This window comes from Diceros bicornis, chromosome 7 (assembly GCF_020826845.1).
Source record: "Diceros bicornis minor isolate mBicDic1 chromosome 7, mDicBic1.mat.cur, whole genome shotgun sequence".
Classification (NCBI taxonomy): Eukaryota; Metazoa; Chordata; class Mammalia; order Perissodactyla; family Rhinocerotidae; genus Diceros; species Diceros bicornis.
This window is the reverse complement of record NC_080746.1, coordinates 66527726-66588673: the sequence shown is the minus strand read 5'-3', so window position 1 is coordinate 66588673 and position 60948 is coordinate 66527726. Positions and strand designations below refer to the sequence as shown.

The following is a 60948-nucleotide window of genomic DNA, read 5'->3' as shown; positions in this document are numbered from 1 at the left end:
CCTCTTAATACTTTGACTTCTTTTAGGGCATATACTCTCTGTGGAGGGGTGGAAGGAGGGGCTTTTCGAGAATACTTCACCACTAAAGGACTTTCTGTTCAAAGAAAATATGGAGACCTCTGTATCTGGATATGTCAGGCTAACTTGTATTACACTAAGTTTCTGGCACAAAATAAGTAAGAAGATGGATAAATATCTTTAAATGTTTAAAGGCTTAGATTTCCGGTTCCATTGTAGATGGAGTAGCTCCAGTCCTCTAGGTCCTCCTTATTATTATTAAAAATACCCCTAGATGTGAGACAGCAAACAAGCATAGGAAGACTCTGAAAGGAGGAAGAAGAAGGCAGACTCCTAAGAACTTTGGGACCTGAGGAACCACATAGTGGTGAATCCTTGGGTTTCCCTATTGCTTCCTTATATCCTGGACAGGGTGCTGCAGAAGCCTCCAACCCAAAACATCCAAGAGACACAGACAAAAGGAGCTCTAAGAAAAGCCTGTTCCTTCTAGCCAAAGAAGTGGGAAAAGTGTGGCCTTAACAGAACAGAAAATATTTTGGCAATACTTGCCCTACTCTAGACAAACACCAATGGAAAAACTGTACCTGCTTCCCACCCCCAGGTTTCAGTGGGGCCAAGTAGGGAGCTGGTCTTCACTCCACCCACCCTCCAATTCTCCTGCCTGGGTAGTATCATTGGTGTCCAGTGTGAAAATGATCCTCCTCTGCCATCTGACAGCAATGAGTTGCGAGGGAGTGTGGTGTAGCTAGAATGTACCCTGCTCCCCAGCTAGCATTCCCCCTCAACCTTCTGTAAGTGGACCAGTGGGGGGTTAAGCATCCACCTCCACCCCGCAACAACAAAGTGGTGTAAATCAGCTCTCCACTTCCCCCTTCCCATTGGAGAGAACCAGCTCTCTCCGATGCCCTTCTGTAGTGGCATTGGTGCCCACCAAGGAGCTGAGCTTTCTTGAAGGGTAGGAGTCACGCAAGTCATGGGAAAGAGACAACAGGGCTGAAGGGGGAGCTGATCTTCCATCTCTCTCATCTGCAAGGAGGGAGTGTGAGTCAGCACTCTATTTTTGCCAGAGTTGTGTTAATAGTGCTCAGCAGGAAGCTGCTGGTTGCAGTGACACCTCAACGGGGGAACATCCGTCCAAAAAAGATTGAATGTGATCCGGAGTCTCATAATATCCTAAATGTTTGATATACTCAGAATTCACTTCTCATGCCAAGAATCAGAAAAATTACAAATTCAATGAGGAAAGACAGTGTATACTGACACCAAGATGAATAGGATATTGAAATTGTCTGACAACGGTTTTAATGCAGCCATCAAACAAATGCTTCAACAAGCTATGATTAAATGTTTTGATACAAATTACAACAAAAGGAAATATCAGCATGAAATACAAGTTATAAAAGAATAACCAAGTGAAAATTCTAGAACTGAAAATACAATCACTGAAGTTAAAAAAAGAAAAAAAAAAAAAAAAAGAAAAACCTTAAAAGCCTCAGGGAGAAAGGAATCATTACTTATTCAAAGAAGCAATATGAAAGACAGCAAGTTTCTCATGGAACCATGAAGGCCAGAAGGAAGTGGTTCAATATTTTTCAAGAACTAAAAGCATAGAATTTTAAAATGTAAATTCTATATCTGGCAAAATAGCCTTCAGGAATGATGGAGAAATAAAGACATTTCTGGTGAAGGAAAGCTAAGAGAATTTGTTCCCAACAATTCTACCTTTAAGTAACGGCTAAATTACGTTCTCTAAACAGCAAGTAAATGATAAAAGTAAAGTTGGAACTCCAGTGTTTAAAAAATACATACAGGGGCTGGCCCGGTGGCTTAGCGGTTAAGTGCACGCGCTCCGCTACTGGCGGCCTGGGGTTCCGATCCAGGGCGCGCACCGATGCACCGCTTCTCCGGCCATGTTGAGGCTGCGTCCCACATACAGCAACTAGAAGGATGTGCAACTATGACATACAACTATCTACTGGGGCTTTGGGGGGAAAACAAAAAGAGGAGGGTTGGCAATAGATGTTAGCTCAGAGCCGGTCTTCCTCAGCAAAAAGAGGAGGATTAGCATGGATGTTAGCTCAGGGCTGATCTTCCTCACAAAAGATAAATAAATAAATAGATAAATAAAAAATACATAGAACAAGACAGAAAATTTTCAAAGGCAACATATGAAAACGTGAGATTCAGGTAAAGCAGTGCTGAGAGGGAAATTTACAGCACTAAATCCTGACGTTATGAAAGAATAAAGGTCCTAAAATATATAAAATAACCTTGAAAGAGAAGAATAATGTTAGAGGAATCAATCTATCAGATACCAAGGCTTACTGTATGGCTACAGGCATCAGGACAGTGTGGTACTGGTCAAAGAACAGACACACAGATCAACAAAGCTGAGTGGAGAACCCAGAGAAAGACCCAAACAAGTATGTCCAACTGATTTTTTCAAAAGGTGCAAAAACAAGCCACTGAAAGAACAAAGCCTTTTCAAAAATGATGCTGGAGCAATTGGACATCCATGAGGGAGAGAAGGCCCTCAACCTAAACCTCACAGCTAATACAAGGCTTAACTCAAAACAGATCACAGACTTAAATGTAAAATGTAGAACTACAAGCTGTAAAAATTTCAGAAAAAAATAAGAGAAAATATTTAAGATATAGGGCTAATGAAAAAGTTCTGGGAATTGACACTAAAACTACAATCCATAAACGGAAAGATTTATCCAACAATTCTCATGAAAATGCTGTGTTGCAAAACATGTTTTGATCCCTTTACTGCATGCATATCTGTGTATAAACATACATACATGCATGCACACACACATTCACACATATATATTAAAAATATTTTAAAACTGTTGCTGTTTGTACTAGAAAAGTGGTGATGCCATGATATATCAGGTAAGTAGATGATATTTTAATTGCTTTGTACTCAACGTGATGATTTTTATTGAAAGTACTCCACTTTATTCACTTTTATTTATTAACATTATGTAAATTTTTTAAATGTTCAGGGTCCTTTTATTTACCATCTTAAGGATAAACCTATTTGCATTGTCTGTTGCCTTCCTTAGGGCTTCTGCATGTCTTTGTTTCTTAGACTGTGATGACAGAATTAAGCAGAGATGATGGAACTGTGTATGTCACAGCCATCAGCATATCTTCATGGAATGAATCACTGTCCTTGGGCCTCAGATAAACGAAGCAAGCAAATCCATAGTGGATGCACACTACAGCGAGGTGAGAGGAGCAAGTCGAGAAGGCTTTATACTTTCCATTTGCAGAAGGCATCTTCAAAACTATGGACCCAATGAAGACATAGGAAATCATAATTAAAATAAAGCTGCCCACGATCACGAAGGCAGAGAGTACAAAAATAGCTATTTCATGTTACAAAGTGTAATCACAAACAAGGGAGACCTCAAGCGAGATGTCGCAGAAGAAGTGCCGGATGGTGTTGGAGTCACAGAAAGACAAGTTGAACACTGTGATGGTGATGCACAGAGAAACGAGGAATCCAACCATCCAAGGGGCGAAAATCAGCTGAAAACACAACTTATGGGTCATTTGTATAGCATAATGCAGTGAGTTGTGAATGTTAGTGTAACAGTCATAGGAGATGGCAGTCATGGTGAAGCAGTTGTTGCCTCCTAAGCCAAAGAAGAAAAATATCTGTTCCACGCTCAGGAAGAGAAATGGTCTTGCTGTCTGATAGCAAGTCCACTAACATGTGGGGATGATTACCCTAGTGGTACATGATTCTGAAAAGGACAGGCCACAGAGGAAAAAGTACATGGGGGTGTGAAGATTGTGACTGAGCTTGATGGCCACCATTATGGACTCATTTGCGGCTAGGATGGTCACTTGGGAGAAGAAAATCACCACAAAGAGGAGACTCTGTAGGTCTGGGAAACTGGAAAAACCCTACAGAAGGAATGTGCTCACTGTGTTATGACTGCCCGTCTTCTTGGTGTGCACAGCAAGTTTCTTTCAAAGGTGCAGAGATTCTTGAGGTTAAGACTCTGAGATGATCGTAAAAATATGCACATGCACTGATGTCACCTAGACTTTAATCTAGGTCACCTGGGTAGTTTAAGGCAACTCTTCGTGGGACAGCCTGAGAAAGTGATACTAAATGCACCTGACTGAAGTCAAGTTCAGGAGTCAGAGTGAAGAGAATGATTCTAGTATGAGAATCTGCATAAGTAACATAGAGTGGACCCAAATATCTTCTTTGATTCTACCCACAAAAGCACTCTTTATCTCTCTCTTTTCCAAGCAGGATCTGCATGTAATGTGGAAAGCAGGAATAAAATTGCTTTGTTTGACCCACTGGATTTTGTGATGCCACACTTTTCAAATGCTTTTGGGATGTAATTGTACCTTGGTATTCAGGAGTGCTTAATAAACTATTGTGTGAATGAATAAAGGAATTCTATCCTTTAAATCGTTTAAAATGAACATAACATTTTAGAATTTTTAGGGAGATCAGTGAAATTTTTCAAATGAACTTTGACTTTTCTTTCAATGAAATTCTATTTTCATCATTGCACCACATGAAGCAGCTCCAAAAGTGAGAATGACTAGAACACGCGAATGAATTTAACGTTTTGTAACTTCTGCTGAATTCCTATCCATGGTAATAATTGGAGTTTGAGATCCGTGATATCATTAGTTCTTAATACGTATCAATCACTTTCAAGTTCTTAAGAACTCCTCATTGAGGCTCTTTTCCAGAAGGCTAGTATAATATAATGGACTAGATTGGAGTCAAAATGATTTTGGAGGTACTGTCTTATTCTAGAATGGCACATTCTAGTCATTATGTTGTAATGAACTTTGGGTTTTTAGCAGAACTTCCAAGACATTTTCTAGGAGATATACCTGTTATGTGGTTTGCTTTGCGATACAAAACTGAATAGAATCAACCCATACTTCTCAAGTCACTTTGGCAAATTATATTTCTATTTTGACTGTTCATTAAACATCCCATCTTGTAAGAGGTAAGTGCAGTAAAGCGATATGAAGACACTCCATAGAATTTTGATTTTAACTTCTGTCGTTGTTAAATGTAACACTTTTCTTATGTCTGTGCCACACACAGCTGCCTACTGACTGGAAGGTTGTCAAAGATCTTCACTGGAGAAATACCTTTTCTAGTCTTACGTCCATTTTTCACTTGGGTATTAGATTTTTTTGCTACTGAGTTGTAGGAGTTCCTTATATATTTTGGAAATTAACCACTTACAAGATTTAAGGTTTGCAAATATTTTCTGCTCTTCTGTAGGTTGGCTTTTCACTCTGTTGATTGCTTCCTTTTCTTTGCAGAGCATTTTTAGTCTGATGTAGTCCCAGTTATCTATTTTTTGACTGTACTTTTGATGTCATCCAAGAAATCATTGCCAAAACAAAAGTCATGAAGCTTCTCCTTCTGTTTTATTCTAGGAGTTTTACAGTTTCAGATCTTATATTTAAGTATTTAATATATTTTGAGTTGATTTTTGTGTATGGTATAAGAGTCCAACTTCATTGTTTTGCATGTGGATATCTGTTTTCCAACATTATTTATTGAAAGGAATATTTCTTTCCCATTTTGTAGTAATGGCATTCTTATTAAAGATCATTTGACAGTGTATGTATGAATTTATTTCTGGACTTTCTGTTCCATTCCATTGGTCTCTACGTCTATTTTTATACTGGTATAATACTGTTTTAATTACTGTAGCTTTCTAATACATTTGAAATCAGGAAGTGTGATGCTTCCAGCTTTTTACTTATTTCTCAAGATTCCCTTGGCTATTCAGGATCTTTTGTGTTTCCAAACAAATTTTAGAATGGATTTTTCTATTTATGAAAAAAATGCCATAAGGATTTTGATAGCGATTGCATTGAATAGGGATATGGCTTTGAGTAGTAGGACATGTTAACAATATCATTCCAATCCATGAACATTGGGTGTCTTTCTATTCATTTGTGTCTTCTTTAATTTCTTTCTTCAATGTTTTGGAGCTTTCAGAGTACAAATCTTTCACCTTCTTGGTTATGTTTATTCCTAAATATATTCTTCTCTTTCATTCTACTGTAAATGGGGTTGTTTTCTTAATTTCCTTTTCAGGTAGTTCATTGTTAATGATTAGAAGAGAAACTGATATTTGTGCACTAATTTTGTATCTTGTGACTTTACTGAAGTTTTTCATTAATTCTAACAGTTTTTTTTAATTTTCATCGTTTTCTATATAAGATCATGTCATCTGCAAGTAGAGATAATTTTGCTTCTTCCTTTCCTAATTGGATGACTTATTTTTCTTGCTCTGGCTAGGACTTCTATGTTTAATAGAAGTGGCAAGAGTGGGCATTCTTGCTTTGTCCTAATCTTATAAGAAAATCTTTCAGTTTTTCACTATTGAGTATGATGTCAGCTGTGGGCTTATCATATATGGCCTTTATTATGTTGAGGTAAATTCTTTCTGGACTTTGAGTTTTTATCATGAAAAGATGTTGAATTTTGTCAAATACTGTAACTGCATATATAGAGATGATCATGCAATTTTTATCCTTCATTTTGTTATTGTGGTGTATCACATCAATTGATTTGCATCAGTTGAACCATCCTTGCATCCCAGGAATACCCACTTGATCATGTTGTATGATTCCTTTTTTTAAAAAAATGTGCTGTTGAGTTAGATTTGCCAGTATTTTGTGGAGGATTATTGCATCTATGTACACTGTTCATCAGGGACATTGGCCTGTACTTTTCTTTAGTGAGGTGTATTTGTCTTGATTTCTATCAGGATACTGCTGGCCTCATAAAATGAATTTGGAAGGAATTCCTTTTCTTCAGTTTTTTGGGAGAGTTTGAGAAAGATTGGATTTAATTTTTCCTTAAATGTTTGGTAGAATTCATGAGTGAAGCCATTTGGTCCTGAGCTTTTCTTTGTAGTGAGAATTTGATTACTGCTTCAATCTCCTTACTTATTATTAGTCTACACAGATTTTCTATTTCTTTATGATTCAGACTTCATACTTTTATGTTTCTAGGAATCGATCCATTTCTTTCAGATTTTCTACTTTGTTGGCTTATAATTGTGCATACTAGTCTCATGGTTCTTTTTATTTCTGTGAAATCAGTAGTAATGTCTCTTCTTTAACTTCTAATTTTATTTATTTGAATCTTCTTTCATTTTTTCTTGGTTAGTCTAGCTAACTGTTTGTCACTTTTAACTATTTTTTGAAAAACAGAACTCTTAGTTTCACTGAGTTTTTCTATTTTATTTATTTCTACTGTAATCTTTGTTACTCTATTCCTTCTGCTAGCTTTGGGCTTAGTTAGTTCTTGAGATGTAAGGTTAAGTTGGTTATTTGAGATCTTTCCTTTTCCTTAATGAAGACATTTATCACTATAAACTTTCCTCTTACTACTGCTTTTGCTGCTCCCCCACAAGATATGGTATGTTGTGTTTTTATTTTCATTTATCTCAAGATATATTCTAATTTCATTTTTAATTTCTTTTTGATCCATTTGTTGTTTAGCTGTGTGTTGTTTAATTTCCATATATTTCTGGGTTTTCCAGTTTTTCTTCCCTTCCTTTTTTTAAAATTTTCATTCCATTGTGGTCAGAAAAGATACTTGGTATGATTTAATCTTAAATTTGTTAAACTTCCTTTGTGACCAACATATGTTCTATCCTGCAGAATGATGTGTGTTCACTTGAGAAGAATGTGTGTTCTACTCCTTTGATGGAGTGTTCTATATATATGTGTTAGGTTCATTTGGCCTATAGTATTGTTTAAGTCTATTGTTTACTTATTGGTTTTCTGTCTGGGTGTTCTATCCATTATTGAAAGTGTTGTATTTAAGTCTCCTACTATTATTGTATTGATATTTATTTTTCCCTTCTGTTCTGTCAGTGTTTGGTCTATATACTTAGGTGTTCCGATGTTATGTGCATATATAATTGTTATATCTTCCTAATGGATTGACCCTTTTATCATTATAAAGTGTCCCTATTTGTCTCTTGTGACAATTTTTGACTTAAAGTCTATTTTGTCTGATAAGTATAGCCACCTCTGACCTCTTTTGGCTACTATTTCATGGAATATCTTTTTCCATCCCTTCACTTTCATCGTATGAATGTCCTTAAATCTGGAGTGTTTCTCTTGTAAACAGTATATTGCTCAATCTTGCTTTTTATTCCATTCAGCTACTCTATGTCTTTTCACTGAGGGAGTTTAATTCATTTTTGTTTAAAGTAACTGTTGATATGTAAGGACTTACTGTTACCATTTTGTTAATTGTTTTCTTCCTTATACTTCTTTTGTCCATCTTTTTCTCTTTTGCTTATTTCCTTTGTGATTTGTTGATTTTTTGTGATAATATGCTTTAATTCCATTCTTTTTATTTTTTATGTATTTTCTATAAGTGTTTTTTTATAGTTACCATTAGGTTTATATACAGAGATCTTATAGTTATAGCAGTGCATTTTAAGTTCATACAAACTTAACTTTAATTGCATACAAAAACTCTATACTTTAATTTCTCCCCTCTAAACTTTATGTTATTGATGTCACAATTTCTATCCTTTTTATTATGTAACCATTAACATGGTTTTTTATAGTTATTTTTAATACTTTTGTCTTTTAACTTTTATACTATGGTGAAAATGATTAATATACCACTATTATAGTATTACAGTATTCTTTGTCTACATATTTACCTTTACTAGTGAGCTTTATACTTTATATGCTTTTGGGTTGCTCTTTAGTGTCATTTTGTTTCAACTTGAAGAACTCCTTTCAACATTGCTTGTAAGGTACATCTAGTGCCACTGAATTCCCACAGATTTTGTTTGTCTGGAAAGGCTATATCTCTCCTTCATTTTTAAGGACCGTTTTACCAGGGATGGTATTCTTGGCTGATAATGTTTTTCTTTCAGCACTTTGAATATATCATCCCTCTCCCTCCTGGCATGAGAGGTTTATGCTGAGAAAACTACTGACATTTTCAGGGGTGCTCCATTGTGTGTGATGAATTGCTTTCTCTTGCTTCTTTCAAAATTCTCTGTTAGTCATCACTTTTACAATTTAATTTTAATGTGTTATGGTGTAGATTTTTGGATTGTTTCATATTTGGAAATCTTTTGGGCTTCATGGATTTGGATGTTCAATTTCCTTCCCAGAATTGAGAATCTTGTGACCATTAATATTTAATTGATTTTTCTGCCTCCTTTTCTTTCTCTTTTCCTTCTTTGCCTCTCATATTGCACATATTGGTTCCCTTTCTGGTGTCCCACAATACCCTTAGGCTTTCTTCAGTATTTTTCTTTTTTTTTTCTGCTTCTTGACTAGATAATTTCAAGTGACTTGACTTTGAGTTCACTGATTCTTTTTTCTGCTTGATCAAATCTGCAGTTGAACCCCTCTATTGAATTTTTCAGTTGTTACTGTATTATTCTGCCTCAGAATTTATGTTTGCTTCTATTTTATATTTTCTATCTCCTTATTGATATTCTCATTTTGTTAATTTTTTTCTGATTTTGTTAGATTGTCTATCAGTGTTGTTTTCAAGCTCACTGATCCTCTTTAACATGATTATTTTGAATTTTTTGTCCAGCAATATGTGGATCTCCATTTTTTTAGGGTCAATTACTAGAGATGCATTTTGTTTCTTTGATTGTGTCAGGTTTCCCTGATTCTTCATGTACCTTGTACCTTTGCTGGTGTCTGTGAATTTAGGAAACAGCTCCCTCTTCCAGTCTATATGGACTGGCTGTAACCAGGAAAGACTTTCTCCAGTCAGCCTGCCTGGAGATTCTGGAAGACTCTCAAACTTTTCTTATTGCTGTGTCTTTTCTGGATCCCTCTGCTATCTTACTTCAGTACCAAAGGTCAGGAAATTGCATGCATGCTTCATTTCTCTCCTACCTCAAGGGGGATAAACTTCTATTTCTTTGCCTTGTCCTAATCTAGCAGAACTGTGCCAGGAATATGAAATATTCCACAACTTCTTCTTTGTTTTTGGCTGCCCCTATCAAAATATGCTGGCTCTGTCAGTGTTCCAGGTCTGGAGAGACAGAAACTGGACACTCCAGGAACACACTGTAAGGCTGGGATGTGGAGGCACACTCTACTCCTCTCCCTCCCTCCTAGGGGAGCAGCCTCAGCTTCCGCACCTTCTGCCAATCTTGCAGAGCTATGCCAAGTGCAGCCAGCAGCCTGCCCCTTTTCTTTTGTTCTCACCTGTCCCCATCAAGCTATGCTAGTTCCATCAGTTCTTCGGATGAAGCAAGACATAAACCAAATCCTCAGGCAGCTCACTGAAGGACCAGGAGGTTCAATGCTTGCTCCAGTTTCTCCTTTCCAGAGTGAGAAGCTGTGGGCTGTGGTGATTTTTGTCAGCACTGAGCTGTGACAGCATGTGGGAGGGGCCAACAAAGGGAAAGTGAAATTGTTCTTCTTACCCATTTCCATGTGATTACTTGGTTTTGTGTTTGTCTAGAGTATGGCAACTTCTTAACTGGACTCTGGATATCTCATAAAGGTATTTTCATTTCTACTTGTCCCAAAACAAGGTGTTTCTGTGTGGGACCAAGAGCTGAGACTTCTTTCTCTGCCATCTTGCTAACATCATTTCCCCCATTATTTTCCATTCTTATCAGAAAGAAGGACTAACGTGGGACAGACAACATATACATTCACAAATTTGACGAGGGTTCTGTTAACTCTACTGCTCTTTGTCATAATGTAATCTTACAATGCTAGAAACAGGATATATATCTTAACAACCACATGTGAAGAAAAAAGGAACAAAATGAAACTTGGAAGGTTGGTTCAAACCTGGAAGAGGAAGACTTAAAATAAATGGCTGGAAAAAGATACACCAGGAACATTATAAAAGAAGAAAGAAAGCATAGAGACATGTCTGGTGCCAAGTAGACTTTAAGGCAAAAATTGCTAAAAGTGACACAAAAAGATTTTTTTAATGATGAAAGGTATACTTGATCAAGAAATGGTGAAAGTGTTAAGAATGTAGGTTTCAGAATCAAACTGCTTACATTAAAATCCCTGTCTCATCATTTTATTTGTGATCTCAGACAGATTATTTAACTTCTCTGTGTTTACTTCATTTTGAATACTGCTAAGGCTTTTTGATGTGTATTCAGCATATATATATATATATATATATAGTCACCATGAGGAGGTTTGCTTTTCTGAGTGAATTCAGAATGCCGTGACAGAAGTTACTTATTATAAGAAATTGCCCTGTTTATTTCCTCCATAGCCATTGCAATTGATCATTATCTTATTATACGTTTGTTTATAGTTTACTTTCTATCTTGCCCACTAGAATCTAAGCTCCATGGGAGCAGGAACATAGTATCATTCACCATTTTATCCCCACTGCCTGGAAGACAGTATGAAAGACTGTTAATGTTCAATAAATATCTGATAAATGAATAATGAATAGGGAAAACTACTTTTCCCATCTATCAAATTACTTCATAGTCTGCCTCAAGTATCAGTTCAAGAGTTTTGGATTGCAATAACAGCAGTTGAGTAATACATATATCAGGGCTTTCTCATACTTTTCCCTATGAAATAATCATGAAAGCTTGAAAAGGGATGCATGAGTCCCATTAGCTCAGGGCAGTGATAATGTTGGTCAATGATCTTTGACTCCAGGAGGAATTCCCACTAAACAAACATCTGATACAGAACAGAGGGGACTCTGCACACAGTGATTTTCCAGCTATGCAAACTGAAATGAAAAAATTAGTAGTTTGCATCGTTACCTGCATATAAAATCACTTGAGGAACTTTTATTAATCCAAATGCCCAGGCCATACTCCAAATCAATTAAATCAGAATCTTTGGGATGAGATTCAGATATGAGCATATTTTAGTTCTCCAGGTGATTCTGATGTTCAGCCAAGGTTGAGAACGCTACAGCAGCAATTCTCAAACTTTAGTGCACATCAGAATCATATGGATGGTTTGTTAAAATACCAAGAATATTCCTGTTAAATGGGGATGGAAGCTCGAAGGGCTCCAGACAACTAACAAGTGAATAAGTAGTATTGCTTTGAGGAGGGAAGTCAGCCTATCTTACCCCTGTTTATAGCCTAATACGTCATCCAGTGGGAGAGAGAGCACTTATTGGGGTGTATGTCTCCAAACAGGAACAGTTCTTTTTTGCAGAGTCAATGGAAGGCAGTATAGTCCAGAAGACACCTGAGGTACAATGCCTGGCTATACCTCTTGTCCACTTGCCTCTCTAACTGAAAACAAGGAGGAATACCACTGCCTTTGTACTTTTCTTGTGAGTTTTACAGACATAATCAGTGGGCAGTTAAGCAGAAAATCTCAATTGTAAAGATGAACTTATAATATATATTCCCAAAATACTTTGGGATTTCCAGAATCACACAAAAGTGACAACAAATTCAAATGACAGCACATAAACCTGAAGAAATAGAATTTGTAAAGCTACCATAACAAGGTTGTACATTGAAGTAAATATAATGAATATCTTTAGTTATTCAGGAGAAAGTACTACAGATATAAAACAAGAACAAATGGTTATGAAACATCTATGAAAAAATCTATTAGAGATTGTGGAAAGGAAAAATATAAGAATATATCATGGCATTCTTTCAGAGGCTCAACATAGCCATTTCATTATTTCAATAGCTACAGAGTAATCCATAGTATCAGGCTGTCATAATTTTTTTTAACCTTTCCCTTATTGATGCACACTAGACCCCTTGCAGTATTTCTATTTTAACAATCATGTAAATGAATATTTTTTATACTTATATAGTATATTTTATATTTATATTCTCAGGTTATTATTATCTATAGGATAGACTCCCCAAAGAGGGATCTTAGAGGATAGCATTTAAAACTTTAAGAAATTTTGCCAGTTTTTTTTTCCCACTTGTTAGTCCCAGACGTAAACAAACAATCATTTTAATGTGTGCTTATTCTTCTCTATCTTCAGTGGCTCATTCTTCTCATGGATTTTTCAGTTTGTCTCATGAATCTGAATGAAGCAAAAGCTACCTGAAAAGCTCTTACCCCAAACTTTAACTTGATTTGTTTGTTCACTTCATTCAGTTATATAATTTATTATCATTCTGCCAATACTAGAATACTGGAATGTAAGTTCTATGAAGTCAGGGATTGTTTTTCTGACTTATTGGAAAGAAGGAAAGGGTCACCAAGGCCAAGAAACTTTGAACTCAAGCACCACAAATCCATCAGATTTTAAGGCCTAGGAATAATCCTCTGTGTCTCAGTGCTGCACCCTCTGGTCCTGTCGCTACACCCTATGGTCCTACATCTCAGATCTCTGTGAGCACAACTCCAGCCTCTGTTCCTATGGCTCTTTACCCTGGACTCAAGTCTTCAGTTTCTGGGACAAAGTTTCTCTCATTGACGATATTCTTTCTTTTTTTTGCAAGATAGTACGTATTTAAACTGAGTAGTTTTGTCAGCCTGCTCCTGCATGTAGAATTTTCAGTCTCACAGCTTTCTTCCATTTAGTTCTGTCCAGTCTTTTTCAGTCTAAGTAACACGTTTCTGATGGTATATTATTAAAAAAATTTCTTTGGGTCTCCCATATGTGTTATGGTATTTACAACAGTATACAAGAGGGTCCTCCTCAAATATTTCCTGGATAATCCCATCTCTATTCATGACTTCTTCTGAGATTGTTGAAGAATTCATGAGTCCCACGCCTAAACTCTTCAGCACTAGGGAAGCATTTTCCTAACACACCCTTGGCTTTCTCCCTAGTGCATACTTTCCAAACAGTGAATATCACAATTTTAGCATCTTTTGCAATCTAGATATGCTGAGAATTTCCCAAATCATCAAGTCCTCGTTCCTTTTGCTCAACCGTTCTTTCTCAAGTTATCTGTGTCTTCTCACATTTTGCTATAACCAGTAAGAAGAACCAGGCTGCACCTTCAGCACTTTGCTTGTAAATTTCTTCAGGTAAATATCCAAGTTCAACACTTACAGGTTCTGCTTTCCACATAATTGTAGGACACAACTGAGCTAGGCCTCTTGCCACTCACTATATAACAAAGATTATCTTTTCTCCATTTTCCAAAGATATGGCCCTTATTTCTTTTTGGGCCCTCCCTAGCAGAGTGGATTAAAAAACATAACCCTTCTATGCTGTTTATAAGAAATTCACTTCAAATATGTAAGCTGGTTGAAAGTTAAAAATGGTAAAACATATAGCATGTAAACATTAATTGAAAGAAAGAAGGAGTGGCTGATCTAATGTCAGGTAGCGTAGTCTTCAGCACAAGGCAAATTACTGGAGATAGAGAGGGAAATACCATAATGATACAATTCATGAAATGATAAAACTATAGAAATGGAGAACAGATTAGGGTTTACCAGAAGTTAAGGAAGGGATGGAGACTAAAGGGAAGTTATTGTGGCTTAACAGGTCACATGAGGGATCTGTATCATAACTGTATCACTTTCAATATCCTGCTTGTGATAATTTACTATAGTTTTACAAGGTATTACCATTTGGAGAAACTCAGTAAAGGTATAGAGATTTTTTTATTATTATTTCCCACAGCTGCATGTGAATCTATAATTATCTCAAAATAAAACATTCAATTAAAAAGGTATCATCTAGAAATATATAAAAATCATACGCTCTTATTTTTTTTCTTTTTTTTTTTTTTTTGGTGAGGAAGATTCGCCATAAGCTAACATCCATTGCCAATCTTCCCCTTTTTGCTGAGGAAGATTGGACCCAGGCTAACATCTGTGCCCATCTTCCTCCATTTTGTATATGGGATGCTGCCACAGCATGGCTTGATAAGTGGTGCATAGGTCCATGCCAGTGATCCAAACCCACGAACCCCAGGCTGCAGAAGCAGAGCATGCGAACTTAATCACTACACCACCGGGCTGGCCTCCATAAGCTCTTGTTTTTTCCCAGAAGGATTTCTATTTTAAAATGAAATTATATTTGCTACACTATGTTTATTCCTGTGAGTCCCAAAACAGTTGGAATGATTTTAGCAATCCCTCAAATTTTTCATTTAAAAAGATGAATGCGCACTCAAAAACTATATAGATGTTTGCAGACAAGACAGATTTACATGAGCATGTTTACCTGTAACTTTCTCTGTCTTGAGGGTTTTCAGTGGAATTTTCATAAACAAGTAATGTACTCAAGGGGTTATATCCCAAAAGAGCCCGAATCTTTTAAATGTAGCCTTGCTTTACAGTGACAGTTCTTTGGCACTTGTTCTTATTGTTGAGGTACAAACTTCTGCAGGTAATAAGTTTCCTTTTATATTGAAATAGAAATGTGTGTCTCTCATTTTGCATTACAACTTAAGGTTTGGTTATTCTAAGGAAATAATCATTTGTTGAGCATCCACTTCCCTCTGTGAGCCATGCTTGATGTTATCATATATATCATTTTATTCAAACCAAGAATCCTATGAGGTATATATTTTTTAACGAATAAAGTAAGGAAGTGTTGAAGAGTTGAAGAGTTGATTTAAATTGTCTAAGATTTCACAGAGAGTCAGTGACAAAGGTGGAATCCGATCCCAGGCTCCATAGCTGATGGCATTTTTGTACAACACTTTGCTTCCATGCCATAATGGCACTCATAACCTACTCTGAATTTGTGTTATATACATCAATTTTCTTTAAAATTTTAAGCTCTCATTCAGTCTGGGGTCTATGCCTGTTACTAAAGTTGTTAGCTCTGTCCTGAATAAAGATAATGAAGCTAGGACTTTGGTGTTTAGAAACATATTTATATGGTGTTCATAACATGGCATACTATTGCTCAGACAATTCACACGTACCATTATTCAAGCATTTCTATTAAGAATAAAAGTGTGGGGGCCGGCTCCATGGCTTAGCGGTTAAGTGTGCGCACTCCGCTGCTGGTGACCCAGGTTCGGATCCTGGGCGCGCACCGACGCACTGCTTCTCCGGCCATGCTGAGGCCGCGTCCCACATACAGCAACTAGAAGGATGTGCAGCTATGACATACAACTATCTACTGGGGCTTTGGGGGGAAAAAATAAATAAATAAAAATCTTTAAAAAAAAAAAAGTGTGCCATGTAGTTGGGTAAGCATATGGCTGTGATCCTGGTGGGTATGTGTATGTGTGAGTTCAATATTCTTGACTTTGAATATTTGAAGTAAATATATTATTATTTTAAATTTTAGTTGATCTTTATTGTTTAAGGAACTCCTAAACTAACAACATGATGCAAATACGAGTTAAGTTTGTTAAGTTAAAACATTTTTTATCTGAGTATTCCTGGCCTTATGTCAATGAAAATTATACTATTAAGTTTTACACGAGGTATTATGTATAAAAGCACTTCCTACCAAATTTACACTTGAATTTCTATGTTTTTGTAATTTATATTATGTATATTATAATAATTATATATATTATAATAATAATGTTTTGTAATTTATATTATATATATTAAATTTATATTTATATTATAATTAATAATAAGTATACAAATTACATATTTCTTCCATTCTAATATCCACTTGTTTTTTTTTCAGTGGGCACCATTCCCAGTATAAATGGGGACTGGAAACTACACAACTGTGATAGAGTTCATTCTTCTGGGGTTAACGGAGGATAGTACAGTTTGTGCCATTTTATTTGTCTTGTTTCTAATTATCTATGTGGTCACTTTAATGGGCAATGTCAGCATAATCATATTAATCAGAAGCAGCCCTCAGCTTTATACTCCAATGTACCTTTTCCTCTGCCATTTGGCCTTTGTAGATATTGGGTACTCCTCATCAGTCACACCTGTCATGCTTATGGGCTTCCTCAGGGAAGGAACCTCTCTCCCTGTTGCTGGCTGTGTGGCTCAACTCTGTTCTGGAGTCACATTTGGGACAGCTGAGAGCTTCCTGCTGGCCGTGATGGCCTATGATCGCTATGTGGCCATCTGCTCTCCCCTGCTCTACTCCACCCACATGTCCCCCAGAATCTGCGTTCTCTTAGTGGGGATATCCTATGTGGGCGGATGTGTGAACGCTTGGATATTTACTAGCTGTTTATTAAGTCTGTCCTTCTGTGGACCAAATAAAGTCAATCACTTTTTCTGTGACTATTCACCACTTTTGAAACTTTCTTGTTCTCATGATTTTACTTCAGAAATAATTCCAGCCATCTCTTCTGGCTCCATCATTGTGGTCACTGTGTTTATCATTGCTCTCTCTTATGTCTCCATCCTTTTCTCCATCCTGAAGATGCATTGTACTGTGGGGTGGCACAAAGCCTTCTCCACCTGCACCTCCCACCTCACAGCAGTCACTCTGTTCTATGGGACCATTACATTTGTTTATGTGATGCCCAAGTCCAGCTACTCAAGTGAACAAAACAAAGTGGTGTCTGTATTCTACACGGTTGTGATCCCCATGTTGAACCCTCTCATCTACAGTCTGAGGAACAAACAGGTTAAAGAGGCCATGAGAAAACTGATGGCTGGAACACATTGGTGGTCCTGAACAAATCTGATTTTTAATAATACACAGGTATGCTGAGGACCTCTCCTGAGGATGAATGGATAATGTACTAAGTAAATTTCAGTGTATATTCATAGTATTCTAGAGTCACTAATTTCATTTTGTTATTCTCAAGAAAGTTTTCAGTTTAAAGAATAAATATGGATTCACTAATATAGGAACATCTAACAAAAAACATTTTCTGTATCCTTACTGCACCCACCATTTCTTGCATCTATAAGTACAAAGCTCTTCAAATAAGTTCTGTGCTGTTTGAATGAGGTCTTTGGAATTAACAGCTGGAAGCATTGAAACTCTTCGAATGGGAAATAAAGACTAGTGTTACCATCCAAGATATCATCATCTGAAAGAGTTGGTGTCCATGCTGTACAGATAATCTAGGGACTGCAATCACTCATGCTAGTAGTTACAAAGCTTCTGTTGCCTTGTGATCTGAGCCTGACCAACAGGATTCCTCCCACTATACCTCTGCAGCTGAGCCTTGTGAAACCAACTCAGAAGTTATGGGAAAACTCCATTTAGCTACTCGCTCTTCCATTACGGGAATCTATTCCACAAAATACATTCAGGAGTTTCTGAAAGGGAGCCTACTCAGAGTTAATGGCATGACGTGGCTCCCTTCTAGGTGAAGAAGTAAGATTTTTTTTTTTTCTTAGGTGTTTCAATCTCGTCAAATGTTTGCTGCATACTTCTGTAATGTTTGTTAAACTATTTCTTTCCCTCCAGGTTCTATTGCCTCTGATACTGAAATTTTAAGATTTTTGCACATAATTTCACTGGAACTTCTGGGACAGCCCTGAAAATGCTCTCTCTAAACTGCACCTAATTTCATTTATAGAATTTAAAATTTTTTGTATTATTATGAAATAATAATAAAAGACCTCCTTGTGTTTCTTCTCCCAGTTTTTTTTTTCCTATTTGAATACTTTTTTTAATAAAAAAGGGATAAAATTTTTAGGAACCTGATTTTTTGCTTTAATGAAATGTAAATATCAGATTAATCTTAATACAAGTTATGTGATTTTTCTATTTAATCATCAGCAATGAGTCTACTGTCCAAAACTTTAAATCCAGAGTCACGTCAGCTTCATGGCTGTATGAGACGTCCCTCCTTTTTGTCCCATTGTTAAATAATTAACTGGGCATCCATCCACATACAAAAGGGCCTCAGTGGGAGTTGTGGATCCCAGCACCATATACCAAGGGATGTGGAAGGAGTCTCGCCCACCCATGCATCCAGTAATAGGCAGAAAGACCTCAGTATGGGTTGCAAAACCAGCAGGAGACAGTGAACCTGTCCCAATCCCTTTCAGCTGTGATCAAGGAAAACCTGGAGAGTGCTGACTTGGGCAGAAACCCACAGATGAGAGAGATTTTGTAGAATTCCAGCCTTCCAGAGGGGCAATTCCAGCATGCTGTTATAGCAAAAAAGAGAAATACAAGTTTGGACACACTGGCGACTGTAAGAGGAACTTTGCCAGTGCCAGCCTATCCCCAAGGTATCACTGCCTGGGGCTGAACTAGCCAGCATCCTCTCATGAGGAGGAAAGGGAGAATAGTGAGTGCTTGACTTCCCCAGCGGTGAAGGATACTGCTGGAGAAACCCGTTTAAAAAGAATTACTGAGGGGCTCGAGTCAAGATGATGGCGTAAGCAGACTCTGAACTCACCTCCTCCCGAGGACACAGCCAATTTACAACTACTCGTGGAAAAATTACCCCTGAGACAGAACCGAAAACTGGTTAAGAGGAACTCCTGCAACAACGGACAATCCTAACTGAGGTGGAAGAGGCAGAGACTCCCTCCGGAGAGGAAAAATGCCGCCTTCACAAGCCGCCAGCTTCACGGCCGCCAGGAGCAGCGCACAGGTACCACCCTCCCTGGAGGAGTGGGGCCCTGAGCCGGGGAGCGCCCCCGCTGGGGGCGTTTTGTGGACCCAACACAATTGAGACCAGCAGCATAATATCTGACTTTGCCTGCTACTAAAACATTGGGGAGTACCCCCAGAGAACCCGGTTCACAAAGAAACTAAAACCGGCTCTTAAAGGGCCCGTGCGCAAACTCACCCGTTTCAGAAAGCATCCTAAAATCACCAGAAAGAAAGGTGCATAGTGCTGTGGTGAAAAGAGACTCACCTGGTGGGCCCTGGGTGCATCTCGGTGGGGGGTGGGACCTCTTCAGGGACTGGGACGTTGGCGGCGGCCGTTGTTGTGGCCTGGTGTGGGCGTGCTGACACAGACGCCATTGGAGTCCTCCCTGAGGCCTGCTAGCCCAGGGTCTGCCCCACCCGCTAAAGCACGGATTTAATCCAGCTCAGCCAGGGCAGGCAGCCCACCCTAGAGACTGGCCCCACCCAACAACAAGCTCTGAGGTAACTTGTGGGCCTGCATAGATTGGTGACTGGATTCTCTGCAGCCTGGCAACTGAGCTGACTTTAGCAGGGCAGGGTGTGCACAGGGAGCTGGTAGAGAGTGTGGGGCGGTGGCGGAGTGTGTGGGGCTCCCGCTGTGGAGAGACTGGGTCCGCTTGGGGAGGTCGGGGCGCTCACACGGGGCAGGACAGTGTTGACTGTGTGTGTGGACCTGTGGGTGGCAGGGCTTGTTAGCTGCAGAAGACTTGTGCTTCTCAAAGACCCACATAGGGGGTTTGCCCCACCTTCCAAAGCCTGAAACAATTGGGTGCTCCTGTGCCTGAGACCAGCCCCACCCAGCTACAATCCTCAGAGAGCTGACAAGAAACCTAATAGGCTAGAGGCTTACAGCAATTCTAAGGCCCTGAGCCTAACAACCTGCCAAGCTGGGGGCCTACTCACTTAAAAGAAATACTGCAACACAAATGTGGTATTAGAACTTGCAGCCAACTCTGCTGGGGCTCCCCACGCCTGATAAAGAGACTGAAAGGCCCACAACAACTACAAGCAGCTGAGCATTACAACAGCTGGCCAGGAGCATAACTTGGCCTCCCTGGATGCCTACAGGGAGAGCAAACAGGCCACAGCAGAAGGACACACGTAGCCCACATAGGGGTCACCCGTGGAACATTGAGAACTGAGGGAAGCACAATGGAAGCCTCCTAAGGCATCACTTACATAAGGTCACCTATCCAAGAGCAGTAGACGTAGCTGACCTACCTAATATGTAGACACAAGCACAGGGAAAGAGGCAAAATGAGGAGGTAAAAGAATACATTCCAAGTAAGGGAATAGGACAAAACCCCAGAAAAGGAACTAAGTGAAACAGAAATGAGCAACCTACCCAACAGAGAGTTCAAACTAAGAGTGTTAAGGATGCTCACTGATCTCGGGAGAAGAATAGATGAACTCAGTGAGAATGTCAACAAAGAAATGGAAGATATAAAAAAGAACGAATCAGAAATGAAGAATACAATACTGGAAATGAAAAATTCATTAGAGGGACTCAAAAGCAGAGTAGAGGATACAGAAGAACGGATCTGTGAGCTGGACGAAAGACTAGAAGAAATTACCCAAGCTGATCAGGTAAAAGAGAAAAGAATTAAAAAGTGTGAGGACAGTCTAAGGGACCTCTGGGACAACATCAAGTGCACTAACATCCGTGTTATAGGTATCCCGGAAGGAGTAGAGTGAGACAAGGGGGCAGAGAATCTATTTCAAGAAATAATAGATGAAAACTTCCCTAACCTAAGGAAGGAAACAGACATCCAGGTACAGTAAGCACAGAGAGCCCCAAACAAGATAAACCCAAAGAGGCCCACACCAAGACACATCATAATCAAAATGTCCAGAATTAAAGATAAAGAGAGAATCCTAAAAGCCGCAAGAGAATGTCAAGTTACATACAAAGGAAACCCCATAAGGCTATCAGCTGACTTCTCAGCAGAAACCTTACAGGCTAGAAGAGAATGGCACGATATATTTAAAGTGCTAAAAGGAAAAAACTTACAGCCAAGAATACTCTACCCAGCAAGGTTATCATTCAAAATGGAAGGAGAGATCAAAATTTTCCCAGATGAGCAAAAATTAAAGGAGTTTGTCACCAAGAAACCAGTGCTACAAGAAATGTTAAAGGGACTGATTTAAGGGGAAAAGAGAAGACCACAAATAGGAAAAATTATCTATTTCCATGAAAAGAACGTAATGGATACAAATGCACAAAAAAGAGGTTAGATATGATATCAAAAACATAAAAGGAGGGAGGAGGGGAGTTAAAGAGTACATCTTTCAGACAGAGGTCAAACTAAAGTGACCATCAATTCTGTATAGAAGAAGAAAGGAACAGAGAAGGACTGCTAAAACACTGAGAGAAAAAAAAAAAATTAAAACATGGCAGTAAGTACATACTTATCAATAGCTACTTTAAACGTCAATGGACTAAATGCTCCAATTAAAAGACATAGGGTGGCTATTGGATAAAAAAACAAGACCCATATATATGCTGCATACAAGAGACACACTTCAGACCTAAAGACACTCACAAACTGAAAGTGAAGGGATGGAAAAAGATACTCCATGCAAATGGCAATGAAAAGAAAGCTGGGGTAGCAGTACTCATATCAGACAAAATAGACTTTAAAACAAAAACTGTAAAGAGAGACAAAGAAGGGCATTACATAATGATCAAGGGAACAATCCAACAAGAGGATATAACACTTGTAAATATCTACGCACCCAATGTAGGTGCACCTAAATATATAAATATATAAATATATAACAGACATAAAAACAGAAATAGACAGTAACACAATAATAGTAGGAGACTTTAACACTCCACTTACACCAACGGATAGATCATCCAAACAGAAGATCAATAAGGAAACATTGGCCTTAAACGACACGCTAGAACAGATGGACCTAGTAGATATATACAGAGCATTCCATCCAAAAACCGAAGAATACACGTTCTTTTCAAATGCACATGGAACATTCTCCAGGATTGATCACATATTAGGCCACAAAACAAGTCTCCATAAATTTAAGAAGACTGAAATAATACCAAGCATCTTTTCTGACCACAATGGTGTGAAACTAGAAATCAACTACAGGAAGAAAATCAGAAAAGCCACAAATACGTGGAGATTAAACAAAATGCTACTGAACAACGACTGGGTCAATGAAGAAATCAAAGAAGAAATCAAAAAATACCTGGAGACAAATGAAAATGAAAATACGACATGCCAGAATGTGTGGGATACAGCAAAAGCGGTTCTAAGAGGGAAGTTTATAGTGATACAGGCCTATCTCCACAAACAAGAAAAATCTCAAATAAACAATCTAACAAGGCACCAAAAGGACCTGGAAAAAGAAGAACAAACCAAGCCCAAAATCAGTAGAAGAAGGGAAATAATAAAAGAGCAGAAATAAATGAAATAGAGACCAAAAAAACAATAGAAAAAATTAATAAAACCAAGAGCTGTTTCTTTGAAAAGATAAACAAAATTGACAAACCTTTAGCTAGTCTCACCAAGAAAAAAAGAGAGAAGGCACAAATAAGTAAAATCAGAAATGAAAGAGGAGAGGTTACAACAGACACCTCAGAAATACAAAAGATTATAAGAGAATACTATGAAAAGCTATATGCCAACCAATTCGACAATCTGGAAGAAATGGATAAATTCTTAGAATCATACAACCTTCCAAAACTGGATCAAGAAGAAGTAGAGAATTTGAATAGACCAATCACCAGTAAGGAGATCGAAACAGTAATCACAAACCTCCCCAAAAATAAAAGTCCAGGACCAGACGGCTTCCCTGGGGAATTATGCCCAACATTCAAAGAAGACTTAATACCTATCCTTCTCAAACTCTTCCAAAAAACTGAGGAGGGGGGGAAGCTCCCTAACTCATTCTACGAAGCTGACATTACCCTGATACCAAAACCAGACAAGGACGACACAAAAAAAGAAAATTACAGGCCAATATCACTGATGAACATCGATGCAAAAATCCTCAACAAAATACTAGCAAATCGCATACAACAATGTGTTAAAAAGATTATACACTGTGATAAGTGGAATTTATTCCAGGTATGCAGGGATGGTTCAACATTCGCAAATCAATCAACGTAATACACCACATTAATAAAATGAAGAATAAAAATCACATGATCATCTCAATAGATGCAGAGAAAGCATTTGACAAGATATACAGCATCCATTTATGATAAAAACTCTGAGTAAAATGGGGATAGAAGGAAAGTACCTCAACATAATAAAGACCATATATGAGAAACCCACAGCTAATATCATCCTCAATGGTGAAAAACTGAAAGCTATCCCTCTGAGAACAGGAACCAGACAAGGATGCCCACTGTCACCACTCCCATTTAACATAGTACTGGAAGTCCTAGCCAGAGCAATCAGGCAAGAGAAAGAAATAAAAGGGATCCAAATTGGAAAGGAAGAAGTGAAACTGTCACTATTTGCAGATGACATGATTTTATATATAGAAAACCCTAAAGAATCCATGAGAAAACTTTTAGAAGTAATAAACAAGTATGGTAAAGTTGCAGGATACAAAATCAACATACAAAAATCAGTTGCATTTCTGTACACTAACAACGAAGTAGCAGAAAGAGAAATTAAGAATACCATCCCATTTACAATTTCAACAAAAAGAATAAAATATCTAGGGATAAACTTAACCAAAGAGGTGAAAGATCTGTATACCGAAAACTATAAAACATTGCTGAAAGAAATTGAAGAAGACACAAAGAAATGGAAAGATATTCCATGATCTTGGATTGGAAGAATTAACATAGTTAAGATGTCCATACTTCCTAAAGCCATCTATAGATTCAATGCAATCCCTATCAAAGTTCCAACAACATTTTTCACAGAAATAGAACCAAAAAATCCTAAAATTTATATGGAACAACAAAAGACCCCGAATAGCTAAAGGAATCCTGAGAAAAAAGAACAAAGCTGGAGGTATCACACTCCCTGATTTCAAAATCTACTACAAAGCTATAGTAACCAAAACAGCATGGTACTGGCACAAAAACAGACACACAGATCAATGGAATAGAATCAAAAGCCCAGAAATAAACCCACACATCTATGGACAGCTAATCTTTGACAAAGGAGCCAAAAACATACAATGGGGAAAAGAAAGTCTCTTCAACAAATGGTGTTGGGAAAACTGGATAGCCATATGCAAAAAAATGAAAGTAGACCCTTACCTTACACCATGCACAAAAATTAACTCCAAATGGATTAAAGACTTGAATGTAAGACCTGAAACTGTGAAACTTCTAGAAGAAAACATAGGCAGTACGCTCTTCGACATTGGTCTTAGCAACATCTTTCCAAACACCATGTCTGACTGGGCAAGAGAAACAATAGAAAAAATAAACAAATGGGACTACATCAAACTAAAAAGCTTCTGTACAGCAAAGGAAACCATCAACAAAATGAAAAGACAACCTAACAATTGGGAGAAGATATTTGCAAACCATACATCTGATAAGGGCTTAATCTCCAAAATATATAAAGAACTCATGCATCTCAACAACAAAAAAACTACCAACCCAATAAAAAAATGGGCAAAAGACCTGAACAGACATTTCTCCAAAGAAGATATACATATGGCCAAGAGACACATGAAAAGATGTTCAAAATCACTAACTATCAGGGAAATGCAAATCAAAACTACAATGAGATATCACCTCACGCCCGTCAGAATGGCTATAATTAACAAGACAGGAAACAACATGTGTTGGAGAGGATGTGGAGAGAAGGGAACCCTCATACACTGCTGGTGGGAGTGCAAACTGGTGCAGCCACTATGGAAAACAGTATGGAGATTCCTCAAAAAATCAAGGATAGAACTACCATATGATCCAGCTATTCCACTGATGGGTATTCATCCAAAGAACTTGACAACACCAATTTGTAAAGGTACCTGCGCCCCTGTGTTCATTGCAGCATTATTCACAATAGCCAAGACTTGGAAGCAACCTGAGTGCCCATCAAGGGACGAATGGATAAAGAAGATGTGGTATATATACACAATGGAATACTCTCAGCAATTAGAAACAATGAAATCCAGCCATTTGTGACAACACGGATGGACATTGAGGGTATAATGCAAAGTGAAATAAGTCAGAGGGAAAAGGTCAAATACCGTATGATTTCCTTTATTAAGTAGTAGATAATAACAACAATAAACAAACACATAGGGACAGAGATTGGATTGGTGGTTACCAGAGGGGAAGGGGGGAGGGAGGAGGGTGAAAAGGGATAATTCGGTACATGTGTGTGGTGATGGGTTGTAATTAGTATTTTGGTGGTTAACATGATGTAATCTATGCAGAAATAGAAGTATAATGATGTACATCTGAAATTTTTACTATGTTATTAACCAATGTTGCTGCAATAAACAAACAAACAAAAAAAAATGAATTACTGAGGCAGGACTTCCATGACTGGGGGCGGGGCGGAGAGATCAGGAAAGAGGCAGATAAGAATATTAAAGTGCATTAGAGGGATGCAGTTGAGCATGCAGAAAGTGATCTAGAGAATGGGAACCTTGAATTAACCCCATCAGAGGAGCACGAACTGAAAAGAATGAAAAAGAGCAAAGAATGCCTGTTGATTTTTGGGACTCCCTCAAATGTACAAATGTTAGAATAATTGGGGCTCCAGAAGGAGACAGAGGGAGAAGCGAGGCAGAAAGTTTATTTAAAGAAATGATAACTGAGAATTTGCCAAACCTGAGGAGAGACTTGGACATCCAAGTTCACAAAGATAATAGAACCCCCAGTTAACCCAATGCAGAAGGACTTTGTCCAAGACAAATTATAATGAAACTGTCAAAAACAAAGATAAAGAGAGAATTCTAAAAGTAGCCAGACAAAAAAGATTGTAACCTACAAAGAAACCCCCATTAGGCTATCAGTGGACTTCTCAGCAGAAACCCTACTGTCCTTTAGAGAGTAGAATGATGTATTCAAAGTGTTGAAAGAAAAAACTTGCCAGCCAAGAATAATCTATCCACCAAAGTTATCCTTTAGAAATGAAGGAGTGATAAAGAATTTCCCAGACAAACAAAAGCTCAGGGAGTTCATCACCAGTAGACCTGCCTTGCAAGAAATGCTGAAAGAAGTTCTTCAAGCTGAAATGAAAAGGCACTAATCAGTGACATGAAAACATGTGAAAGAATACAATCCATTCTTCTCTCTGACCCTGGCCGCAGACAAATAATGATTTGGTTTTGAACAATATAGATTAGTGTGTTTTGTCTGGAATTCTATAAAACGAGAATGATATAGTATGCACACTATTTCATGTGACTTCTTTCTCTGAGCATAATTATTTTGAGATTCATTTATAATGTGTGTATCAGCAGCTTCTTTTTAATGCTAAGCAATATTTGGTTATAGAGATATATCAGAGGCCGCCCCGTGGCTTGGCGGTTAAGTGCGTACGATCCGCTACTGGCGGCCCGGGTTCGGATCCCGGGCGCACACCGACGCACCGCTTCTCCGGCCATGCTGAGGCCGCGTCCCACGTACAGCAACTAGAAGGATATGCAGCTATGACGTACAATTATCTGCTGGGGCTTTAGGGGAAAAACAAGGAGGAGGATTGGCAATGGATGTTAGCTCAGAGCTGGTCTTCCTCAGCAAAAAGAGGATTAGCATGGATGTTAGCTGAGGGCTGATCTTCATCACAAAAAAAAAAAAAAAAGATATATCTTTTTTTTATACATTCACTAATTGGTGGGCTTTGGTGTTGTTTCCAGTTTGGGGCTGTTGTGAATGAAGATGCTGTGAACATTGGAGTCATTTCTGTGTGGATATATATTTCCATTTGTCTTAGGTAAATACTTCCTAGTGGGATTGCTAAGAGACATGGTGTTTAAGATTTTGAGAATTTTCAAACCATTTTCCAAGTGGTTGTATGGTTTTACATTCCTACTTGTTATGGTGAGAGTTCCAAGTGCTTCTTGCCAACAGTTGGTATTGTTAGACTTGTTTAAATTTAGCTATTTAAGGGGTGTGTAGTGATATCTATTTAGGGTTTTAATTTGCATTTTCCTGACAGTTAATGTAATTAAGCATTTTCTCATTGCTTGTTGGCCATTTTTGTATCTCCTTTAAGTGCCTGTTCAAATCTTTCATCTACTGTTAAATTGGCTGTTTTACTTCTTATTGAGTTCTAAGAGTTCTTTATATATTCTAGATCAAGTGTTGGCAAGATTTTCTTGAAGTCCAGAGAGTAAATATTACAGGCTTACAGGCCATATGATCTCAGTCACATATACTCATCTCTGTCATTGTAGTGCAAAAGCAGACATAGACAAGGTGTAAACAAATAGGTATGGCAGTGTTCTAGCAGAACTTTACACAAACAGCTAGTCAGCCCACAGTCTGTAATTTGCCAACTTCTTTTCTGAATATAAGTCCTTTGTCAGTTATAAGCACTACAAATATTATCTCCATCCTGTATTTATGTGGTGTCATTTGATGGTTAGTTTCTAGTAAAGCCTCTTTCCTGGCTTTTATGCAGCTGCCATCTCACTGTGTGCTCACATGACCTTTCCTCAGCGTATGCACCCAGAGAGAGAGAGAGAGAGAGAGAGGGAGAGAGGGAGAGAGGGGAGAGAGAGAGAGAGAGAGAGAGAGAGAGAGAAAGAAACAGAGAGCAAGCTGTCTGGTATCTGTTCTTATGAGGGCCCTAATCCCATCAGACCAGGGCCCCAGCCTCGTGACGTCATTTAAACCTAATTACCTCCCAAAGCCCCACATCCAAATACTATCACATTGGGGATTAGGAGTTCAATATATTAATTTTGGGGGAAACTAACATTTAGTTCTTAAAAACCAATATATCATTTGTTTATTTTTTTACTTTTTGGTTTGTGCTTATTGTGTAATGCCTGAGAAATCTTTGCCAAAATGCAACAATTTTCACATTTATTTACCTCTAGAAATTTTATTGTTTTACCTTTTGCATTTATAGCTATGATACATTTTTAGTTAATTTTCATATATGGTGTAAGTAAGGATTGGTGTTATTTTTTTGCATGTGGATATCCAGTTGTTCCAGCAACATTTGTTGAAAACACTTTCTTTCCTCATTGAATTGCCTTTAACATCTGTCTAAACTCAATTGACGATATATATTTGTGTCTCTTTTTGGAATGTCTTTTCTGCTCCATTGAAATGAATGCCTATCCTTTCACCAATACAGCACCATCTTGATTACTGCAGGCTTATGATGTCTTGAAGTCATGTATTGCAAATACTCCAATTTGTTCTTCCTTTCTAAAATTGTTTTTCTTATTCCAGCCAGTATCGTCTCCATATAAATTTTAGGTTTAGTTCATCAATCTCCACAAAAGTTACTAAAATAATTTTGATGTGAATTTCATTGATTATATAAGTCAGTATTGAAAGAACTGATATTTTGGTAGTATTATGTCTTCTAACCCATAAACGCAGTATATCTCTCTGTATTTATTTAGATCTTCATTTTCTCTCATCAGGATTCTATAAATTTTAGTGAAGATGTCTTGTGTGAGTTTTCATGAATTTCTTCTTAAGCATTTTGTGCTTTTTGACCTGTTTTAAGTGGATTTTTCTCTTGTCATTTTCAATCATTTACTCTAAATATGTAAAATATGATTCATTTCTTATATTTTAGACATATATCCTGCAATCTTGCCATTTAGTTCTCGTGTATGTTTTAGAAATGTCTCAAAATCTTCTATGTAAACAGAACATAGAGGATTTTGTTCTGCAAATAGACACAACTTTACCTCTTCCTGTCTGATTTTTCTTGATTTTATAACTTTTGCCTATTGTGATGCCTAGGACCTTCAGTAAAATGTTGAGTAGGTGGTGTGAGTGGGCCTTCCTGTTTCCAAATTTACAGGGAAAAAACATTTAATTTATCATTCAGGATATTAGTTAAATGTTTTCCATAGATGCCCTTTGTCAGGTTGTATTTTGCTCCTCTCTTCCCTTTCTTGCCTTCTTTTGGATTATTTGAACATTTTAAAATTTAATTTATGTGGCTGCCTTGTGGCTACAACACGGAAGGAGTGGTAGATATATGAGTGAATGTGTTTGTACGTGTGTATTAATGTGAATGGTGGAGGTGTGCAGAATGTGAATTGATGAATATATAAAAAATCTGGATCAACAAAGAGTGGTATAAGCTGTAGAAATACAAATTTCATATTTCAAGCTATTTAATTCATCCTTGATTAAAATTAAAGTATCAACCAGAGGAATTATAGTAATAGCTAGAAACTTGAAAGATAAAAAACTGAATTATTAAGTAATAGACTGAGACGAAAATGAACTGGGTTAGCCGTTATATCTTGTTATGTAGATATGAAAAAAATGTAATATATGTATACTATAATTATTCAAAGAAACTAAAAATATTTTGTTTGGGGGGTAAGATTTATATTTATTCTCTGCTAGAATAAAGTTGACTTGCTTATTTGTAATAAACTTGCACGTGAGATTCCACTTTAACTCTACTTGTTTATTGCTATATAACTTTCAACCTGATACCACCATATCCTATTGCTGGTTAGCTGTGAGATGACTAATTTTTAGCTTATCTTTGCAATAGAATATTGAATTAAATTTATTCCCTTTTTTTATATTTAACCCATTGACTTTCTGTTTTGACCTTGTTATAATAGACTCAACAAATAAAATCTGGAGCGATCCACTCAGATTTGGAAAAACCACTGGTTTTCTCCTTGGATCAATTATGTTCAAATTAAATATACAGGCAAAACAGCAGAACACAGAGAGAAATCTCCATTTTTTCTTCAGTAAAGCAAATTATTTACAGATACTAAGGACTCTCAATCCTGAAATAGTTTAAAGAGTCAAAAGTGGTTTTCATGGGGAGTTGGACTTTAGATTTGTAAAGGATGGGGCAAACGAACATTGTTTTCTCTTATGAGACATTTTAACTAAGTGCATGTAATTATTTGATAGTGCTATAATGAATAATATTAAATTCTTTTAATAAGTAACTCAGTCTGGCTATTGTGTGGAAGACCAAAAATGCATATAGGAAAATCAAATAGGACAGCTATTGCAGTGTTGAGATGGAGAGTGGTGAAGTCATTTGATAGGAATCAGGAGTAAGATCAGCAGGAGTTGGTTATTGGTGAGCATACAAGAAGAAATAGGATCCTGAGTACTGACCTGATCCTGAGGGCCAGACTGAAGGCCCAGTCAGTTTTAGGGAATTAGGCAGAGTATTGAGGATGGGGAGAGGAAACTGTGAATCAGGGACTAGTTGAGAATGAGTGGTCATCACTCAGCACTTAGGTCTTGAAGTTGACTATGTGTACTCCAGTAGTAGTGAGGAGTACATATTCTAGCATTCACTCTGACCTGAATTTTAAACCTGGATTTAATTTAGCAGGTTGAACACATTCAGGCAAGTATCTTAAAGTAAACCTCAGTTCTCTGTCTGTAAAATTAGGATAATAAGAATACTCAGTTCACCAAATTATTGTGAGGATTAAATGGGAAAATGTAAGGAATGCATTAAGTGCAGTGCTTGGCAAAGAGTTAGGTCTGAATGAAAGTTGCTCAGTATTATTAGTGCAAAGTCCATAAAAGGGAGCATCCTGAGAGTGAGATAGGACTTTGTATAGTTAGGATCAGCAAGAGAATTAGATTGTTTTCAGGCTGAAGTTGGCTGTTCTACCATCATCCATCTAGTCAAATAAGCCACTAGCGAGTCATCATCCCTTTGAGGCATGTAGACTAACTCTGATCTGGAAGTCAGCCAAACCCCTTTTTACTTCACAGTTCTCTGTCTACACAGCTTTAAAGATATTCATTCAGTCTATACATTTTGCTGGAAAAACATCTATGTATGTCTTAAATATCATGTTATTTAAAATTCAACTTTACATGGCATTCCACCCCATTCCCTAAGGCACCCAATGGTGCTTACATATATTATATAAAACGCTTATGAAATGAACACATATAGAATGAATGAAGCTAACATTACTCTTTTATATTTGAAGTTTAGTATTCCTTAACGAGAAATATCAAAGTAAACTTAGAACCAATATTTAGCTATGAGATATTATATTATATTATATTCCCAATAATTATCAAATGAAATTGTATCAACATCTAGATAAAAAATGAAAAAAAAAAATAAACCTGATCACTTGAGAATTGACAGTACCCTTAAAGATTAGTTATGTTTGTGTGAAGTGAACTGCTCAATATTCACTTGAGAATGTGATAATGATCCCTGGTACTTTTGAATTCACATTTGAATCTTTAGAATCTTCAGAGATTTATACCCAAAGGCAAACAATAAGATAGCACTGCTGCTATCTATATAACAATGACTTTGGATTTATTGCTGTAAGATGAATGAATTCTTACTTCAAGAGGTAAGATTTTGGATTTTGTAAGTTAATCTGATGCATTGATTTTCATTTACCATTTGAGAACACTTTAAAGTTTTATCTCTACTCACAAGCCATAGTTGAGAAACAGTGCAGACGTAATCCAGTGTCATCTAGCAAGTAACCCTAGATGAATTAGCCTAAGTTTCTACAGTTCTATTTAATGTGTATAAACAAGCATAATTCAAGATACCAGGATTCCTCATTTTCCCATGTATGGGAACAGAAACTCATGTGATCTTTTAACACTATCTAAAGTGGCACTCAGCCATAATGTTAATAAATTCAGTAGCTTTGAGATGCTTTGGGGACTTACTGTTAGTAAATGTCTTGTGGAAAGACTTCCTTTGTTTACTGTTCTGAATGCTTTAGCTTATGGGCAACAAGATACTTTGGACAAAATCAAGAATACAAAGCCAGAAAACTTGGAGATGAGGTTCAACCTGGCCACTTGCTGGGTAGACCAGGGTAAACGTCTTAACTTTTTAGGCAGGAACTTTAGTCAGCTGTATATTATGTAGAAACCAATACTATTTCATTCTGTAATACTCCAATTAGAGAACACTGTTAGAGTAGGAAATGATTTGATTTCTTTGAATACTTGTAGTTTAATTATGTCCTAGATATTAATCACATAACATTTTACATAGAAATTAGATTTATATTTCAATGTACTTGACAAAATAATATTTTAATTTTAAATATTAAAAATCTGTAATAAATTTACAATAGGTGATTTCATTCAAAACCCTAATTTGAAATTTATCTCTATTTCATCTTTGTCCTATTAGAAAAATTGTATTTCTCCTTTTAAAAAATGGTAGTGTTTTACTGATAGACATTGTAAACTTGTGGTTAACTAGATACCTCTTTTATACACAGCTGTGAGAATGTAGAAAGGGTAATTTATTGTCCACCCATTTCCAAGAGACTCAACGTCTTCATAAGTATTATTTAATTTCATTTATAGCGTAGTTACTAAAGGAATGAACTGAATTCAAACTGCCTGGGATTCACATCTTGCTTCCACCACTTGCTGTGTAAATTTAGATAAATTACTTAATAGTCAATGTCAGTTTCTTCATCTATAAAAAAAATTAAATTACTTAATATAATTTCATGGAAATTAAAATAGAATAATAAATATAAAACTCTTCATCCTGTGCCCATATCTTTTTGCAAGCATTCAATCACCATTAGTTATTGCTCAAATCTCCATCACAAAGTCCTATATTTATACAATTTTGTCCTTTTTGTTAAACATAGCATTCCTGTTTTTTATTCTCATAAGGCTTATGTTTTTTCATCTTTAGCTTTAAAGCCAATTTAAGAACATTTTATAAGTATATAATATACAAGGAAAAATATATACGTTATTTGAAGTAGGTTTTCTGGTGTTTCTGCTACAAGCCATTTTAAAAACATTAGAGACTCTTTGTACACAAATATACAAACTGTGGACTCTGAAGTAAAAAAAAAGTCCAAACTTAGCTTGAATTTTGTTCATAATAACATCTATGTGTATGAATGAAAATGAAACCTTCAAATTTACAACTTCTTTAATGTAATGTTTCATCACAGGTTCATTTTGGTAGCAGCTACGTTGTGTCATGGATGCCCTCGCGGATGGAAATCACACTGAAGTGACACAATTCATTTTATTGGGCTTAACTGACGATCCGATCCTTCGAGTCATCCTCTTCATGATCATCCTGTGTATCTACCTGGTGACCATATCTGGCAATCTCAGCACAATCATTCTTATCAGAATCTCTTCTCAGTTCCATCACCCTATGTATTTTTTTCTGAGCCACTTGGCTTTTGCTGACGTGGGCTTATCATCTTCCGTCACACCCAATATGCTTATAAACTTCTTGGTGGAGAGAAATGCCATCTCCTATTTTGGATGTGCCATCCAGCTTGGTTTTGCTGCTTTCTTTGGGACAGTTGACTGCTTCCTTCTGGCTGTCATGGCATATGATCGCTTTGTGGCAATCTGCAGCCCATTGCTTTATTTCACCAAAATGTCCACACAAGTTTGTGTTCAGTTACTTGTAGTGGCTTATGTAGGTAGTTTTTTCAATGCTTGCTCTTTTACTATTTGCGTCGATTCTTTACTCTTCTGTGGACCAAATCGAGTCAATCATTTTTTCTGTGATTTTGCCCCTTTAGTTGAACTCTCCTGTTCTGATGTCAGTATTCCTGCAGCTGTGCCCTCATTTATGGCTGGCTCCCTCATTGTGGTCACAGTGCTTGTCATAGCTGTCTCCTACATCTACATTCTCATCACTATCCTAAAGATGAGCTCCACTGAGGGGCGCCATAAGGCTTTCTCAACCTGTGCCTCGCACCTCACATCAGTCACTGTGTACTACGGGACCATCACATTCATTTATGTGATGCCCAAGTCCAGCTACTCAATTGACCAGAACAAGGTGGTGTCTGTTTTCTACACGGTGGTGATCCCCATGTTGAACCCCCTCATCTACAGTCTCAAGAACAATGAGATTAAGGGGGCTCTGAAGAGGGAACTTTCTAGAAAAATATTTTCTTGGTGAAGCCTGTTATTTTGTGGGGTTTGATATACTAATCTACCATAACTATAATAATAGGAAATTGAGTATCTGTGGTCTAAATATTTCAGTCCATATGGCAGTAGCCTGTGTGGACCTTTTTAGTAAAGATATGGGGTGGATTTTCTTATATTAAATTGTAAATCAGAGGCCATGGTGAGTAACCTTTAGTAAAATTAAATTTATAATTAGTAACAAATTGGTTAACACGAAAAAATACTTAATTGGCTGAAAATTCTTCTAAAATTTTATTCACATCTTTTCAAAAGTTGTTCTCTGCTCTAAGTTAAGGTGACCGTACCTCCAAACTTTTATGACCATGTCCATTTTTAATCACAGCTTATCCTGAAATGAGCTTGATCATTACAGTTAGAACTGAGTAAATTCTGAGAGGAAATGACCAAGTGGAACTAGACAGTAACATTCCTTCAGACATTTTTCTTGCAGTAAGAGTTTTTGCTCAGGATGAGCTTTGGACCTTTAAATTCTGACCTGTATTCCTGGTCTCAAGCTGCAGTCTAGTTAAAGGGGAGCCCATGAAAGAATAGGATGAGACGCCCCTGATCAAACTGTGAAGTCGTATGTCAGATCAAAGCAGGTGACTTGCCTGTGGGAATGAGCTGGATTCCTGAACTCCTCAGGGACTAGGAGGAACAAACTCTTGGAGTGACTTGTTCATGGTCAGACTCATATCCCATTAAGGAAGATTGAGGGAAGTGGATTGTGTTTCCCCTGTGGAGCTTAATTTGCCTCTATCTACCGATGGCTACCACATTTATTTCTCTTTCCCTGTCCTCTATTTAGTTTTTAGACAAAAATACTTTTGTCTATTGAATCTCAAGCACAAAGTATCTAAAACTAAAGCAATTATCGCCTTCCACTCTCAACTTGATCCCCTCTGATGTTCTACATCCCAGTGAGAGTCACCATCATTCAATTTATTGATTCAGAAAACTAAAAGAATTGCCTTAAAATATATATATATTATATATGAAAATATATAATATATGTACTTATTGGTCCTGTTTCTCTGGAGAATTGTGACTAATAGAACCTGGACCAATTTTCTTCTTCCCTCTCTTACTCTCTTCCAGTTCATTCTCCATACACCGACCATAGTCGTAAATCTCATTAGATTAGTTCCTTTGTTAATATGCCCCAAAGATCTTAGAATAAAGGCAACAATTCTTAACATGGCTTACAAAGTCTTGAATATGGCCCCTGTTTTATTTCTCTCTCTCATCACTTTTCCCTTGGTCCCTGAACACCCAAACTCTAGGAATCAATTATTGGTCTTCTTTTAAATCCTTAAACACATCCATCTTCTTTACTGCCTCAGGACCCTGTCACATGCAGAAACTCTACCTGGATGCATTTGTCCCCTCATCTGTGTAAAGTCTACTTCTGCTATAGGTACCTACCTGAATGTTGTTTCCCATCCTCTCAGAAGCCTTCTTGAAGCTCGAGACCAAATTAAGTATACCTCTTATCCCCTGTAGAACCCTGTGTGTTTTCTTTGGAATACTCACTGCATTTGAAGTTACAGAATCAGTATTTGTTTTCTCCACAATGCTGGAAATTACATATGGACAGCTACAACGTCTTTTGTCTTTCCCCATGCATCTAATTTTCCCACAGTTCCTGGAACATAGTAAGCATAAATGCATATTTGACGTGAAGGAGTGAAAAATTAATAAATGAATTGGATGGTTGAATGAAGCTTTTGCTCTGGCAGGAACCACTGGCTGTGTTGCCTTTGAATCTGTTGAATGTCAGCCTGAATCAAGTGATTGAATGCTTGTGTCAGATCCTGCTACAACTGTGACAGGCTTTTACACAAACCCATGCTCACCACAATTATGCCACTGCCCCAACATTGTTTAGCTCAGATTGGAAACTAGAATCCAAGCTTAGTTCAGTAAAAGTTTTGTAATCACTCTCTGCTGAAGAACACATATCTCCCTTATGTGTTTGGATGATTGGAGAGTTAGAAGATCTAGAAACCAAATGTTAGCAATAGTGGTAGTAGCAGTAGTAAGAGCATTAGCAATAGGAACCATAATATGAGATTGTTTACTACACTCCAGATACTTCCAAGTGATTTACAAATATTTACCCAATTAATTCTCAGAATAACCCTATAAAGTTTTTTTTTTTCAATCCATATTTTACAGAGGATGTAATTGAGGCACATAAAGTTTCAGCAAAAGCTCAAGATCACAAATATCCTCCTAATACTTTGACTTCTTTTAGGGCATATACTCTCTGTGGAGGGGTGGAGTGAGGGGCCCTTTGAGAAGACATCACCACTAGAGGGCTTCCACTTGTGTCTGACACATTCCATTCTAGCCAACTCTTTCTGTCCACAGTAAATATGGAGACCTCTACATCTGAACATGTGAGGCTAATTTGTATTAGATTAATTCTGTGACGCAAGATAAGTAAGAAGCTGGATAAATATCTTTAAATGTTTGATAGCATAAGCTTCTGATTCTATTGTAGCTCCATTCTTCTAGGTCTTCCTTCTTACTACTAAAAATATCCCTAGATGTGACATAATAAACAGGCATAGGAAGACTCTGAAAAGAGGAAGAAGGCACACTGCTAGGGATTTCGGGACCTGAGGAGCCGCATAGTGATGAGTCCCTGGGTTTTCCTATTGCTGCCATATATCCCAAACAGGGTGCTGCAGAAGCCTGCAACCCAGAGCCACCAACAGACAGAGAGAAAAAGAACTCTAAGCATAAAGTGTGTTCCTCCATGCCAAAGAACTGGGAAAAGGGTGGCCTTAACAGAACAGAAAACCTTTGGCAACACGTGCCCTTTTCCAGACAAACACCAATGGAAAAATCATACCTTTCTCCAACCCCCAGTTTTCAGTGGGGTTAAGCAAGGAACTGATCTTCACCCCACCCACCCTCTGATTCTCCTGCCCGGGTAGAGTCAGTGGAGTTCAGTGTGAAAATGAGCCTCCTCTGCCATCTGGCATGATGAGACTTGAGGGAGTGTGAGGTGGGGTAGTTGGTACTCTGCTCTCCAGCTAGCATTACCCTCCCATCTGCTGTAAGAGGAGCACTGGGGGCTGAGCATCCACCTCCACCCTACAGCAACAAAGCAGTGTGAACCAGCTCTCCACTTCCCCCTTCCCTAGTGGCGTTGGGGCCCAGCAATCAGGTGAGCTCTCTCGGAGGCAAGGAGGCATGCAGTCAGTGTCACAGTATCAGTGAGAGGGAGACAACAGGGGAAAGGGGGGAGCTGAGCTTCCATCTCTCTCATCTGCAAGGAGGCAGTGTGAGTCAGCACTCCATTTTTCCCAGAGTTGTGTCAATAGTGCCGAGTAGGAAGCTGAACATGCACACTCACCTGGGGTTGCAGCGACACCTCTACAGGGGAACGTCCTTCTAAAAAAAGATTGAATATGATCCACAGTCTCATAATATGACATCCTAAATGTCTATGATACAATCACAAATCACTTGTCATACCAAGGATCAGAAAAATAGCAACTTCAATGAGAAAAGACAATATATACCAACAGGAAGATGAATTGGATGTTGCAAATGTGTGACAATGTTTTAAAGCAGCCATCAAACAAATGCTTCAACAACCTATCCTTAAATTTTTGCATACAATTGAAGAAAAATAGAAAACATCAGCAAGAAATAGAAGTTATAAAAGATAACCAAGTGAAAATTCTAGAATTGGGGGCCGGCCGGGTGGCTTAGTGGTTAAGTGCTCGTGCTCCGGTATTGGCGGGATCTGAACCCCGGAAGCGCACCAACGCACCGCTTGTCCCACCATGCTGAGGCGGCGTCCCATATGCAGCAACTAGAAGGATGTGCAACTATGACGTACAACTATTTACTGGGGCCTTGGGGAGAAAAAGAGAAAAAAAGGAGGAGGATTGGCAATAGATGTTAGCTCAGGGCCAGTCTTCCTCAGCAAAAAGAGGAGGCTTGGTATGGATGTTAGCTCAGGGCTGATCTTCCTCACAAAAAAAAAAAAATTCTAGAATTGAAAATACAATCACTGAAGTAAAAAAAAAAAAAAATCTTGAAAGCCCCAGAGAGAAAGGAATCATTACCTACCGGAAAAAGCAATTTGGAAGACAAGAAATTTCTCATGAAACCATGAAGGCTAGTAGAAAGTAGCACAATATTTTCAAGTATTAAAGCAAAGAGTTTTCAATTGTTAATTCTATATCTGGCAAAGTAGCCTTCAGAAATGAAGGAGAAATAAAGACATTTCAGATGAAAGAAAGCTAAGAGAATTTGTTCCCAACAAATCTACCTTTAAGTAATGGCTAAAGGAAGTTCTCTATTCAGAAAGTAAATGATAAAAAGAAGACTTGGGACTCCAGTATCTAAAAAAGACATAGAACATAGTGAAAATTTTAAAAGGCAACATATGAAAATATGTGAGATTCAGGTAAAGCAGTGCTGAGAGAGAAATTTACGGCACTAAATGCTTACATTACTACAGAGGAAAGGTGCTAGAATATACAAAATATTCTTGAGAAAGAAGAATAAAGTGGGACCTGATGTTAAGTCTACCTGATATTAAGGCTTACTTAACATTAGTATACTTAGATAGTACTATATTATACTTCTTTAAGTATATTTTATTATACTTAATATAAGCATAATAAAATATAAGTATAATATACTTATAATATAATGAGTTATAATGCTATATATTATTGTATATATTAATATCATATGTTAATATGAGATTATTATTACATAATTATTTAACAGTCATGAGGACAGTGTGGTACTGGTGGGAGAACAGACATACAGATCAATGAAGCTGACTGGAGAACCCAGAGAAAGACCCACATGAGGATGCCCACCCGATTTTTTCAAAAGATGCAGGAAAAATCCAATGAAAGAAGGAAGGGTTTTCAAAAATGGTGCTGGAGCAATTGGACATCCATGGAGGATGGCAGCACCACAACCTAAACCTAACACATCATACAAGAATTAACTCAAAATAGATCATAGACTTAAATGTAAAATGTAGAACTATAAACTATAAACCTTTAGAAAAAATAGGAGAAAATATTTAAGATATATTGACACTAAAACTACAATCCATAAACAGAAAGATTTATCCAACTACTGTCCTGAAAATTCTGTGTTCCAAAACATGTTTTGATTCATTTACTGCATGCATGCTTGTGTATATACATACATACATGCATGCACGCACACATACACACACATATAATAAAAATATTTTAAAACTGTATCCTGTTTGTACTAGAAAAATAGTGATGCCAGGACATATCTGGTCAGTAGATAATACTTTAATTGCCTTGTACTCAAAGTGATTATTTTTATTTAAATTACTCCGCTTTCTCCCCTTTTATTTATTAATATTATGTAAATTTTTAAATGTTCAGGGTGTTCAGGGTTCTCTTATTTACCCTCTGAGGGATAAACTTATTGGCGTTGTCTAGTACCTTCCTTTGGCCTTCTTCTGCTTTTCTTTTTCTTAGACTATAAATGACGAGATTAAGCAGAGGGGTCAGCACTGTATATGTCACAGCCATCAGCATATCTTCATGGAATGAGTCACTGTTGTTGGGCCTCAAATAAACAAAGCAAGCAAATCCATAGTGGATGCACACTACAGTGAGGTGGGAGGAACAAGTCGAGAAGGCCTTATACTTCCCCTTTGCAGAAGGCATCTTCAAAGATGCCACAGACTCAATGAAGACGTAAGAAATCTTAATTGATGTAAAGCTGCCCCCCAACGCAAAGGCAAGGAGCACAAAAATAGCCATTTTATGATACAAAGTGTAATCACAAGCAAGGGAGACCACAGGAGAGGTTGCAGAAGAAGTGCTGGATGGTGTTGGAGTCACAGAAAGACAATTGAATACAGTGATGATGACGCACAGAGAACCAGGAACCCAGCCACCTATAGGCCAAAAATCAGCTGAAAACGGATCTTATGGGTCATTTGGATGGCATAATGCAGTGGGTTGTGAATGGCAGTGTAATCGTCATAGGAGAAGGCAGCCATAGTGAAGCAGGTATCACCTCCTGAGCCTAAGAAGAAAAATATCTGTGTGACACACTCAGGAAGAGAAATGGCCTTGCTCTCTGATAGCAAGTCTACTCACATGAGGGGGGTGATTAACACATTGGTACAACTTTCTGAAAAGGACAGGCCACAGAGGAAAAAGTACATGGGGGTGTGAAGGTTGCCACTGAGGTTGATGGCTACCATTAGTGTATGAGAGTTCCAGTTGCTCCACATCTTTGACAAAACTTTGTATGGACACTCTATTTAATTTTAGCCATTCTGATAGGTTTGTAGTGGTATCCCATTGTAGTTAGAATTAGAATTTTCATAATGACTTCATAATTTTCATTTTCCTATGGACACATTTGCAGCTAAGATGGTCTCTGGGGAGAAGAAAATCACCACAAAGGGAAGACTCTGCAGTTCTGGAAACTGGAAAAACCCCACAGAAGAATGTGCTGCCTGTGGTAGGATTGCCCATCCTCCTGGTGGGCATAGCAATTTTGCTCCAAAGGTGCAAGAGGTTTGAGATTAAGACTCTGAGATGATTGTTAAAGGATTCATATGCACTCATGTCACCTAGACTTTAATCAAGGTCATCTGGAAAGTTTAAGGCAACTCTTCATGGGAGAGCCTGAGAAAGGGATGCTCAATGCTCCTGACTGAAGTCAAGCTCGGGAGTCAGAGTGGTGAGAAGGATTCTAGTACGAGAATCTGCATAAATGATATAGAGTGGGCCAAATATCTTCTTGGATTCTACTCACAAAAGCACTCTTTATCTCTCTCTTTTCCAATCAAGATCTGCATGTAAGGTGGAAAGTAGGAATAAAATTGCTTTGTTCTGACCCACTGGATTCTGTGATGCCATGTTTTTCAAACGCTTTTGTGATCTAACGATACCTTGGTACTCAGGAGTCCTTAAAAACTATCATTTGAATGAATAAAGGAATTCGATCTTTTAAATTATTTAGAATGAATATAACATTTAAAAAATTTAGGGAAATCAGTGAAATTTTCTAAAAGAACTTTGATTTTTCTTTCAATATAATCCTCTTTTTATCAGTGTGCAATCATGAAGTGGCTCCAAACGTGATAAATGCGACAATGATTAGACCACAAACATGGATTTAACACATTGTAACTGCTGCTGGGTTCCTGGCCATGGTAATAATTGGATCTTGAGATCCATAATATCATTAGTTTTTAATACATATCAGTAGTTTTTAGTTCTTATGAACTTATTGAAGTTCTTTTCCGGATGCCTAATATAATATAGTGGACTAGCTTGGAGTCAAAATGATTTTGAAGGTACTGTCTCATTCTAGAATAGTATATTCTGGTCATTATGTTGTAATGTACTTTGGGTTTTCAGCAGAACTTCTAGGACATTTTCTAGCAGGTAAACCTGTTATATGGTTTGCTTTGCAGTACAGGACTGAATAGAATCAACCCATATTTCTCAGATCACCTTGGTAAATTATATTTCTATTTCGATTGTTCATTAAACATTCAATCTTGTAGGAGGGGAGAGCAGAAAAGTGATATGAAGACGCTTCATGGAATTTTGATTTTAGCTTCTGTCAGGGTTAAAGGAAACATTTTCCTTATGTCCTTGCCACACATTTTTGCCTATGAACTGGCAGGTCATTGACAATCTTCACTGGAGAAATATCTTTTCAAGTCTTATGTCCATTTTTTAATTGGGTAGTAGGTTTTTTGCTATTGAGTTGTAGAATTACCTTATATATTTTGCAAATTAACCCCGTTATCAGATATATGATTTGCAAATATTTTCTACCATTCAGTAGGTTGCCTTCTCACTGCTGATTGATTCCTTTTCTTTGCAGAGCCTTTTTAGTCTGATGTAGTCCCACTTATCTGTTTTTGTTTTTCTTTTTACCTGTGTTTTGGTGTCATATCCAAAAAATCATTGCCAAAACCAAAGTCATGAAGCTTCCTCCTGTGTTTTCTTCTAGGTTTTTTATTGTTTCAGGTATTGTACTTAAGTTGTTAATATATTTTGAGTTGATTTTTGGTATATGGTATAAGTGTCCATCTTCGTTGTTTCACATGTGAATATCCATTTACTGAAAGGACTATTCTTTTCCATTTTGTAGTGATGACACTCTTCTCAAAGATCATTTGACAGTATATGTATGAGTTTATTTCTGGGCTTTGTTCTATTTCATTAGTCTATGTATCTAAATATATGCCAGTACCATACTGTTTTTTACTGTAGCTTCCTAATACTTTTGAAATCAGCAAGTGTGATGCTTCCAGCTTTGTACTTATTTCTCAGGATTTCTTTGGCTGTTCAGCATCTTTTGTGTTTCCAATTTTAGAATTGGTTCAGCTATTTCTGTAGAAAACGCATAGAGATTCTGGTAGTGATTGGGTTGAATAGGATATGGCTGTGAGTACTACGGACATTTTAACAATATTCTGCCAATCCATGAACACCGATTCTTTCTATTTATTTGTGTATACTTTAATTTCTTTCATTAGCACTTTCTAGCTTTCAGAGTACAACTCTGTCAACTTCTTGGTTAAGTTTATTCATAAGTATTTTATTTCTTTTTCATTCTAATTTTCTTTTGGTTAGGAAGATTAGCCCTGAGCTAACATCTGTTGCCAATCTTCCTCTTTTTGCTGAGGAAGATTGGCCTGGGCTAACATCCATGCCCATCTTCCTTTACTTTATATGTGGGATGCCTGCCACAGCATGGCTTGGTAAGTGGTGCGTAGGTCTGCGCCCGGGATCTGAACCTGCGAACCCTGGGTCGCCAAAACAGAGTGCACAAACTTAACCACTATGAGACTGGGCCAGCCACTCATTTTATTTTAAGTGGGGTTGTTTTCTTAATCTCCTTTTCAGATAGCTCATTGTTAGCATTTAGAAGAGTGATCGATATCTGCATGTTAATTTTGTAACTTGCAACTCTACTGAATTTGTTCATTAATTCTAAGTTTTTTTGTTGTTGCTGAATCTTTATGGTTTTCTATATAAGATCATGTCATCTGTAAGTAGAGATAATTTTGCCTCTTCCTTTCCTATTAGTATCACTTGTTTCTTTTTCTTGCCTAATTGCTCTGGCTAGGACTTCTATGCTTAATGGAAGTGGCAAGAGTGGGCATTCTTGCCTTGTCCTAATCTTATAAGAAAAGCTCTCAGTTTTTCACCATTTAGTATGATGTCAGCTGTGGCCTTATTGTATATGGCCTTGATTATGTTGAGGTAAATTCCTTCTGTACATAATTGTTAAGATTTTATCATGAAAGGATGTTGAATTTTGTCAAATACCTTTACTGCATATGTTGAGATGATCTTGTGATTTTTATACTTCATTCTCTTAATGTGGCGTATCGCGTTAATTGACTTGCATATGTTGAACCATTCTTCCATCCTAGGGAGAAATCCCGCTTGGTCATGGTGTATGATCTTTTTCTTTAATGTGCTGTTGAGTTAGATTTGCTAGTATTTTGTGGAGGATTTTTGAATCTATGTACAATGTACTTCAGAAATATTGTCATGTAGTTTTCTATTACAAAATCTTTTTCCCTGGCTTTCTATCAGGGTGCTGCTGGCCTCATAAAATTAATTTGGAAGTAATCCCCCTGCTTCAAGTTTTTGGAAGAATTTGAGAGGAATTGGAGTTAGTTTTTCCTTAAATGTTTGGTAGAATTCATGAGTGAAGCCATCTGCTCCTGAGCTTTTCTTCATATGGAGATTTTTGATTTCTGCTTCAATCTTTTTACTCATTATTGGTCTATACAAATTTTCTATTTCTTTATGATTCAGGTTGGTAAGTTGTGGGTTTCTAGGAATATATCCATTTCTCTCAGGTTATGGAATTTGTCGGCTTATAATTTTTCATGCCTCTCTCTTATGATGCTTTTTATTTCTGCGAAATCAGTAGTAATGTCCCTTCTTTAACTTCCAATTTTATTTATTTCTATCTATCTCATTTCCTTTTTTCTTGGTTAGTCTAGTTGAAGTTTTGTCAATTTTGTCTATCTTTTCAAAAAAAACACTCAGTTTAAGCTTTTTTTATTTCATTTATTCCTACTGTGATCTTTGTCATTTTCTTCCTTCTGTTAACTTTGGGCTTAGCTTGTTCTTCTTTTTCTAGTTCCTTGAGGTGTAAAATTAGGTAGCTTATTTGAGATCTTTCTTTTTTCTTAATGAAGGCATTTATCACTATAAACTTGCCTCTTACTACTGCTTTTACTGCTCCGCATAAGTGCTGGTATGTGTTGTATTCATTTTCATTTCTCTCAAGATATATTCTAATTTTCCTTTTGATTTCTTTTTGACCCATTTGTTGTTCAACTGTGTGTTGTTTAATTTCCTCATATATTTGTGGATTTTTCAGTTTTCTTCTGTTCTTTATTTCTATTTTCATTTCATTGTGGTCAGAAAAGATACTTGGAAGGATTTAAATCTTCTTAAGTTTGTTAAGACTTGTTTTGTGACCAACATATGTTCTATCCTGGAGAATGATCTGTGTTCACTTGAGAAGAATGTGTTTTCTACTGCTATTGGGTGGAATGTTCTGTATATGTGTGTTAGAGTCATTTGGTCTATGGTGTTGTTCAAGACTGCTGTTCCCTTATTGATTTTCTATCTGGATATTCTATTCATTATTGAAATGGGTATTCAAGTCTCTTACTATAATTGTATTGATGTCTGTTTCTCCTCTCTGTTATGCCAGTGTTTACATTATTTATTTAGGTGCTCTTATGTTGGATGTATATATATTTATAGTTGTTGTATCTTCCTAATGGAATGATTGTTTTATCAGTATACAATGTCTTTCTTTGTTTCTTGTGAAAATTTTGACTTAAAGTCTGTTTTATCTGGGAAGTATGACCACCCCGGTCTCTTTTGGATACTATTTCATGGAATATCTTTTTTCATCCCTTCTCTTTCAGCCTATGTTTGTCCTTTAATCTAAAGTGTGTCTTGGGTTGGTGGCATATTGGTCAATCTTGCTGTTTTTCAACTGGATTCTGGACATCTTATAAGGTATTTTTGTCTGTAATTTTCCAAAAATAAGGTGTTTCTGTGGAGAACCAAAGGCTGAGACGTACTTGTACGCTATCTTCCTAACATCCCTTCCCCAACTCTTTTCTATTCTTATGAGAAAGAAGGACTCACATGGGACAGACAATACATACATTTATAAATTTGACCTGGGCTATGTTAACTCCACTGCTCTTTGTCATAATATAACCTTAGAATACTAGAAATAGGATATATATCTTCCCAACCACTTGTGAAAAGAGAAAAAGAGAACAAAATAAAACCTAAAAGATTGGTTGGAATGTAGAAGAGGAAAGTTTAAAATAAATGGCTAAGAAAAGGTATCACTGAGAAAATTATAAAAGAAGAAAGCATAAAAATATGCTTAGTGAAAAATAAGTTTTAAGGTGAAAATTATTTAAAGCAACACAAAAAGAAATTTCTTAATTATGAAAGGTACAGTTGACCTAGAATTGTTGAAAGTGTTAAGACTGCAGCTTTCAGAATCAAATCTTTCACATTCAAATACCAGTCTCATCTATGTGACCTCAGACAGACTATTGAACTTCTCTGTTTACCTTATTTTCAACACTGCTACTTCTTTTTGATATATATTAAGCATATATACATATAAATATATATAGTCTTCCATGGAGAATGTTGAGTTTCTGAGTGAATTCAGAATGCCATGACAGAAAGTTACTTATTAGAAGAAACTGCCCTATTTCCTCTATAGCCATTGTAATTGATCATTATCTAATTATACATTTGTTTATAGTTTACTATCTACCTTGCCCACTAGAATATAAACTCCTTAACCTGAAATAGCAAAGTTAAAAACAATATTTAGCTATGAGATATTATGTTTTATTATACTCCCAATAATTATCACATGAAAGTGTATCAACATCTAGATAAAAAAAAAAAAAAGCCTGATCACTTGAGAATTGACAAAACCCTTAAAGGTTAGTTATGTTTGTGTGAAGTGACCTGCTCAATATTCACTTGAGAATGTGATAATGATCCCTGGTGATTTTGAATTCACATTTGAATCTCTAGAATCTTCAGAGATTTATCCTCAAAGGCAAACAATAACAAGATAGCATGGATGCTTTGTAACAACAATGGCTTTGAATTTGTTGGTGTAAGATGAATGAATTCTTACTTCAACAGGTAAGATTTTGGCTTTTGTGAGTTTATCTGATGTATTGATTTTCATTTACCATTTGAGAAGACTTTATTATCTAAAGTTGTCTCTGTACTCACAACTGTAGCTGAGAAATAGAGCAGATGTAATCCAGCATCAGCTAGCAGGTAACTCGGGCTCAATTAGCTTGTTTCTACCGTCTATTTAGTGTATATAAAGAAGCATAATTCAAGAAAACAGGATTCCTCATTTTTCCACCCAGAAGACCTGGAACTCACATGGTCCTTCTATACTATCTAAACTTGGCACTCAGCTGTAATGTTAATAAATTCACAACTTTGAGATGTTTGGGGGACTTACTGTTAGTAAATATATTGCAGAAAGACTTCCTTTGTTTATTGTTCTGAATGCTTTAGTTTACAGGCAACCAGATACTTTGGACAAAGTTGAGAATATAAAGTCAGAAAACTTGGAGATGAGGTTCAACCTGGCCACTCACTGAGTGGCCCAGGGTAAACTTCTTAACTTTTTAGGTCGGAACTTTATTCAGCTGTATATTACATTGAAACTAATATTATTTTGTCCTATAATACTCCAATTAGAAAACTATTACATTGTTAGATTGTTACATTAGGAAATGTGTTGATTTTTTAGAATAAATCTGCTTTAATTATGTCGTAGGTGTTAAACATTTAACATTTTGCATAGTAATTAGAGTGATATTTCAAACTACTTTAAAAAACAATATTTTAATTGTAAATATTAAAAATCCATAATAAATTGATGATAGGTGACTTCATTCATAGCTCTAATTTGAAATTCCTTTCTTTTTCTATTCCTTTCTATTTCTTGTTTGTCCAATTAGGAAAATTGTATTTCTCTTTTTAAAAATGGTCTTGTTTTACTGATAGAAATTGTAAACTTGTGGTTTATTAGGCACCTCTTTTATACATAGCTATCAAAAAGTAGAAAGTGTCATTTATTATCCACCCATTTCCAAGAGACTTGATTTCAATGTATTATTTAATTTCATTTATAGCATATTTACTAAAGGAATGGCATGGATTCAAGCTGCCTGGGATTCACATCTTGATTCCACAACTCGCTATGTAAATTTAGATTAATTACTTAATATTGTCAAAGTCAGCTTCTTCATGTGTAAATAAAATTAAATTACTTAATATTATTACATGGAAATTAAAATAGAACTCTAAATATAAAACTCTTCATCTTGTGCCCATATATTTAGTAAACATTCAATAACTGTTAATTACTCAAATCTCCATTGCATAATCCTATACTTATACACTGTTTTTTATACATTCCATTCCTTTCTGTTATGCTTATAATGCTTATATTTTTTATTCATCTTTGGCTTTAAAGCCAATTTAAGTACATTTTACATACATGTAATGTAAAGGGAAAGAAATATACATTATTTAAAGTAGATTTTCTAGTGTTTTTGCTAAAAACAACTTTTAAAATATAGAAGACTCATTACACATAAATACATAAATTCTGGACTCTGAAGTAAAAAAATGTCCAAACATAGCATGAACAATTTAATTGTTTTAATAACCTCTATGTGTATCAATGAAAATGAAACCACTAAAGTTACAACTTCTTTAATGTAATGTTTCATCACAGGTTCACTTTGGTAGCAGCTACATTGTGTCATGGATGCCCTCGCAGATGGAAACCACACTGAAGTGACACAATTCATTTTATTGGGCTTAATTGATGACCCGATCCTTCGAGTCATTCTCTTCATGATCATCCTGTGTATCTATCTAGCGACAATATCTGGCAATCTCAGCACAATCATTCTTATCAGAATCTCTTCTCAGCTCCATCAGCCTATGTATTTTTTTCTGAGCCACTTGGCTTTTACTGACATGGGTTTATCATCTACTGTCACACCCAATATGCTTGTAAGCTTCCTGGTGGAGAGAAATACCATCTCCTATTTTGGATGTGGCATCCAGCTTAGTTTTGTTGCTTTCTTTGGGACAATTGAGTGCTTCCTTCTGGCTGCCATGGCCTATGATCGCTTTATGGCAATCTGCACCCCATTGCTTTATTCCACCAAAATGTCCAGAGAAGCTTCTGTTCAGTTGCTCACAGTGGCTTACGTAGGTGGTTTTCTCAATGCTTTGACCGTTAATATATCCTTCTTTACTTTACTCTTCTGTGGACCAAACAGAGTCAATCATTTTTTCTGTGATTTTGCTCCTTTAGTTGAACTCTCTTGTTCTGACGTCAGTATCTCCGCAGTTCTTCCCTCATTTATTGCTGGCTCCATCATTGTGATCACAGTGTTTGTCATAGCCTTCTCCTACGTCTACATCCTCATCATCGTCCTGAAGATGCGCTCCACTGAGGGGCGCCAGAAGGCCTTCTCCACGTGTGCCTCACACCTCACAGCAGTCACTCTGTACTTTGCAACCATCACATTCATTTATGCAACCCCCAAGTCCTGTTACTCAACTGACCAGAACAAAGTGGTGTCTGTGTTCTACATGGTGGTGATCCCCGTGTTGAACCCCCTCATCTACAGTCTCAGGAACAATGAGATTAAGGGGGCTCTGAAGAGAGAGCTTGCTAGAAAAATATTTTCCTAGTGAAGCGTATTTTTTGTAGGATTTGATATAATAATATACCATAAATGTAATAATAAAAGGAAATTGAGTTTTTATGGTCTAAATATTTCAGTTCATATGTCAATAGCCAGTGTAGAGCTTTCTAGTAAAGATAGGGGGTGGATTTTCTGATATCAAATTGTAAACCAGAGGCCCAAAGTTCATAATCTTTAATAAAATTAAAATAAATTTATAATTAGAAACAAAATTTGATTAACAGGAAAAATTACTTAATCTGCTGAAAATCCTTCTAAAATTTTATTCATGTCTTTTCAGATATTGTTCTCTGCCTGAAGGTAAGGTTATTGTACCTGCAAATCTTTCAGCCTGTGTCCATTTTTACTGCATCTTATCCTGAAATGAGCATGATAGTCATGACTGAGTAGATTCTGAGGGGACATGACCAAGTGGAACCAGACAGCAGAACGACTGGAGACATTCTTCTTGAAGGAAGGTCATCTGCTGGCAATGGGGTTTTTCAGACCCATAAATTCGGAGCTGTGTTCCTGGTCTCCACGTGGGTAAAGGGGACCCCATGAAAGAACAGGATGAGATGCCCCTGACATACCAGTGAATTCTTCTGTCAGGTCACGGCAGATGACCTCCCTGTGGGAATGAGCTGGGTTCCTGAACTCATCGGGGACTGGGTGCAACAGACTCTTGGAGTGATTTGTTCATGGTCAGACTCACTTTCTGTTAAGGAAGATTGAGGGATCTGGATTGTTTCCCCTGTAAAGCTTAATTTACCTCTATATCCTAATAACCACCACATTTATTTCTCATTCCCTGTCCTCTATTTAGTGTTTTAGACAAAAATATGTTTGTCCACTGAATCTCAAGCACAGAGTGTCTAAAACTAAAGGAATTATTTTCTTCCATGCTCAATTTTCTCCCATCCAATGTTTTGTAACCCTGTAAGAGGCATCATCATTCAAGCAATTTATTGATTCAGAAAACTGAGAGTTACTTATTTCTTTTTATCTCCTCCACCTGCTGACATTCAATCACAAAGTCTTGCACATTCTGAGTCCAGTCTTTATCTCCTACCTCTCCTCATGTTCATTGTCAGTACTTCTATTTTAAGCTATCAACTCACACATTTATTTTACAATAGTACTCCTGTGATAGCTAATTTTATGTGCCAACTTGGCTATGCTATGCTGACCAGTTTGCTCAAATGCCAGTTTAGATACTGCTTTGAAGGTATATTTTTGATGTGATTAACATTTAAATCAGTAGACTTTGAGTAAAGCAGATTACTCTCCATAATGTGAGTGTCCCTCCTCCATTAGTTGAAAGCCTTAGGAGAAAAATCTGAGGTCCCCTGATAAGGAGAGATTCTCTATTTCTGGGCTGTCTTATGACTCAAGTTTGGAACATCAACTTTTCCTGGAATTTCCAATCTGCTGAACTGCCCTGTGGATTTTGGAATTGCCAGCACCCACTACTCTGTGAGCAAGTTCCTGTTTCTCTAGAGAATCCTGACCAGTAGAACCTGAACTAACTTACCTCTTCTCTTTCTCACCCTCTTCCAATTCATACACCAACCACGGTCATAAATCTCAATAGATTAATTCCTTTGTTAATATGCCCCAGAACTCTAGAATAAAGGCAACAATCCTTAACGTGGCTTACAAAGTCTTGAATATGGTGGTTGTTTTATTTCTCTTTCTCTGAACTTGTTTCCCTGGTTCCTAAACACTCAAACTTTAGGAATCAATTTTTGGTCTTCTTTTAAATGTGTAAACACTTCCATCATCTTTGCTGCCTCAGGTGCCTCACATATGCAGTACATCTACCTGGATGAATTTTCCCCCTTAGCTGGGTAATGCCTACTTTTGCCATAGATACCAATCTAAATGTTGTTTCCCATCCTCTCAGAAGCCTTCTTGAAGCTCCATATCACATGACGTACAGCTATTATCCTCTGTAGAATGCTGCATACTTTCTTTGGACTACTCAGTGCACCTGTAGTTACAAAATCAGTATTCAGTTTTTCCAAAATGCTGGAAGTTTCATGAAGACACTACAATGTATCCTCTTTCCCCATGCATCTAGGTTTCACACAGTTCCTGGAACATAGTAGTATAAATGCATATTGGAATTTAATGAATAAAAAATTAATAAATGAATGAGTGGCTGAATGAAGCATTTGCTCTAGCACGAACCACTGATTGTGCTGCTTTTGGATCTGTTGAATGTCAGCCTGATTCAAGTGATTGAATGTTTGTGTCAGATCCTGCTACAACTGTGACAGGTTTTTACACAAACCCACACTCACTAGAATATGTCACTGCCTCGACACTGTTTCACTCAAATTGGTAACTGGAATCCCAGCCTAGTTCAGTAAGACTTTTGTAATCCCCCTCTGCTGAATAATCTCACCCTTATATGTCTGCATGGTTGAAGAGTTAGAAGATCCAGAAGCCCAAAGTTAGTAATAGTAGCAGTAGTGAGAGCATTAGCAATAGGAGCTATAATATGAGATTGCAGGCTCCGCTCCAGATGCTTTTCCCAGTGATTTACAAATATTGACCCAGTTAATCCTGAAAATAACCCAGTAAAGTTTTTTTTCATCCGTATTTTACAGAGGATGTAACTCAGGCACTTATATAAATGTTAAACAAAAGTTCAAGGTCACAAATATCCTCTTCATACTTTGACATCTTTTAGGGCATATACTCTCTGTGGAGGGGCAGAGTGAGGGCTTCTTTGAGAATACTTCACCACTAGAGATCTTTCATCTGTCTCAGACACATTCTATTCTAGACAACTCTTTCTGTTCCAGGTAAATTGAAGACTTCTACATCTGGGTGTGTCAGGTTTATTTGTATTAGACTAACTATCTGACACAAGATAAGTAAAAAGGTGGATAAATATCTTCAAATATTGAAGGCATAGACTTCTGGTTCCAGTGAAGGTGAAGTAGCTCCATTCTTCTAGGTCATTGCTCTTATTGCTAAAAACACCCCTAGTGTAACACAAGAAACAAGCATAGGAAGACTCCAACAAAAGATTAGGGACTTTGGAACCTGAGGGACCACATAGAGATGAGTCCCTGGGTTTCTTTATTGATTCCATATATCCCAAACAGGGCGCTGCACAACCCTCTAACCCAGAACCACCAAGAGACACAGATAAAGAGCTCTAAGAAAAGCCTCTTCCTCTGAACCAAAGAACTTTGAAAAGGGTGCCCTTAACAGAATAGAAAACCTTTCGGCAATACCTGCCCTACTCTAGACAAACACCAGTGGAAAAACTGTACCTGCTTCTCACCCCCAGGTTTCAGTGGAGCCAAGCAGGGAGCTGATCTTCACCCCACCCACCCTCTGATTCTCCTGCCCAGTAGTGTCAGTGGGGTCCAGAGAGGAAACAAGCCTCCTCTGCCAGCAATGAGACTTGAGGGAGTGTGAGGTGAGGCTAGTTGGTACTCTGCTCCCCTGCTAGCATTCCCCTCCAACCTTCTGTAAGTGGACCAGTGGGGAGCTGAGTGACCACCTCCAACCTGCAACAATAAAGCAGTGTGAACCAGCTCTCTACTTCCCCCTTCCCTAGTGGTGTTGGGGCCCAACAAGGAACTGAGCTTACTTTGAGGCAAGGAGGCAACGAGTCAGTGTCACACTGTCACAGAGAAAGAGGCAACAGGGGAGATGGGGGAGAGCTGAACTTCAATCTCAGTCATCTGCAAAGAGGTAGACTGAATCAACACTCCATTTTTGCCAGAGTTGTGTCAATAGTGCTCAGCAAGAAGCTGAACACACACACTCACCTGGTGGTTGCAGTGACACCTCAGCAGGGGAACTTACTTCTAAAGAAAGATTGAATATTATCCAGAGTCTCATAATATAATATCATAAATATCTATGATATGATCAAAAATCACTTTTCATATCATGGATCAGAAAAATCACAACTTCAATGAGAAAAGACAATATATACCAATGCCAAGATGAATAGGATGTTGAAATTATCTGACAAGGATTTTAAAGCAGCCACCAAATAAATGCTTCAACAAGCTATAATTAAATTTCTTGATACAAATGAAAAAATAGAAAAATGCTTTGTTCTGACTCCTTTTATTTGTGATGCCACATTTTTCAAATACTTTTTGTGCTCTAATGGCATCTTGGTACTCAGGAGTGCTTAATAAACTATTGATTGAATGAATGAAATAATTTAATCATTTAAATCATTCAAAATGAACTTATTATTTTAAAAAATTTAGATAGATCAATGAAATTTGCCAAAAGAACTTTGACTTCTCTTTCAATGCAATTCTCTTTTTTTTTTTTTTAAAGATTTTATTTATTCATTTTTTTCCCCCCAAAGCCCCAGTAGATAGTTGCATGTCATAGGTTCACATCCTTCTAGTTGCTGTACGTGGGACTCGGCCTCGGGTTGGACGGAGAAGTGGTGCCTCAGGGCGCGCCCGGGATCCGAACCCGGGCCGCCAGCATCAGAGCGCGCGCACTTAACCGCCAAGCCACGGAGCCGGCCCTCAATGCAATTCCCTTTTAATTAGTACACCCACCATGAAGTGGCTCCAAAGGTGATAGTTGTGACAATGACTAGACCAAATAAATGAATTTAACATGTAACTACTGCTGGGTTCCTATCCATGGTAATAATCGGAGCTTGAGCTACATAATATCATTATTTCTTAATAAATATCAGTAATTTTTAAGTTCTTAAGAACTTCTCATTGATGTTCTTTTCCAGATGCCTAATATAATGTAATGGACTATCTTGGAGCCAAAATTATTTTGAAGGTGCTGTCTCATTCTAGAATGACATATTCTGGTCATTATATTCTAATCAACTTTGGGTTTTTAGCAGATCCTTCAAGACATTTTCTAGAAGGTATATTCACTATGTGATTGCCTTTGCAGTATAGACCTGAATAAAATCAACTCAAATTCCTCAGATCAATATGGCAAATCATATTTCTATTTCGATTGTTCATTAAACATTCAATTTTGTAGGAGGTGAGGGCAGAAAATTGATATGAAGACACTCCACAGAATTTTGATTTTTAACTTTTATTGACTGGTAGATTGTAAAAGATCTTCATTGGAGAAATATCTATTCAAGTCTTAAGCCCATTTTTAAATTGGTATTAGGTTTTTTGCTATTGAGTTGTAGGAGTTCCTCATATATTTCAAAAATTAACCCCTTATCAGATGTATGGTTTGCAAATATTTTCTACCATTAAGTAGGTTGCCTTTTCACTCTGTTGATTGATTCTTTGCTTTGCAGAGGCTTTTTAGTTTTATGTAGCCCAACTTATCTATTTTTGCTTTTTTTTTTTGGCCTGTGCTTTTGGTGTTATATCCAAGGAATCATTACCAAAACCAAAGTCATGAAGCTCCTCCTAAGGTTTCTTCTAGAAGTTTTATAGTTTCAGGTCTTATATTTAAGTCTTTAATATATTTAGAGTTGATTTTTGTATATGGTATGAAGCTCCAACTTCATTGTTTTGCATGCAGATATCGATTTTCCAACACCATTTATTGAAAGAACTATCCTTTTTCCATTTTGTAGTCATTGCACTCTTCTCAAAGATCATTTGACAGTATATGTATGAATTTATTTCTGTACTCTCTGTTCTATTCCATTGGTCTCTATAACTATATGCTGGTATGATAGTGTTTTAATTACTGTAGTTTTCTAATAAATTTGAAGTCAGGCACTGTGCTGTTTTTGTAGCTTTGTACTTATTTCTGAAGATTTCCTTGGCTATTTGGGATCTTTTCTGTTTCCAAACAAATTTTAGAATTGATTTTACTATTTCTGTAAAAAATGCCATAGGGATTATGATAGTGATTGCATTAAATTGGTGTATGGCTTTGAGTAGTATGGACATTTTAACAATACTCTTTTGATCCATGAACACCAGGGTCTTTATTTATTTGTCTGTTCTTTAATTACTTTCATCAATGTTTTGTAGGTTTCAGAGTGCAAATTTTTCACCTTCTTGGTTAAGTTTATTCCTAGAAATTTTATTTTCTTTCTTTCTGTTGTATATGGGATTGTTTTCCTAACTTCCTTTGAAGACAGTTCATTGGTTTTTTTAAAAAAATTTTTGTTTATTACAGTAACATTGGTTTATAACATTGTATAAATTTCAGGTGTACATCATTATACTTCTATTTCTTCATAGATTACATATACTCACCACCCAAATACTAATTACAATCCATCACCACACACATGTGCCTAATTATCCCTTTTGCCCTCCTCCCTCCCCCCGTCCCCTCTGGTAACCACCAATCCAATCTCTGTCTCTATGTGTTTGTTTGTTGTTGTTATTATCTACTACTTAATGAGTCAGATCATACAGTATTTGACCTTCTCCCTCTGACTTATTTCACTTTGCGTAATAAAGACAGTTCATTGTTAATGTTTAGAAGAGCAACTGATATTTGTGTGTTAACTTTGTATCCTGGGACTTTACTGAATTTGTTCATTAATTCTAACAGACTTTTTAATCTTTATGGTTTTCTACATAAAATCATGTCATCTGCAAGTAGAGATAATTTTGTCTCTTCCTTTTCTATTTGGACGACTTATTTTTCTTGCTTAATTGCTCTGGCTAGGAATTCTATGTTTAATACATGTGGCAAGAGTTGACTTTCTTGCCTTGTCCTAATCTTATAAGAAAAGCTTTCAATTTTTCACCATTGAGAATGATGTCAGCTGTGGGCTTATCATATGTGGCCTTTATTATATTGAGGTAAATTCCTTCTATGCCTAGTTGTTGAATTGTTAGCATGAAAGGATGTTGAATTTTGTCAATTACTTTTACTGCATATATTGAAATAATCATGTGATTTTTATCCTTCATTCTGTTAATGTGGTGTATCACATTAATTGATTTGCATATGTCAAACCATTCTTGCATCCCAGGGGTAAATCCCACTTGATCATGGTATATGACCCTTTTTTTAAAATGTGCTATTGAGTAGGCCAGCCCTGGTGGCCTAGTGGTTAAGTTCAATGTGCTCCACTTCAGTGGCCCAGCTTCCATTCCTGGGCACGGACTTACACTGCTCTGTTAGCAGCCATGCTGTGCTGGCGGCCCACATAGTAAAAAATAGATGAAGATTGGCATGGATGTTAGCTCAGGACAAATCTTCCTCAGCAAAAAAAAAAAAAAAAGTACTATTGAGTTAGATTTGCTAGTATTTTGTGGAGGATTTTTGAATCTATGTACAATGTACATCACGTATATTGGCCTGTAGTTTTCTTTAACGATGTGTTTTTGTCTGGCTTTCTATCATGATACTGCTGGCCTCATAAAATGAGTTTGGAAGTAGTCCCTCGTCAATTTTTTGGGAGATTTTGAGAAGGACTGAAGTTAATTTTTCTCTAAATGTTTAGTAGAATTCACGAATGAAGCCATCTGGTCCTGAGCTTTTCTTTGAAGGGAGATTTTTTGATTACTGCTTCAGTCTCCTTACTTATTATTTGTCTATACCATTTTTCTGTTTCGTAATGATTCAGACTTGGTAGGTTTTATGTTTCTAGGAATTGATCCATTTATTTCAGGTTTTCTACTTTGTTGGCTTATAAATGTGCATAGTTGTCTCACGATTCTTTTTATTTATGTGAAATCGGTAGCAATGTCTCTTCTTTAACTTCTATTTTTATTTATTTGAATCTTATTCCTTTTTTCTCAGTTAGTCTAGCTAAAGGTTTGTCAATTTTATCTGTTTTTTTTCAAAAACAGAACCCTTAGTTTTCTTGTGTATTTCTGTTTTATTTATTTCTTCTGTAACTTTACTTTTTTCCTTCTGCTAACTTAGGGCATAAATCGTTCTTTTTCTAGTTCATTGAGGTGTAAAGTTAGGTTGCTTACTTGAGATCTTTCTTTTTCTTAATGAAGGCATTTTTCACTACAAACTTTCCTCTTACTACTGCTTTTGCTGGTCCCCATAAATTTTGGTGTGTTGTGCTTTCATTTTCATTTCTCTCAAGATATATTCTAATTTCCTTTGAATTTATTTTTGACCCATTGATTTTCAACTGTGTGTTGTTTCATTTCCATATATTTGTGGATGTTACAGTTGTTTTTTCTCTTTTTTATTTTTATTTTTATTCCATTGTGGTCAGAAAAGATCCTTGGTATGATTTAAATCTTCTTAAGTTTGTTAAGACTTGTTTTGTGACCAACATATGTTCTATCCTGGAGAATTACTGTGTTCACTTGAGAAGAATGTGTATTCTACTTATATTGGGCGTAATGTTCTTTATATGTGTGTTAGGTCTATTTGGTCTATGGTGTTTTTCAAGTCTGCTGTTACCATATTGATTTTCTGTTGACTGTTCTATCCATTATTGAAAGTGGAATATTCAAGTCTCCTACTATTTTTGTATTGATGTTTATTTTTCCTTTCTGTTCTGTCAATGTTGGCTTTATATATTTAGGTGCTCTGATGTTGGGTGCATATATATCTATAATTTTATATCTTCCTAATGATTTGATCCTTTTATTATTATAACATGTCTTTCTCTGTCTCTTGTGACAATTTTTGACTTAAAGTCTATTTTCTCTGAAAAGTATAGCCACCCCTTCCCTACTTTGGCTAATATTTCAAGGAATATGTTTTTCCATCCCTTCACTTTCAGCCTGTAATTGTCCTAAATCTAAAGTGTGTCTCTTTAGAGTGAGCAGCTCACTCTAAAGAGCAGCATATCACTCACTCTTGCTTTTTATTCCATTCAGTTACTCTATGTCTTTTGATTTGAGAGTTTAATCCTTTTTTGATAAAGTAACTGTTGATATGTAAAGAATTACTATTGCCATTTTGTTAATTTTTATCTGCCTTATACTTCTTTTGTCCATATTTTTCTCTTTTGCTGACTTCCTTTGTGATTTGTTGATTTTTTGTGCTGATATGCTTTGATTCCACTCTTTTTATTTTGTCTGTATCTTCTATGGGCGTTTTCTTTGTGGTTACAGTGAATTTTACATACGATAATCTTATAGTTATAACACTCTATTTTAAGCTCTTACAAACTTAACTTCAATTGTATACAAAAACTCTATAATTTCTCCCCTCCACACTTTATGTTATTGATGTTCAATTTATATATTTTTACATTGTGTATCCATTAACATGCTTTACTAGTTACAGTTAGTTTTAATACTTTTGTTTTTTTACCTTTTATACTATTATAAAAAGAGATTAATATGCCACCATTACAGTATAACAGTATTCTTTATTTGTCTATACATTTATCTTTACCAATGAGTTTTATGCTTTCATATGTTATTGCTCTAAATTGTCTTGAGGAACTCCCTTTAGCATTTCTCATAAGGTGGATCTAGTGGCAATGAATTCCCACAATATCTGTTCGTCTGGAAAGGCTATAACTCTCCTTCATTTTCTAAGAACAGTTTTGCTAGGTATAGTATTCTTCATTGACAGATTTTTCCTTTACCACTTTGAATATATAATTGTACTTCCTTCTGCCATGCAAAGGTTTCTGTTGAGAAATCTGCTGATGGTTTTAAGGGTGCTCCATTGTATGTGATGAGCTGCTTAACTCTCCATTCTTTCAAAATTCTCTCTTATTCTTTGACTTTTACAATTTGATATTAATGTGTTATGGTATAGATTTTTTGGATTATTTCATATTTGGAAATCTTTTGGGTTTCATGAATCTGGATGTTCAATTTCCTTCTAAGAATTGAGAACTTTTCTGCCATTAATATTTAATGAATCTTTCTGCCTCTTTTTCTCTCTCTTTTCCTTCTTTGACTTTCAAAGAAGTTGCATGTATTGGTTCCCTTTCTGGTGTCCCAAAAGTCCCTTAGGCTTTCTTCATTCTTTTTTATCTTTTTCTTTTTGCTCCTTGACCAGACCATTTCAAATGACCTGACTTTCAGTTCACCTATTCTTTCTTCTGCTTGATCAAATCTTCTGCTGAACCCCTCTATTGAATTTTTTAGTTGTTATTGCATTCTCCTGCTTCATAATTTGTTTTCTTCTATTTTATATTTTCTATCTCTTTATTGATATTTTCATTTTGTTAATTTGTTTTTCTGATTTCATTAGATTGTGTATCAGTGTTGTCCTCAAACTCACTGATCTTCTTTAACATGATTATTTGGAAATTTTTGTCAGACAATACATGGATCTCCATTTTTTTTTTTAGGGTCAATTACTGGAGAAATATTTTGGTTTCTGTTTTTATCATGTTTCTCTGATTCTTCAGAGAGTTGTACCTTTGTTGGTGTCTGTGAATTTAGGAATCATCTCCCTCTCCCAATCTGTATGGACTGGCTTTAATCAGGAAAGACTTTCACCAGTCAGCCTGACTGGAGATTCTGGAAGACTCTCAAACTTTTCTTATTGCTGTGTCTTTTCTGGCTCCCTCTGCTGTCTTACTGTAGTACCAAGGTCAGGTATTGTATGCATGCTTCATTTCTCTCCTGCCTCATAGGGACAAACTTTAATTTCTTTGCCTTGTCCTAATCTAGAAAAGCTGTGCCAGGCACATGAAATATTGCACAACTTCTCCTTTGTTGTTAGCTGCCGCTACCAAAATATGCTGGCTGTGTCAGTGATCCAGGTCAGGAGAGACAGACACTGGACATTCCAGGAGCACACTGAAAGGCTGGGATGTAGAGGCACACTCTACTCCTATCATTCCCTCCTAGGGGAGCAGCTTCAGCTTCTGTACCTTCTCCCAATCTTGCAGAGCTATGTTAAGTGCAGCCAGCAGACTGCCCCTTTTCCTTTATTCTTAGCTGTCCCCGCCAATCGATGATACTTCCATCAGCGCTGTAGATAAAGCAAGAGAGAAACCAAGCCTTCAGGCAGCTCACTGAAAGACCAGGAGGTTGGATGCATGCTCCAATTTCTCCTTTCCCCAGAGTGAGAAGCTGTGGACTGTGGTGACTTTTCTCAACCCTGAGATGTGGCAGTCTGTGGAAGCGGCCAACTTAGGAAGTGAAATTGCTCTTCCTCCCCTTTTCATTGTGACTTGGTTTTGGGTTTGTCTAGGGTATGGCAACTTCTGCACTGGATTCTGGATGTCTCATAAAGGAATTTTGGTTTGTAATTATTCAAAAACAAGGTGTTTCTGTGGGGGATCAAGGACTGAGACTTCCTCCTCTGTCACCTTGCTAACATCACTTCCCCAATCCTACCCATTCTTATCAGAAAGAAGGACTCATGTGGAACAGATGATATATACATCTATTAATTTGACCAGGATTATATTAACTCTACTGTTCTTTGTCATAATATAATCTTAGAATACTAAAAATAGGATTGATATCTCCCCAACCACTTGTGAGGAAAAAAAGAACAACAGGGAGCTTGGAAGGTTGGTTGAAACTTATGTAGGAAGGTTGAAAGTTAATGGCTGGAAAAAGATATCACCAGGAAAATTATAAGAGAAAAAAGAAAACATAAAAATATAACTTTAGTGCCACATAGACTTTAAGGCAAAAATTGTTGAAAGTGACACAAAAAGATGTTTTTTAATGATGAAAGTTATACTTGACCAAGAAATTGTGCAAGTGTTAAGAATACAGTTTTCAGAGTCAAACTGCTAACGTT

General features: G+C 36.8%; 3 protein-coding genes and 2 pseudogenes across 3 annotated transcripts; 3 read left to right on the top strand and 2 right to left on the bottom strand.

Moving 5' to 3' along the window:
* Positions 1 to 3102: 3102 nt before the first annotated feature.
* LOC131409142 (olfactory receptor 10J4-like) lies at positions 3103 to 11908 on the bottom strand (annotated as a pseudogene).
* Positions 11909 to 16615: 4707 nt separating this feature from the next.
* On the top strand, positions 16616 to 17554 carry LOC131408841 (olfactory receptor 5p57-like). Its single transcript, XM_058545900.1, has one exon. It carries the CDS (start codon positions 16616 to 16618, stop codon positions 17552 to 17554), a length of 939 nt encoding a protein of 312 aa, XP_058401883.1.
* A 16016-nt stretch (positions 17555 to 33570) lies between these two features.
* On the top strand, positions 33571 to 34518 carry LOC131408832 (olfactory receptor 5P76-like). The gene has a single exon (XM_058545891.1). It carries the CDS (start codon positions 33571 to 33573, stop codon positions 34516 to 34518), a length of 948 nt encoding a protein of 315 aa, XP_058401874.1.
* A 5407-nt stretch (positions 34519 to 39925) lies between these two features.
* LOC131409141 (olfactory receptor 10T2-like) lies at positions 39926 to 41047 on the bottom strand (annotated as a pseudogene).
* A 7365-nt stretch (positions 41048 to 48412) lies between these two features.
* LOC131408833 (olfactory receptor 5P76-like) lies at positions 48413 to 49357 on the top strand. Its single transcript, XM_058545892.1, has one exon. It carries the CDS (start codon positions 48413 to 48415, stop codon positions 49355 to 49357), a length of 945 nt encoding a protein of 314 aa, XP_058401875.1.
* The last annotated feature ends 11591 nt before the right edge of the window (positions 49358 to 60948 follow it).

Bases quoted from the DNA above. Each gene is read 5' to 3' on its own strand.
- LOC131408841 (XM_058545900.1), top strand. From the start codon at position 16,616: ATGGGGACTGGAAACTACACAACTGTGATAGAGTTCATTCTTCTGGGG.
- LOC131408832 (XM_058545891.1), top strand. From the start codon at position 33,571: ATGGATGCCCTCGCGGATGGAAATCACACTGAAGTGACACAATTCATT.
- LOC131408833 (XM_058545892.1), top strand. From the start codon at position 48,413: ATGGATGCCCTCGCAGATGGAAACCACACTGAAGTGACACAATTCATT.